Source organism: Lissotriton helveticus, chromosome 3_1 (genome assembly GCF_964261635.1).
Source record: "Lissotriton helveticus chromosome 3_1, aLisHel1.1, whole genome shotgun sequence".
NCBI classification, from domain to species: Eukaryota; Metazoa; Chordata; class Amphibia; order Caudata; family Salamandridae; genus Lissotriton; species Lissotriton helveticus.
In genome coordinates, this window is record NC_136061.1 from 1,738,712,452 (window position 1) to 1,738,784,540 (window position 72,089).

At 47.4% G+C, this 72,089-nt stretch overlaps 1 protein-coding gene across 1 annotated transcript; it reads left to right on the plus strand.

Annotated features, from left to right (window-relative positions):
- The first annotated feature begins 1,762 nt into the window (after positions 1–1,762).
- On the plus strand, positions 1,763–56,285 carry LOC144824307 (uromodulin-like). The gene is made up of 9 exons (XM_078683430.1): positions 1,763–1,852; positions 14,478–14,553; positions 15,089–15,181; positions 30,781–31,074; positions 34,404–34,615; positions 36,278–36,441; positions 37,208–37,453; positions 41,235–41,388; positions 56,229–56,285. Exons 1-9 carry the CDS (start codon positions 1,763–1,765, stop codon positions 56,283–56,285), a joined length of 1,386 nt encoding a protein of 461 aa, XP_078539556.1.
- The last annotated feature ends 15,804 nt before the right edge of the window (positions 56,286–72,089 follow it).

Sequence of the window (72,089 nt, forward strand, 5' to 3'; positions counted from 1 at the left end):
GAATGGGAAGCCAGGTGAGCCTTGTAAAGACTCAGGAAAGTTCAACAAATTTCCAAGTAGCCAGTTCCAGTCATCAAGACCTCAATCTGTCTCCGTCTGTCACTGTAACCACAAGTGTCACAGCAGTATGAGAAGAAACCATAATTGAAAGGTTCAAGCTGTGTCAGGACACCAGTCAGCATTAATGAGCCCTAATTCCAACAGCAGAATTGGAATCTGAATCACAAATCAGACAACCAATGTCTCGAAAGGCAGCTGCAGACAAACCCGTAGTGTCTCCCAGAATCGAACAATTACACTCAAAATGGTATCACCAAATTGTCAGACCACTCAGTTCCATTGGTCAATCCAAGTAAGATGAGGGCTGATGTAGCAGGAAAGAAGATACAAATCCAGAAAAATTAAGTAAGTCAATTACGCGGGTCCTTAGGTTGTGTAAGCATAAGACACATTGAACAATAGGATATTTAAAAGAAAGCATGTGGGTTCAAAAGGTCTCTTTCCCAAGCAGCTGTTCCAGAGTGTAGAAAAAATTATTGCAAGTGTGCTATTCAGTCCGGGAGATGTCAAAAGGAAATAATTATTATTTCAAGACAGTTTGCTAGGTTTCAAAAAGTTCCCATATGTTTTAGAATATTCAGTCCATGACTTCACTGGAAAGGGGAAATAAGATATGAGGCTTAGATGAAATTTGGCTAGTATACAACAATGACCACCATATTAAATTGTGAATCACACATAAATAAGAAAGATAGCATGTAACTTCAGAATACATTGATAACCATTTCAATTTGATCATAATGAATGCATATCAGTACAGGGTACTCATAAAGCTTTATGTAAGTGTTATCATTACACATATGGGAAAATGCATATTAATCTTTGTCATTTATGTGTTATACCACTAATACATATATAAAATACATGTTAACGTAGTTCCATTAAGGCATATTTAAGTATATTCAGGTAACACCGACTTTTCTTTTGTCATTTTCTGTGCACATATCATAACATGAAATAACATTTTCATAACTTTTCACACAAATCAAATTCATTAGTATTAAAATCCATATTGTGAGATTTTTCTCCCACATTAGTTTAACACATATGTATGAGTAATCATTAGTCACATCTATATTAATTCAACATATCTCAAATCTATTTTTTAATCTGCATGCTTTTACGATGCAGTATCTGAATTATATTATTTGCAACAGCATCTTTTTTCATATCGTGGAACTTAACACACGTTTTGTCATCATTTGCGTAAAAGTAGTCATAATCCTTTCTCTTATCAGGAAAATCGTTTGATGTAACTCTGCTCTATCAGACGCGAGTATGTGGTAATAATACTAATTTGCCATGTAACATCAAGAATGGGGATTTGGGGGGGTGGCCGACCAGCGGGAGGCTCTCCCCCCCCGGGGAAGTTTGGGGCACCAGGGGAGGGGGGGGGGGGTGGAAGCTGGACCTGTGGGCTCGCCGTAGCTGGCGTTTTTTGGGCTGGTTTTGGGCTGGTTGGGCTCCTTGGGCTGGTTTTGGGCTGGCTGTGATATAATGCGGCCATTTTGTGCCACCACACATTGTTTGTGGCAGTGACACAGCAGCCAGGTTAGCTTAGGCATTTCGTGGTATTTCGCGTTACCTGCGTGGTCTTCTGCGGAGTGGCGAGGCGGCCTGTAGGCGGTTGGCGTGTTCCGCGGTGGATCGCTAATTGTCGCTGGGTTGAGCGAGGTCGTGCAGGTGGCGTAGGGCAGGCGCGATGGCGGAGTGCTCCGATCCGCGTGTGGCCGAGGCGTTGAGGCTGCTGAGTGAGGCGGGTCGCTTGGACATCGTGCGGCCCGACCTCAAGGTAAGGCCGCAGCGGCGCGCTGCAAACGGCGCCGCTGCGGCTGTGGCGGCGTGTGAGCCGCCGCGGTCGCGGCCGCGACCGGCCCAGCGTGGTGGGAGGGGGGTGCGGAGGTGTGAGGGGCGGAGGACGGCGCAAGGAGGAGGCGCCGCGTGGGAGGGCGAAGGGAGGCGTCCAGAGTTTGTCAAGGAGGTGGGGGGAGGGGCGGGGGCGGCCCGCGAGGCGGGGGATGAGCTGTGGGGACAGGGGGGGGTGGATGGGGTGGGGGGCCAGGTAGTGTTGCTGGGGGAGGGGGTGGGGGGTCGGGGGGCTGAGGGTGGTGAGGGACCGGTGGTGGAGGGGGGGCGCAGTGCAGGGGGGGCGGGGGGCCGGGTAGTGTGGAGCCGGGGGGGCAGTTGGCGGGAGGGGATGGGGAGGCGGGGTCCCCACTGCTGATTGAGGAGACCGATGAGGAGGAGGAGGTGGGGGGGTGGACACGGAGCTGGACTGGGGCCCATCCTCAGGGGAGGAGGGAGGGGGCGGGGGCAGGTCGGCGGCGCTGGGGCAGCGGGGGAGGGGTGGGGGGAGGGGTCAGGCAGAGGGACTCTGCAGGCCTCAGGTGATGGCGGGGGTGCGCGGTGGCGGTGGCGGTGGTGCGGCGGGCGTGGTGAGTCGGGGGTGGGGGGGTGGGCCGGGGAGAGTGGTGGAGGGGAGGCAGGGAGTAGTGGGGGGGCGGGGGGCAGTGGCGGGCGGAGGGGGTGTTATGGCGAGGGGGCGGGGAGTGGGGGTGCGGCATGGGGGGGGTTCTGGGGTGTGGGGCGTGGGGGGGGGTGCGGGGCCGAGCGGGGGTTTCGGGGGGGTGGGGTGGGCCGGGGGGCTGGGCGGGGGAGGGGGTTTGGGATCAAGGGGGTGGGGGGATCCTGTCGCGGCGCGGTGGACATTCGGCAGGATGGGGGAGGGGAGCGGCAGGGGGATGGGGGAGTGGGGGAGGGGGTGGCGCGTGGGGGAGTGAAGGGGGGGTTTACACCCTGGCATGCTGGACTCCACTTTTTTCCCTTGGCAGGAGCTGTTTGTGAGGCGCTCGGGGGAGCAGCATGCGGCTCCCACCCACCGAGAGGATGTGCCGGCTCTGTTTGGTGCGGGCGGCCGAGCTCCAGCGTGGGACCAAACTCATGACTACGGCAACTGGAGGCGGGATGCGTCTCCGCCGGCCCCTCCCCGAAGGGTCTTTACGGCCGCCGGGGGTGGGGATTGAGGAGGGAGGAAAATGTTTCTGACTTGATTGGGAGGATGGAGGATAGGAGGGCGAGTGAGGATTTGATGGAGTTGATGCGGGTGTGTCGTGAGAGAGCGGGGTTGAGCCGGCTGGAACCCCAAGTGGGGGGCCGGGGTGTTGTGGTGCCGGCGGATGGGGAGTCGGTGTGTCGGGGGAGAGAGGTGTTGAGCGGCTGGAACCCCAAGTGGGGGGCCGGGGTGGTGTGGTGCCGGCTGATGGAGAGTCGGTGGGTCGGGGGAGAGAGGTGTTGAGCCGGCTGGAACCCCAAGTGGGGGGCCGGGGTGGTGTGGAGCCGGCTGAGGGAGAGTCGGAGGAAGAGGGAGAGATTCGGGAGGACGGGGGGGCTTGTAATGTTTTTAGCAGTGTATTGCAGGTGCCAGCAAGGCAAGAAGCGCCCAGAGTGACGGCCCCCTCAGCTTCACTGGTTAGGCGGCGGGATCCAGCAAGGATGCCGACCTTGACGCCAGGTAAGACGGGTGACGGAGCGGGGAGTGGCAAGCGGCGCTGTGTGCAGGTGTCGGTGGGGACGGGGGCCGAAGGGGAAGATGGGTGGCGGCTGGTGCGGGGGCGGTACGTGCAGGACGCAGGAGTAGGCACGGACGGCGCCGCGCCGGGCGGAGAGGGGTCGAGCGCGGGCGGCGGATCTGCGGCGGCGGGAGAGAAGGAGCCGGCTGGGGGGGGGAAGGAGAGTTGTGTGGTGCCGGTGAGTAAGTTGCCGTACATGGGGCTGACCAAGCCGCTGGGGGCCCACCTTTCGGCGGCGACGAGAGAGAAGATATGGAAAGGGGAGTACATTGATATCTTGAAGCTGCTACACAGGGAGTTGACATCAAAGGAGGGGTCTAAGGAGGAGGAGCAGGAGTTGGCAAGGCGCCCAAAGGTGCCCCTGACGTTAGACAATTAGTCGGCGGCTTTCCTCATATACGCGAGCGTGTACTGCGAGAAGTTCCCGGACCGGTCCGTCGCGCTCTTTAAATATATGGACGTGGTGCGGAGGGCACAGGTGACGTACGGCGGGTTCGCGTGGTCACACTACGATGAGGAATTCCGGGCGCGCATGGCGGCGGACCCGGAAGCGCAATGGGGGGAGCTGGACTCGGATTTGTACCAGCAAACGATGGGAGGGGCCAAGTTTGGCCGCACCATTTACACGGCGAGCGGTTTGCCGCTGGTGCCGCCCCCCTTTGCGGCCCGCCCTGCCCGTGGTGAGGTGGGGCAGGGGGACTCGGGAGGCCAGGCCACAGTGGGGGCCCCCTGGGACTTTAATAGAGGAGCCTGCGGGCGGGCGGCATGCCGTTTCCGGCACGAGTGCTCGTCATGCGGGCGGCGGCACCCAGTGCTGCGGTGCTGGGGGCTCGGTGGCCCTCCGGGGCAGCAGCCCGGGCAGGGGGCTGTGCCAGCCGGAGGAGGACAAGCCGGGGGGAGGGGTGGGGGACGAGGGTGGGGCACTGGGGCTATGGGAAAAGGCTCATACGCCGGTTAGGATCGAACGGATGGAACCCTGGTTGGCGGCGTATCCGCGGGCGGAGGATGCTGCAGTGCTGCGTCGTGGTTTCCGGGAGGGGTTCAGGCTGGGGTACGAGGGCCCTCGGATTGCTCGCTGGGCGGACAATCTGAAGTCAGTGAACGCACACAAGGGCGTTGTAAGAGAGAAACTGTTCAAAGAAGTCAGGGAAGGGCGGATGGCGGGCCCTTTCTCGGCACCGCCTTTGCCGGGCTTCATCATCTCCCCCATAGGGGTGGTGCCCAAGAAGGAGGAGGGCCAGTTCCGGCTGATACAGCACTTGTCTTGGCCGGAAGGGGAGTCGGTCAACGCCTATATTTCGGCGGATTTGGCGTCGGTGACTTACTCGTCGGTGGACGTGGCGCGGAGGCTCGTCGCGAAGGCGGGACAGGGCGCGCTGATGGCAAAATGCGATGTCAAGTCGGCTTTCCGACTCCTTCCAGTACACCCGGCGGATCACCAGTTGCTGGGGATCCAGTTTCAAGGGCTCATCTTCGTGGACAAGGCGCTGCCGATGGGGTGCTCCATTTCATGCGCACTGTTTGAGCGTTTCAGCTCCTTCCTGCAGTGGGTTTTTTCCAGGCGCACAGGCTCGGAGTCAGTGACGCACTACCTGGATGATTTCTTTCTGGTGGGACGGCCCGGAACGGCGGACTGTCAGCGGCAGCTGGATGGTTTGGCCGGGTTGATGGGGGAATTTGGGGTCCCCCTGGCGCCAGAGAAGACGTACGGTCCCAGCACAGTGTTGTCCTTTCTCGGTATCGAGCTCGACTCGGTCGCCATGGAAGCGCACCTACCGGAAGATAAGAAGTCAGCGATGCTGGTTTTGGTGGATCAAATGTTGTCCAAGAGCAAGGTGATGGTGCGAGAGGTACAGGTGGTGTTGGGGCATTTGAATTTTGCTTGCCGCGTGGTGCGTGCGGGCCAGACGTTTTGCAGGCGTTTGGGTTTGGCGTTGTCGAGTTTGACTTTGCCGCATCACCATGTGCGCCTCTCGGCGGGAATGAAGGAGGATCTGCGCATGTGGCGGGCGTTCCTAGAACGGTTCAATGGGGTACCCACGGCGCCAGCGGAGGACTGGGAGTGGGACATCACCATGTACTCGGATGCGGCGGGCGGCGGCGGTTTCGGTCTGTACTGGGACAGAAAGTGGTGCGCAGAGCAGTGGCCGGAGCAGTGGCAGGCGGGCGGGAGGAGCATCGCGTTCCTGGAGTTGTTCCCGTTAGTGGTGGCAGTCACGGTGTGGGCAGGGGCGCTGGCGCACAAGCGCGTGCTGTTTCGAGTGGACAATATGGCTGTCGTGCAGGTGGTGAACAGGCAGTCGGCTCGGGACCCGCAGGTTCTGAAATTGATGAGGGTGTTTGTCTTGCGTTGCTTGGAGAATGACATACTGTTTCAGGCACGCCACGTCCCAGGTGTGGACAATGACATTGCCGATGCCTTGTCTCGTTCACAGTGGGAGAGGTTCCATGGGTTAGCCACGGCGGCGGAGGAAGTCAGAACGCCGGTGCCGGAGGAGCTGTGGTCGGTGGGCGAGGCCGGGTCTTTCAATTGGTGAAAGGGTCAGTAGCGGTGTCCACGTGGAAGGCGTACGAGCTCGCGTGGGAGGAATTCCGGAGGTCCGGTGCGGTAAGGCAGGGGGACCAGTGGCAGCGCGAGGAGCAGGTGGTAAGGTATATGCTGGCGCTCATGGATAGAGGGCTGTCGCGAGTGTCGATTGCGGGCAAGTTGTCGGCGGTGGCGCTCATGTGAAAGATGTGGTGGGGCTACCCCCCGTCGGCGGGGGAATTGGGGACCAGGCTGCTGGAGGGGTGGGCGAGAGAAGGGGGTGCGCAGGTGCGGCTGCGGCGTCCCATCACGGTGGAGTTGCTGGGGGGAGTCATTGGCGCGCTTCCGGCGGTGTGCAGGGACGAGGACGAGGCGGTGCGTTTTTCTACTCTGATGTCCTGGCTGTTCTTTGGAGCGTTTCGAGTGTCGGAGCTGCTGGGCGCAGGGGGGAGGCGGGGGGTGTTGTGGGGGGATGTGGAGGTGCGAGCGCAGGAGGTGGCGGTGCGTTTGCGGCGCTCGAAGACGGACCAGCGGGGAGTTGGGACCTGGGTGGTACTGGGCCCGGCCGGCGGGGAAGGGGTGTGCCCGGCGGCGTGGGGGCGGAGACTGATGGCGGGCGGCAGCAGCAGGGAGGGGGAGGTTTTTGGTCGAGAGGAGGGAAACGGTGTGTCAGCGTCTCAGGCTTTGTGGGTACTGAGGTACTTGGGTGAGGACCCGCTGGCTTTCGGGACGCATTCTTTTCAGATCAGGGCGGCGACGGAGGCGGCACGGAGGGGCTGGGGTAAGGAGGAGATTCAGAAGCTGGGACGGTGGAAGTCGGATTGTTACCGGACGTACGTGCGGTTAAGAGAGGCGGAGGGGGTGTTGTAACGGTGTTTCCCGATTTTGACATGTGTGTCTTTACAGGTGCTGTGGCGGGGCCGGCAGTGGAGGTGTTGAACATATACATTGTGGGACACTCATTCGTCAAGAGGGCAGAACAGGCATAGTGGGACAGGCAACGGACACTCAATTTGGGATTGGATGCAGGGTTGTACCGTTGTCATTGGAGGGGGGAAGGGGGTAGGCGTTGGCACGAGTTATTGCCTTTGTTGAACACGATGGTGAGAGGGGGGGTATGTCCGGATGTGGTGGTGATACATCTGGGCGAGAACGATTTGGTGCAGTGCAAGGGGTTGGCGCTGCTCAAACAGATGAAGCAGGACCTGAGGGAAGTGAAGAAGCAATGGGCGGGCTGTCATATCATATGGTCCGAGTTTATTCCCAGGCGAGTGTGGAGGGGGGCGGAGCGCCCGGGAGCCATAGACAGGGCTCGGAGGAAAATAAATCGGGAGATGCGCGAATTCTGTGCCAGGGAGGGGGTGGGGAGGATGGAGCACCCGGAACTGCGCTATGGCGCAGTATATTTCTTCCGGGAGGACGGGGTTCACCTGTCCAGGTATGGCATGGGGTTGTACTTAGTCCAGTTGAGGGAGGCTTTGGATGGGGCGTTGGGGGTGCTCAGGTATCCCAGGAGGCAGGAGTCCTAGGGGGGGGGGTCAAAAGTCGTATGCGACTTTCGAGTGGCGCTTTCCTAAGGAGATAGGGTGGTTTTGCTGGAGGCCTGGGACTGTATGGTAGGCGGGGGTGAGGTCATGGACGTCACTGGGGCATTCAGTCGAAGGGTAGGTTGCTGAGTGGATGGTTGTATTTAAGTTGAAATGTTGGGGTTACATTTAGGGGTGGGGGTGGGGGGCGGTCAGGCAGTTGTTATTTAATGAGAAGTAGTTTTGTTCGGCACAGGCCAAGTGGGACAATGTTGTAGGTGCACCTGATTCCAATAAAGCGGCCTTTTCCACACTACGTTGGTTGTCTGTGTCAGTGCTTCCCCCCCCTCACCTACTGGTGTGCCCCAATGGGGATTTGGGGGGGTGGCCGACCAGCGGGAGGCTCTCCCCCCCGGGGAAGTTTGGGGCACCAGGGGAGGGGGGGGGGTGGAAGCTGGACCTGTGGGCTCGCCGTAGCTGGCGTTTTTTGGGCTGGTTTTGGGCTGGTTGGGCTCCTTGGGATGGTTTTGGGCTGGCTGTGATATAATGCTGCCATTTTGTGCCACCACACATTGTTTGTGGCAGTGACACAGCAGCCAGGTTAGCTTAGGCATTTCGTGGTCCCACCCTCCCTCCCTGTTAATGCCTTTCTGGGTCTGGGGTGGCGGGTCCGTGTACGGAGGGGTTTTTTGTTGGATGATGGTGCATCGGGGTTAGGGTACAGTTGTGTTGTCGCTGGAACAGGTGCGAATTCTGGGGGCGCTTTCCTAAGGAGATAGGGTGGTTTTGCTGGAGGCCTGGGACTGTATGGTAGGTGGGTGTGAGGTCATGGAGGTCACTGGGGCATTCAGTCGAAGGGTAGGTTGCTGAGTGGATGGTTGTATTTAAGTTGAAATGTTGGGGTTACATTTAGGGGTGGGGTGGGGGGCGGTCAGGCAGTTGGTATTTAGTGAGAAGTAGTTTTGTTCGGCACAGGCCAGGTGGGACAATGTTGTAGGTGCACCTGATTCCAATAAAGCGGCCTTTTCCACACTACGTTGGTTGTCTGTGTCAGTGCTTCCCCCCCCCTCACCTACTGGTATGCCCCAAAGAAAGGGTTTCTGACTGGTGGGGTCGGTAAATCGGAGTTCATGTTTTGACAGCAGATGTTGATAATCAGTTTGAAAGACACATTTGAGTGCCACCAGTCTTACAGAAATGTGATTCCAAGGAATGCTGTAGATTGGGAAACTTGAAAGGCGAAGAATAGAACCCCGTTGAACTTCACGACAGAGAGAGAAATCCGGGAACTAAAAAACTGCACTTGTTTGACGACTTTCTATGTCGTGAAGTATTCACGTTCAAATGCCTGCTAGCAGAAGAAAAATGATTTACCACACCTACAATTGTTAGACAGTCTTTAGTAACATCTAAGCCCAAATAACTTTTTAAAGGGCATGGCAATCATTCTTACAAAACAAATTATGTTAAGTATTCGTTGTGGATGATTGTAGGGTGCATTTTATTTAGCCGTGTGTGCATTCTGTTTGCTATTGATGCTGTCCTGGCAACTTGTTTATTGATGGAGGGACTTTACTATGTGTTCGAGTTTAGACTTTGTGTTGCCATAGCGTTGGGCAAAAGAACGCTTGCTATGTACAGGAGTGGAGCCTGTCTGTGGCGTTCACCTGTTCTACATCTGCAGGCATTTTAAGTGGGTCTCATTCATTCTTCAAAAATTACTTTGAATTGTCTAATAGTACAGCCCTGTGGAAACAGCACAAACAGGCAGGGCCATTGGAATTATGCGGAAATAAAGGACTAAATTAAGCGAAAGCGTTGACAGAATTATGCAAGCAAAGGACAACTATGCAAGAAAAAGTACTTTAGGTGGCATACTGCAACACATTCTAAGGTAGTGTTGTTTTTCTATTTTGTCATTTTACCACACATTAATTTCGTGTGACCAAAAGTTTCACCTCAGTGGTATCAGTTCAACACCATAATAGAGCAACCTCAGCAACTAAATATTGGCCAGTTAACTCTTGCAAATTGACTATCACTAAGCGGCACCACTATTAGCGCTTTTTCGTAACGTTAAATCTGTTTGAGCTAGAAACATGTTTTGTTGAAATTTGCAAAGTATGCTGCATGGGAATGTAGCGAAAGCAGTGAACTGAGTGCAACATAGTTGTATGCCAATATTGTTTACCTCGGAATAGTGTCATGCAGAACCTCAAAACATGGGGTTAAACTCAGGAAATAATCACGTGTCTGCCTACATCACCAGAGGGGCTCCCAGCAAAGCAGTGATGTAATCAGGCATAGGGCATGTAAGTATAATTTATAAGGAAGGGGTTTACGAATAAGTTCTGGTTTAATTCTCCTCACGGAAAATTCTTGAACGTATCCCCAAGTTCTCTTTCTAGCATTCTTGTAAACCAAGGAGAGGGAATCATAAACACTGGGACCCACAACCATTTCTGGGAACACTGACAAGTGGTCATGTCAGAACGTTTCACCTCGGGCGTATTCACTGTGTGATATACAGCATCCATTTTATGACATCCTCGCTCCTCTCTCCTCATCCCTACTAAAATGGATGCTGTAGTGCTATTTTTATTACGGTGCCATACAAAGCCCACTGGTGTGTTGTGGTAACTACCCGGCCCACTCCTGTACAAGTTATACAAAGCTCAGCAGCAAGACTGGCCTCTGGTCGAAAACACCCTGGTACCCACCGTCCCACCTAAGGGACATCCCATTGCCTGGCTCTGAGTGCCTATGTGTTTTTAAGGTCTTCTGTCTGGTGCGTCAAGTATATTCATGGCAGGGGTCGAAGCAAGTATGTATGGATGTGTGAGACCTTATCAAGCATATGATGATGATAGGTGATTTAATATTACAACAGCTATATATACACATGCCTCACAAGGATGCAATGGTATATGAGAAGGGGTCCCAGTTGGAACAACATAAGATAAACAAATCAGCAAAATTAACCTCATAAACATAGACTTCAAAGAATGTTATTTAATATACATCCTTTCTTGTAAATTAATTACCATTTCTTTTCGCAATATTACAATTCAAAACATTTCATGATAAGCCCAGAAGAAAAGGGGGGTGGGGGGGAGGTGAAGAAAGGAAAATTGTGCATCATAGGTTTAGTCGTAAAGGAATAACATAATATGTGGTCGCATTACTATTTGAACATATAGTACCACACTGGATATATATACATCATCATATATCAACTCATAGGTTGAGAAAATCCTATCCTGTTAGTGTCTGGCACAGTCCACAAGTGATCAGTTTGCCCACAGGTAAGAAAGAAAAACAGTATGTCGACGTTTCGACCCCAATTTCGCAGGCGACGTTATTGCCCTACAGCGGGGTCTTCCTCAGGACGGGTGGTGGTGGGGTGTGGGAGTACAAAAAAGGGCACCTACAAAAGGGAAAAACTAAATTAGGATTGATATATTCTTACAAGGATAGCTGAAGGCTAATTAACGCCATGCCTAGTTACCTACAAGGATGCAACGCAAGTAATGTGGCAATACGCTACGTTATTTCACGTCTCATAGGTGTATATAAGACCTACACATACACACTCATAAGAACTCCTAAGGGGGATCCATGACAGGTTGAGCTGTACTCGACAATACATGTTATAGTCACCCTGTAGAGAGATAAGGAACTTATTGCATGCTGTGCAGATCTCTACTAACCATGATATATTTGCACATCACAGTGTTCCGGGATGTATCTAGCTATGGACCAATAGACTAACTATGGTAGAGTCTCACCACACATGGATATATAGCATGACTTGCAATAATGCACTTACCAATTCCTCCCAAACTCACCTAAGCCTCTAATGGGGATTTATTAAATACTATGCCACACTCCTCTAACCATTTTATAGTCAGACCTCACAGGATCAGGAAATCATCACATATTGTGTAGTGTTTCACTAACCATCATATATTCAACACTGATAAGGATGTATTATATATTGTGCAGCACTCCAATACCCATGTTATATTCAACCCTCACGGGAAACAGGAATTTATCACATGTTGTGCAGTACTCCACTAGACATTCTATATTCACCTCTCGGGGGGGTTATCATATTTTGAGGAGAACTCCACTAACTACACAGTATCTGCACCTCTCAGGTATCAGGGATGTATCAGAAGCTGTGCAGCCATACAGTATCTATGCTATATGACATCTCTTTGTGCTATACAACATGCTGTGCAACAACACAGCAGCCAATGCCCCCCTGTTACACACACTCACACCCCTCAAAGGGATTTATCGCATGTCATACAGCACTCCACTAACAATTTTTATATACATTTTACAGAATATTCACATATTGTGCAGCTCGCCACTAACTACGTTATATGCACCTTTCTCTGGGATCAGGTATTTATCACATGTTATATAGCACTCCATTAGCCATGCAATGTGCATCCCTCACAGGGATTTATTACATTCTGTACAGCACTCTACTAACTATGTAATATTTATCTCTGACACGGATAAGGGATGTATCACACAGGGTGTAGTTCTTCACTAACCATTGTTGTAGTCACCTATCACACAAATATACAACAAGCAGTTCAATAGAGTACCAACTACTTACACACAAACACACCCACATAAATACCCCTCAGAGAGATTTCTCGAATTATTTTCTGGTCTTATCACACAGTGAATAATCCCGTGATTTGCAGCAATAATGGAACAGACTCTCTTATGTACTGCTAGAGGAATATTTGTGTGTTTTATATCTGAGGCCTTGTGATTGACTTGATGAGGCATCTGCTTTTTAATTTCATCACCTTTGGAGGCCATTGTGCCAGAAGATGAGTTCCATCAGAAGAGATGCTTGCATGGTGAAAAGCTGTGCGTCCAGCAGGCGGAAAAGGAAGTCTATCTGCCCTCAGGGTACCTAAATAGGAAGTTTCATTTTATGACCTGAAAATGCGGCCTCAGAAAAGGAGATCTCAGAAATACTTTCTCGCCATAATTACAAGGTGTTGCTCCTAGTGGGATATATTGCATCAGAATATCTTCCAAGTCAAGTTTGCAATGATATAAGGCATTTTGAGACAGCAAGAGAGAGCATGTAAGTCCTCATTACGAGTTGACTGGTATGGTACCCCTACTGAGACACTGTTCTGGGAACTACGAGTGGCCCAATGTCCTTGGACCTGGTTTTACTGGGTGAGATTCTGTACTGAGTTAAAGAGTGGCTGAGGAGGGGCAGGGACTGCAGGAACAGATACATCCTGGCCCCCAACTGCTCCTTAAGCACCAACTGCAGTCATGCTACGCCCAGCCGGAACTCAGCGTGGTAGGGCCAGAGATGGCCTTCCTGCAACACCTCCAACGCCCTGGCCCCCAGAACCCCCCTTCTCTCGCTGACATTTACCACCTACTAGGAGCAGGTATAATATGAATATATGACGTCACAACATAAACAATTACAACGCATGCCTTTACAACTTGGTTTTTACATCGCAACTACCATTACATCGCATGATTTTACAATGCATGCCATTACAATGCATTTTTAGAAACTACGAATACAATGCATACTATTGCAACGCATACCCTTACAACGCATACCATTACAACACATAATACTTTTAAGGTAACAGTAGGGTAAGTGTTGGATAGTGTAGGGATGAAAATTACTATTCCCATGTAACCCAAAACCCATACCCACCCTAAAACTAAAAAGTCTCCATTACTTACCTTATAATGCATTGTAATGGCATGTGTTGTAATGGTATGCGTTGTAATGGTATGCGTTGTAGTGGCATGCACTGTAATGACTGCGTTGTAATGGCATGTGATGTAAAGGCATTTTGCGTTGTAACTGCTGCGTTGCAAAGGTAGTGGATTGTAAATACTGCATTGTAATGGTTGTTTCCCGTATAATATTAGCAGAACAATGTAATTGCATTTATATAGCGCTTACTACCATTGACAAGGTGTCGAAGCGCTTTTTTGGTGAGTAGCACACAATTCCGGAACCCAAAAAGGATTAATGGTGAATTAGTTTAGGGAAATATGAAAGTAATATGAGTGGTGGACATGAGTATGTTATTTGGATTGAAAAAGGATGTTGGAGATATAGAAGAGGGAAGGGTTTGCATTTATATGGGGGGTGGAACTCTAGATGAGGCGTCTTAGCAATTTTCAGTGAGTAGCACGCTACTCCGGAACCCAAACAGGGTTAGGATCGGAGAAAACAGGCACATTTCCATTCAGTACTCCAGGCTCTGCTTAGTTATCCCCCATTCTGGGAATTATAACTTCCAATGGGTGGATTTAGGTGTGGGGACACTAGCTGTATTGGGGGATTCCATGTAGCTGCTTTTCCATAGCTTAATCCAGTCAACTCAAAATGAGAGCCTTATTGAGATGTACTAATTTGGGGCGTGTCCCTAGACTAATGACATTATATTAGGAATGCTGTATTGTGGTGGGAACAAAAAAAGGGAACCAGGTATCACAGAAAGATAACCCTGGCTTTCAACTCCAGGAGACCGGTTCCAACTGCCTTCCCTTCAACTTCATTGCTTCTCAACTATTGCCTGCCCCTGACTACATGCGGGGTGCTGGGCCAGGCTAAGCTTTTATGAGAATTTCTTCCAAGTTAAACATCCTTTGATCAAAGATTGCATGAGTTAAATCATCAGGGAGCATGTGATCTTACTGTGACTTCTTAAGGTTTGGCCAACTTTTATATAACTTTCTCTTCTTTGGATCTGACGCGCATCTCGTGCCTTCTAGATGTCAAACAAGCCTGAAGCTCGGAAGATGAAGGCCTGGTTGGGACTTCTGCTTGCTCTCTGCGTTTTGTGCACAGGTGAGGATTTGGCATTCTCCAGTGCCCCATTACGTAAAGTTCCACCTAGGGCGACCCTTCTTCCTGCAGAGGTGAAGACCATTGGCAGTAGAATGAATGAACTGTTACTGAGTGGGACAAAGATAAAAACATATTTGTTGAATGCTTGAATTAATCTCAACCACTAGTAAACATTCAGGATTATTCCAGTCAATCAATGTTATCCACTATGTTACTTTAGACAGAAACCAACCATGTAACGGCCTACGGTAGTTTGTGTTCACTTTCTGAGGAGAAAAAGCCCAGTAGTCCAGCCTGGACTGTTGCTAACAGAGCTGGACCAAGCTTGATTTGCATGAAATTGGTCCTTGTCTCTAGTGGCAAAGTGAGCAAAGCAATAATGCACTTGAATGCTGTTGCGTTTATGGAAACCCTGTTGCATCCTGGTGCCAAGTTCTCTCATTGACTGAAGTGAAGCATGGCAGATGATGTGCAGAAACTAACTGAGAAACCTGTGCCCTGACTCTCTCTGTCTCTCTCCTCTCTCACTTTGCAGCAGTTGCCCAAGACCCTCTGTGCACTACAGACGAGTTGTTAAATAGCACTTCCAGCACCTGTTACTGCGATCCTTCAAAGTACACAGTTACAGGTAACCAGAGAATGCATGCCTGCCTCCCATGACACCTGCTGCAGACACTAGAAGCAGGAAGAACTGTAGAGCTAAGGAGGAGATGGCATCAGAAGTTCAGATGTACAGCAGGCATCTTCACTGCATGCAAATGGAATTACAAATATATGATCGGCTGATCCTGAAGCTGCTACAAGCTTCTAAATTCTGAATCTTTCTTAAAGCAGATTAAAAGGTCGTATGATGTTACAACGCGATCAAAATGATCGCGGTACATCACAACACATCTTTTACAACGTAAGTCGTTACCATGACTTGCACTGTAGGGTGCTGGACTTAGGAATAGTAAGATGTACTATTCCAACTCGAGCCTACGTATAGTAGGGAAGGTGTTGGAATAGTAAATCTACTGTTCCTTAGTCTAGAGCGCCCTCCAGCGCAAGTCATGGTAACGACTTGCGTTGTAAAAGACACGTCGTTATGGCACCGCAGTGTTTTGACCGCTTTGTGAAGGATATTTGCCGATTAAAAGGGCTGGTGCAGTTCTGAGATGTTCTAGGTATTTGAGGTGCAAATCTTTGTGAGCACAGGGGAGGAAGCTGGTATGAATCTGAGAAACCTGAGGAGTCTAGCCTGCAAATGTGTGATGCTGTAGGTATTTCCAATGTAAACATTTAGTGAATGTTGGAGAGTGCTGCTCTGAGATGCTCGAGGCAGGCAGTACACATCATTGTCAGTGAACTAGCAGGTTTTTATCGGAAGTAGATGCTCTAGTGGGCAGATTTATAAGCCCCTTGCGACACTTTTGCACTGCAGTTGTGTCACTTTTGTGACGCAATGGCGACGTAAAAAATGCAGCAAATTTACAACGTGATACATCTAGGGAGATGCATCATGTTGTAAAGCCCTGTGTGACATTATACCTGCGTCAGGTATAATGTATGCAGGGTAGGCATTCCCACGCAGGAAAGCCTTGTAAAAGTGACTCAGTGAAATCTACAAGATTTCACTGTGTGACTTTTAGGATGCTACTGCGTCAAAACCTTATGCCTGCTTGAAGCAGGCGAAAGGAGTGATGCAGTGCATTGGGAACAGTTGCGTTTTGCTTGCGACATGAGTTCAGCAATGCGTGACTTTTCCGCCAATAGATACGTCAGAATTTTTTACGTATCTGTCAATCCTTGAGCTATAGTAGGCCCTATTGTAAATATGCTGCATCTCTGGTGGCGCAAGGGTTTTTCATGCAGGCACAGTGAAACTGACACATCTATACAGATGCGTCAGTTTCTTGTAAATCTGCCCCTAGGTGTCTCTAGTGTAAATTGTGTGAATACAGTGGGTGGTGTGAATCTGTGATAATCTAGCTATCTCCAGTGTAAAACATTTTGAATTCAGAGTACCTGGTGTGAATCTGAGATTCTCTATTAATTCATTTTTTGTTTGTATGTATTTTATTAGTTATGTCAACAATTAGAAACAACTTACAATTATGCATATTGTAAACGAAAGATAAATCATTCAGTTTGTTCAGCAGCATAATCACATTATAGGGTTACAATAAATCATATCCAATTTACTTTCCCATCTCACTTTGTATCTCAATGTAGTTGGCGGAGTGCCACCTAAGGTGGTGTGTAGTGCATATCATGTGATGTTGCTCTGTATTACTAACATATCGGTCTGGAGTTTAAGGATGAGAGGTGGCGCGAGGTGGCATGGTCGGGCGGCGTCGCCCCTGTCCCTAATCTTCCCCATCCGTCCATATGTGGCTCGCTATCTAGTGCATTAGTGATGCAGGGGTATCAATTGTCGGATAGTCTTCGACAATTAATTCAATATATACCAGATTATAGCGAATCTGTCCATGTTGGGGATGTCAAAATGCCTCAACAAGGAATGCTAGAAAAGAGGCCACTTGGGACCAAATGTAGAAAAATGAAAAGAGGAAAATATCCGTTTAAGCAACATGAAATAATGGGGGGTATGAACAAAAAGGGGAAAAAATTGTGAATACGAAACTAATAGGAGGATATTAAGAAGTGAGTGCGTTATAATGAATGTCAATGAGTGGCCGTGGAGATCTGTCTTAGAGTCCTTAACCAGTTTGCCGTGCGGTGGGGGTCTTGCGGGGTGTGGGTCTCTCTCAGGAGGGGGGGGGAAGGGGCCATCGGCGGCCAGTTGTAATCAGGGTGCCGGGGTCGTGGGCATGGGGGTGTTAAGCAGTGATTGTGATGCAACACCATGTGAGTGTCCCTCTGTGAAGGTAGACATCTCTTCCAGTGTCTCGCTCAGGTCGTGTGGGTGCTATCGCGGGTGTGCGCTTCGTTGCTATGCCTTGTGTACATGGCCGGCTCTGAGAAGGCTGTGATCACGTTATTTCCTGGTCTAGACTCGCCCGCTGGAAGGATAGCAGGGTGTCATCCCAGAGTTGTGCTGTGGGGAACTTCCTCATGCCCGCCGTCTCCTCTCGATGGAGGGTGGCGCTTTCTGCCCTTGCCCAGTTGGTAAATGAAGCGTACCAGTGTTTAGCATGAGGGGGTTCAGTCTGTTTCCAGCATTTGGTGAGCAAGCGCTTGGCTGTGACAGCTCCCAGATCCCAGAATCTGGCCGGTACCTTATTCAATTTGGTCCTTATGTAAAGCCCCAGTAGTCAAGACTCCCATGAGTGTGGTATCTCTTCGCCAATGCTGAGTGTTAGTAGAGTTGTGACCGTGGTCCAGTATGTTTGAATAGAGGGGCATGTCCAGAGCATATGTAGATGATCCGCTCCGACTAAAAAGCATCTCGGACACCCAGCAGTGGTAGTCGAGAAATATCTGTTAATCTTGTCTGGCGACAGGTACGCTCGATGTAAGATATACAACTGTATGGTTTTAAAGCGGGCATTGTGTGGGATGTTAACGGGGCTGGCTAGTACCATCTTCCATTCGTTGTCTGTCCATTCCCATCCCTTGTCCGTCGCCCATTTATCTCGGAGTTGTTGGGTAGAGTATTGTGTGTGGGTTAGCAGGCTTGTGCTAGCCAGTGAATTACATGGGAGCCGTTGCCCATGACATGGAGGTATTGTATGAAATGATGCATTGGTGGTTCCTCAGATATGTCACCCCATGAGTCCTTGAGCGTGCGTATTATGGACGCGTGGAGGAGGAATTGTCCGGCCAGTAGGTCAGTGTCCCTGGCCAGCTCTGCAAAGGAGAGCAAGGCGCCGTCTGCGTACAAATCTCCTGTTGTCTCCACCCCCGCTTGCAACCATCTTTCCAGCACAGCCTCCGTCGTCGCACCACCACCCCCCCCCCCCGGGGGTGCCCAGCAAGGGGAGCACCGGGGCGTATGGTCGCACCTCTCGTGTCAGTCTCAAGCTTCGCAGAAAGCACCTCCGTGCCACTGCCACGTGTAGTTGTGACAGGCAGGGGACTCTGGTCAAGGGGTGGAACAGTGTGCATATTTGCACATGGGTCCAAGCGTCGACATTCGTGGCAGTGTCTCCCAGATTCCTGCCGCTAAGCCAGCCCGACACCCACTGCAGCTGTGCCGCCAGATAATATAATTTCAGGTTGGGGACCGCGAGGCCCCCAGCTTCCGTGGGCGCGTTTAACTTTGTTAGTGCTACACGGGGTCTCCCAGTGCTCCAGATTAGACTCCGGAGTAGGGTCTCCAGTTCGCGAAACACCCGGGCCGGTATATATATCGGAATATTGGCGAAGTAGTAAAATAGTCTCGGTAAGACTATCATCTTCGTCAGCGCTACTCTACTAGGCACATTCAGAGGAAGGGTCTTCCAAAAGGCCATCTGTGCGCGCAGCGAGGAGATAGTTCGAGTCAGGTTCCCCTCCAGTATATCTGGTGGAGTCCTATAGATTTGTATCCCTAAGTACCTAAATGTGGTGGGGTACCAAGCGAAGCTTCCACCGCTAAGGCTGATTTCACACTCCTGCGTTTCCGGGCTGAATGAATATGCACCTGATTTGGCCCAGTTGACCTTCAATCCCGACACGACTTCGAAGGTGCTAAATATTGTCGATAAGGACTGGGGGACACAGGTCAGATCTCTGATATATAGGAGCAGATCGTCCGCGTACAATGAGACCACATGTGTACCGTCGCTAGTGGGATTCCCCACTCTGCGCCCCGCGTTCTCAGCAACGCCGCTAAAGGTTCTATGGCCATGGAAAAGAGCAGCGGAGATAGGGGGCAGCCCTGCCTGGTCCCCCTGCACACTCAGACAGTGTCAGATAATAGCTGTCCCGTACGTACACGCACAGTGGGCCGCCGGTATAGTAACCCAACCATCTCGATATAGTCGTCTCCAAGTTCATATTTTTCCAGTATTGCTCGGAGGTAGGGCCATTCTACAGAGTCGAATGCTTTTTCGAGGTCCAGTACAAGGCACCCACATCTCGGCCAGTGTTGGGTGGCATACGTCTGCACTCTGAACAGTCTGCGTATATTGGAAGAGGTGCTGCGTGTGTGTATGAAGCCGTTTTGGTCATGGTGAACAAGGGCGGGAACCAAAGGAGCTAGTCGTTGGGTTAGGACGGCGGCCAGTATTTTGTAGTCTGTATTAAGCAGGGCCAGTGGGCGATAAGAGCCCAGGCATGCGTCGTCTCTGCTGGGTTTCAGGATGGAGATGAGATTGGCTTCATTCAGCGTGAGGGGGAGAGAGGAGTCCTCCACTGCAGCCGTGTACATTTTGAGCAGTTCGGGGATTAGGATGTCGGAGTAAGCTTCATAAAATTTGGTAGGCAGTCCGTCCGGGCTGGGGCATTTGCCATTAGATAGGTTAAAGATAGCAGTGCGCAGTTCGCCAGTTGTGCGATGGTCAAATGTGGTATCTGTATGTCTGAGAGATGCTCCGAGATATCCGTCTCGGGTACTCGCAGCTAGGAGCGGTACAAAGTACGGTAATGGTTCGTAAATGCCTCGTGTATTCTGCTCTGTGTGTATACCACCCCGCCCTCATCAGGACATATTGCAGTCACAGGCGCTGCGCGATCTTCTTGTTTAACCCCTTCCATGCTGATGACGAGCTCAGCTCGTCATCAGCTTTACCTACCCTGTGCGGATGACAAGGTGAACTCGTCATGAAATAAAGAGATTTAAGAAATCTCAGCACAGGACGGGAAAAGCCTTAGCATTGAAGGTGTTAATGAGCCAGGCCAGTAATCTCCCTGGTTTGTCACTGTATTGATGTGTGCGTGCCGAGTGTGCTGCATAGTTGATGTGGCGGAGTCGCTCCAGTAATCTTGTATGTTCTGCGCGAGCCGTGAGTAATGGTCCCTCATCTCCGTTCTCTGCCTCCTGTTCCTGTTGGAACAAGTCAGTTTCTACTCGTTTTAGGTCTTTCTCTAGTTGTGTCCGCATGTGTCCTTGTGTACCCAGGCAATGTCCCCTGATCACGACCTTGAAGGCGTCCCATTCGATTTGGCGGCTGGACGCCGTGCCCGTATTTTCCTCAAAGTATTGTGTGGTCTGTGTAGGAAGGGAGTCCCGAAAAGGAGCATCCAGGAGCAATTGCTCTATTAATTCATACTGCAGATCATTGCATTTATGGTGAAAGCTAGCTGGTGCAACACTGAGATGCTCTGGGTGTCTTCAGTGCAAATCTCTGTGATTTTTTTGTAAATAGTGAAAATCTAAGATATCTAGAACCTATGGTGCAGATTATTGTGAATATAATATAAGGCAGGTAATGTGAATCTGAGATGTTCTACATATATAATGCCAATCTGTAGTGACATGGCTGCTCGTGTGAAACTGAAAGGCTGTGCGTATCTCAGGAGCACATTTTTGTGAATATGAAATAGCAGCAGGTGTGAATGTGAGATGCTCTGGGAATCTATAATGCAGATGTTTGTGAATATGGTGCAAATTCGCTGCTATGAATCTCAGATGCACTGGTTATCTCTTGCAAATCGTTGTTACCATAGCAGCTGGAGCGAATCTGAGATGCTCTATGTATCTGTGGTGCAAGTCTTTGTTTACTTGGAAAGAACAGCTGGAGTGAATGTGAGATGCTCGGGAAATCTTTCGTTCAGATCATTGTAAATATGGAACAAAGTAGCTAATGTGGATCTTAGATGTCAGAGGAGTCTATTGTAAATCTTTGTTAGCAAAGAAAACCTCAGCTGATGCCAGAAAGCTAAAAAATTAGCGTCTGATCTCCCTCCTGCCCTATCGAGTCAAAATACTTGAGATAGCCATTAACCAGCAGCTCATCAAATTCCTGGAACACAACCACCTACTTAATGCCTCACAATCAGGATTCTAGGCAAACCTCAGCACTGAGATTGTGCTAATTGCCGCCAAAGACGACATCAGAACACTTCTTAACCTTGGAGAAACCGTGTCCCTGATCCTTCTCGACCTCTACGTTGTCTTCGACACTGGCTCCCACAGCACCCACATTACCAGACTCAAAAACAGAGGCATACAGCAAGATGCCCTCAAGTGGATCACCTCCTTACTTACAGAATGCACAGAGAGCATCCGACTGCTTCCCTTTATCTCCGCACCCAAAGACATCCTATGTGGCGTACAACAAGGATCATCCCAGCCCCACCATGTTCAACATCTACATCACCGCCCTTGCAGACATCATCAGATCCCACAGACTCAACATAATCCCCCACGCAGACGACACTCAATTGATCCTCTCGCTCCCCGAGGACCCCTCCAACACCAAAATCAACTTTAGCTTTGCCATGACCAATATAAGCGAATGAGTTAGAGACAACTACCTCCGGCTGAACTCCAGCAAAACTGAAGTACTGATCTTCGGGAAGAACACCTCTGCGTGGGACCACAGCTGGTGTCCTGAGGAACTCAGACCCACACTGACCAACCTACATGCATACTTGGCATCATTATCAACAGCCAACTGACCATGAAATGACAAGTCAACGCAGTCGCCTCCTTTTGCTTTCACACACTTTGCATGCTCCACAGAATCTTCAGATGGATCCCTAACCACATCAGAAAGACAGCCACTCAGGCCCTCATCACCAGCCGCCTCAACTATGGCAACACCCTATACGCCGGCATCTCCACCAAGCTCCTCAGTAGACTACAAACTACACAGAGCACTGCAGCCAGACTCATACTGGACCTGCCCAAACAAAACCAAATTGCCCCTCACCTGAGAGACCTCCACTGGCTCCCCATCTAGAAGAGATGCCAATTCAAGAACCTCATGCACATCTACAAAGCCCTCCACGACCTAGGGCCTGCCTACCTCAATCAACAACTGATCTTCCACCAATCCTCTAGACACCTACACTACTCCTCACTTGCCCTCGGAAACACACACCCTGCATCCATCAGAGCCACAGCGATCCCTCGATGACAAGACCTGGATCAACCTTCCCACCCAGCTCCATACAGCTACCTTGCCACCAGACTTCAGAAAGAGAGTCGAGACCTGGCTCTTCGATGCAGACACAACGCCCAGATACCCTTAGGGGTGACAGTGTTGAGCTTTACAAATGCTGTTTGATTGATTGATTGAACAAAGCAGTTAGCGGGAATCTCAAAGGCTTTGGGTGTCTGAGGAGAAGATCTTTACAGATCATTTGCAAATACTTTTAATGTGAGATGATCTAGAAATCTATGGTGCAGATCATTGTGAATATGGCACAAAATGGCCGGTGTGAACCTGAGATGCTGTAGGTGTTTATAGCAAATGTGTGTTAATATGTCAACTGGTGTGAATCTGAGATGCTGTGCATAAAGATTGGTGCAAATCTTTACAAAACCGGAAACTGCAGCTGGTGTAATATGAAATACTCTGGAAATCTATGGTGCAGATGGGTGTTAATATCGTGCAAGGTGGCTTGTGTTAATTTTAAATCCACTAGGTATAAGCAGTGGTGTTCTTTGTCGAGGGGTTACAAGGCAGCCAGTGTGAATGTGACCTGCTCTGTTTATATGAAACGCAAATCTTTCCATTGCAGCACATGTGAATCTGAGATGCTTAAAGTATTTCCATTGGGGAGGAAATATTTGAAAATCTAGTCCTGGATCTCCGTGATCAATAACCAGTCACAACTCTGCAATTGTCCCATAGCACTCACACGTTGACTACCATATTTATAGGAATATAATGAGCATCACAACCCTCCATAGGAATGTCACAATGTGCATTTACAGTACAAATAGGTGCCCAGTTTGCCATAATATCATAGTTACAGATTTGCCACCTTTACTTTGGTGCTGCTGAATTTATCTGATATGTTGGACCATTTAGTAGTAATTCCGAACAAAAACATATGGTAGTAGATTTATGTGCTAATTGTCTTTGCTCATTGTTGTATGACTTGTATGCTAATAACAATGGGTAACATTATTACTGCATGTTTGAATTACAGCTGGGCTTTGCCCATCACCCTAATGAGGATGCAATTGTTTAAGTAAAAGGGGCTTTAAAATCGCAACCAGTTTGAACAGAAGTTGTGATTTGCTCCAGATAAAGCAGTCTGAACCTCTTTGGTATTTATTTAGTTCTCAAATGTGAACCCAGTGTATTCTGGTACTTGCAGTCTTTCACATCATAATGATTTTAGTACTCAGACGGTTGTTCTCAGTGACATCGCTGGGGTCTGTTTACTAAGATTTAAAGCTGTGTTTGTATCACAAAAGTGAAGCAAAACGATGCTAAATCTTTTTTTGCTAATTTACTTTCCAGTGCTAAACTTGCTTAGCTCTGGAATACACTGTCAAGTAGCACAAGAGCACTGCTTTGCATTACATAGCGCCAAGAGGGCATACCATGGGTGGTGCGTGGGCATTCCTATGCAACCACCCAAGGTTTCTGATACTAAACCCTATTTACTTAAAAAAGTAGGCAGAGTTTAGCTTCAGAATATAGCACCCATTTTAAATAGGCGCTATGAAGGAGAAATGTTGTAACTTCTCGTTTCTTTTCCCACTTGCACAGTGCAGTACACATACAAAGTGGAAACATGTTTAAAGTTGGTCTAAGCACTTTTGTACTCAAAGGGTTCCCTTCTAGTAAAAATGTATGCTGAACTCATGGAGAATCCCTTGCACTACAGCTCAAAGGTGTGTCCATGGCGCTCGGCAGCATATTTCTGCATCAAAAGGTGTGTCCATGGCGCACGGCAGCATATTTCTGCTTCAACGCTAGGTAGAGGAGAGGCGAGTGCCATATTGCTGTAAATATGGCATTCTCCTGCTCTCCCCTTCTCACGGAGCGCAGCATTTGCTGCTGCACTGCTCTGCACTGCTTGAGAAACTAGTACATCTGCCCTTTAGTGGTATTTGTGTTCTTTCACAGACACATCTTGAATATTTTTTCTCTCTGTTAAAGTGAGTATCAAGTTGTGAAGCAGCAATTTTCTAAAATTGGATTCACCTTTATTTGCCACCTCCCCTGAGCTAGGTTCTTCAATAGTTGTTTTGAATGCTTCACACAATAACAGATCAATAATTTCATTCAGGGGCAAGGTAGCATTCATTCACACGACATCACCAGGCCCCAAAAGATGGAAAATGTTTAATGCTAAACCAAGTCTGCAATGATGATCAACCAACGTTGTCTCAGCCTTTATAGAACGCAGGTGTTTGGTCCTCCACAATAACCCAGTGCATTGTATTGCTATGATTACGTATGGTAATCCCCATTACTCTTAGTCCTACTTGTCCTCGACCCAGTCATCACTCATGAGGTATTCCACACGACAGGAAACCAAACAGGAAACGCTTTTAGGCTCCACCCCCCCTCCTGCCAGGTGCTATATCACTACCAACCACCAGAAGCACATCCTGACACACCAAGCAACAAAGGCCTGGGCAGGGAGGGAGGGTGAGAAGTATGACTGGGTCGAGGACGAGTAGGACTAAGAGTAATGGGGATTACCATACGTAATCATAGCATTACCTCTACGTCCCTCGTCCTCGACCCAGTCATCACTCATGAGGCAAACCAAAGCAACGCCCAAACAGGCCTTTGGCAACCCAAAAACAGCACACACAGACCAGACACAAAGGAGTGCAGCAAGTGAAAAGTTTAATACAAAAACAGAACTCAGAGCGGAGGGGGAACCCCCACAGCCTGCAACACCCCACGACCAAAATTGGTCCGGTCAGACAGGGCACAATTCAACCTGTAGTGCCGCACAAACGTGGACTCAGAAGCCCAGGTCCCAGCACGACAAATCTCATCAAGAGACACACCATGAAAGGCAGCCCAGGAGGCAGACATGCCCCGAGTGGAACACGCCTGAACCCCCGCAGGACAGGGCAAACCAGCACCACGATAGGCAAGAGTGATGACATCCTTAATCCAACGACCCAAGGTGAGCCTGGAAGCAGCCTTACCCTTACCAGCCAACCCAAAGGTCACAAAGAGAGAGTCAGAAGAACGAAACTCCCCAGAACGAGCCACATAAATAGGTAAAGCACGCCTCAGGTCCAAAGAATGAAGCAACAGCTCAGAAGGAGAAGGGCACAAAGAAGGAAGAACCAGCTCCTGAGAGGAATGGAAACGGGAGCAGACTTTGGGGACAAAACCAGGATCCAAAGAGAGCACAACAGCGTCATCCAGAAAGCGCAAAAACGGGGGGGGGGGGACAAGGCAAGGCCGTAAGTTCCCCCAACCGCCTCGCAGAAGTGATGGCCACCAGAAAGGCCACTTTGTAGGACAGAAACTTAAGGTCCACAGTCTCCAAAGGCTCAAAGGGGGAAGACTGCAAAACACCCAACACCAAAGAGAGATCCCAAGGCGGAACCAGAGAACGAACAGAAGGGGAAGAAAGAGAAAAACTACGAAACAGCCAAGAAACCAAAAGGCCATCAGAAGCAAGAAAAGAATCCGGGTCCCGGAAGGCCCGGATAGCAGCCCACTGACCATGCAAGGTAGACACAGCAAAACGCTTCTGAAAACCATACAAAAAAAACTGAAGGATAGAAGAAACAGGGCAAGAGGTAGGAGACAAACCAGAAGAGGAACACCACCCCGAGAAAGAAGACCAGTGCTTCGAGTAAGAAGACAAAGTAGACGGCCTACGAGAGGCCTGCATCACAGAAATGATGTGGTCGGGCAGACCACGGACCCCAAGAGACAACCGTTCAACCTCCAGACCGCCAAGGAGAGGGGAACCAGAAGAAGGGACGGAGATCTCAGAGGAGAGGGGTAGCGGGGCAGAAGCCAAGGGGGGCCCACCGCTAGGCCCAGAAGCAGAGGAAACCAGGACCTCCTCGGCCAGTGTGGAAGAACAGCCACAACCTGAGCCCCCTCCCGCTGAACCTTCAGCAAGAAGGCAGGAATCAGAGGAAAGGGAGGAAAGGCATAAAGAAGCCAAGGAGGCCACCGGAGAGACAAGGCATCCACTCCCCAGGTGCCCACCTCCGGAGACCTCGAGCAGAACAGGGGAACCAGGGCATTCGACCGGGAGGCGAACAAGTCCAGACAAGGAGTCCCGAACCTCAGGCAAAGCAAGCAAAAAGTCCGGGGGGCCAAGCACAGGGACAGAGACGAAGGAAACCTCCGGCTCAAAGAGTCCGCCACCACAATGTCCACACCCCGAATATGCTGAGCAGACAGGGCCAGAAGATTCTCCTCCGCCCAGTCCGAAATGGAGCAGGCCACCAGGTTCAGGGAAGAACTGCGGGTCCCGCCCTGGTGATTGATGTAGGCCACAGACACCGTGTTGTCCGATCTCACCAGGACATGGCAACCCCTCAGATGAAGATGGAAAAGGCGGAGCGCCCTCTCCACTGCAGACAACTCCCTGCAGTTGGACGACCTGCGAGACTCCGACGGCAGCCAACGAGCCTGCACAGCCCAATGATCCAGAGTCGCCCCCCAGCCGGAAGCGCTGGCATCCGTGGTCACAACCAGAGGAGGAGGCAGACGGAACAACATCCCCACAGAAAGGTGGCACGGATCCAGCCACCACTGAAGTGCAGACACAACGTCCAGAGTCACAGGCACAGGAACCGCATAATCCAGGACAGGAAACGGGACCCACCGCTACACATGCCACAGCAGAGGGCGCAGATGAACCCTGGCCCAGGGCACGGTGAAGACAGAAGCAGCCATGTGGCCCTGAACCTCCAGCCACTGAAGGAGGGGAGCTGAGGGCAGAGGCAACAACTTCCTCAGCAAAGACTGTAGGCGGAGAATCCGGGCCTCCGGCAGGAACACCTTCCCCAACACGGAATCGAACACAGCACCGATGAAGGTCCTCCGAGTGGCAGGCTCCAGGTGGCACTTCGGCAAGTTGATTAAGAACCTGTGGTCCCTGAGCATAGACATGGTCAAGAGAAGGTGGCGAGACATGACCTCCAGGGACGGAGCCTGCACCATCCAGTCGTCTAGGTACGGGACCACCGACACCCCCAGGAGATGGAGATGGGCCACCAAGGGAGCCACCGCCTTGGTGAACACCCGGGGGGCAGACCGAAGACCAAAGGGAAAGACGCAGAACTGCCAATGACGGCCCCCCAGGCAGAAGCGCAGGAAACGCTGATCCTTCACAGCCACCGGGACGTGCAGGTACGCATCCTGGAGGTCCAGAGTGGAGAACACCCAACCGGACTGAATCAGCGGGATAACCTTCTGGAGAGTCTCCATCTTGAACGGGATCTTCCAGACGAACAAGTGCAAACCCCGGAGGTTGATGACCATCCGAAATCCCCCCGTGAACTTCGGCACCACAAAGATGATGGAGTAGACACCCAACCCCCGTTCTTCCAGAGGGACAGGAACAACCGCAAGCTTGCTGACCAAAGACCGAACCCTGTCCAACAAGGCCAGATGGCGGGAGGCATCCCGAGGAGAAGGGGTCACCACCACTCCGGAGTGGGGAGGAGGGGACAAGAACTCGATCCGGTAGCCTTCGGACAAGACATCCAGCACCCATCTGTCCGTGGTCATCCGGCGCCAAGCAGGAAGGAACTGGTGAAGCCTCCCACCAACCAGAGGCGGACCACCAGCGAGAACGGCCCCCAGGCTGGCATAGTCAGGAACGCTGAGGACCAGACCCGGCACCACGCTGGGACTTCTTTTGAAATTTTCGGGTAAAAGATCGGCCAGCGCCCCGCTGACTCCGAAAAGAAGACTGCTGAAACCGGGAAGGCTGGCGGAAAGACCTGGCACCAGAGAAGGAGGAACCCTTACGGGGCTGAGGATCACGAAAGGACAAAGTATGTTTACGTTCCTTGAAGACCTTGTGCAGTATCTCCTCCAGTGAGTCACCAAACAGACGGGCACCAGTGAAAGGCAACCGCAAAGCCATGGACCGCTGGGCCGCATCTGTTTTCCAATCTCGCAGCAACAGGTTACGTCGGGCAGCCACAGAGGAACCACAGGACATAGCAGAAGCCCTCACAGAATCAAAGGCAATGTCTGACAGGAATTCCGCCTGGCGCTCCATAGACTCCAGCAATTCCGGACAACTGGCACCCTCCTGCATAGATGAAAACAGGGACTTGAAATCAGTCAGCAGAGACTGGGCAACATACGCCCCATAAACGCCAGAACGAATCGCCAGGTGAGAGGCAGCATAAGACTTCTTTAGCGCAGAATCCACCTTCTTGTCCACACCATCCTTCAGAATGTTATCATCCGCCATAGAAGGACGACCCACAAGACTGGCCACAACAGAGTCCACAGGAACGGAATCAGGCAACTGCGCAGCCATATCCTGCAAGGGATAAAGCTTGGACATAAACCTGGGCATGGAGATATGATCAGGGTCCTTCCACTCATTCAGCAGGACATCAGAGACAAAGGGATGCACCGGCAAAGAAGAGGCCACAGGCTTCCTAAACTGCGGCAAGAGAGAATCCTGAGAAACACAGGGCGCAGCGACATCAGGAAACCCCATGTTAACACGCACATGGCAAAGGACGTCAGGCAAAAGATCCCTGGAAATGTATTTGCCCTGAAGCTCAACTGCAGCCGAAGAAGACTCATCAGACCCAGAAGAGGACGAAATATCTGAGTAAAGCGCAGCAGAACCAGAAAGACCAGCAGCACCCTTTTTGGACGTCCTAATATCAGAAAGTGTCTCCAGGATAAGGCGCTTTATCCTATCATCATCATCCCCCTTGGCACGCTTCACAGGAGGAGGAGAAGAGTCCCCACCGGAATCCGAGGAAGAAGGAGGCACAGGAGAGGTATGCTTCCTATTGCGATGGTGTTTTCCCATGACTGAACAACCAAAGTACAAACAGGAACAAAGGAAACACCACAAGAGCACAAAAACACCACCCCCCAGAGCACATATAAAGAAATCTGGCACACCCCAATCAACCCCCCACAGGGAGGACCGGGATAGGCCTAATACACCCACTGGGAGGCAAGGCCCCACCTCCCCACCAACCAACAGGCCAGGCCGGAGAAGAGGGAGGGATAGAAAAAACCAGAAATGCATCCGCGCGCCAAAATGATTAAAACTGACCTGCCACCCAAAACGGAAGGTCCGAAATGATGCTGGAAGCAGGGGCGCCGAAAAACGCCCAGGACCCGTCACGGGGCAGCAAGAAACCAGCTGAGGCACCGGAGCGCCCGGAGCCCACGCGGGCGACCGGCCATGTCAAGGTCAGGCAGTGAGAGCGCTACCGCGCATGCGCGAACCACAGAGCGCGAGAGGAGGCCGGGCAAACCAACAACGAGGACGCCCGGCCTCCAGGAAGCAGCACCCACAGAGAAACCCCCCGGGAAACGCCGGGAAGCGCACCGGGGGCCCCAGGGACACCACAAACGCTCCATGCCCCCACCGCTCACAGACACCAGACCGGGGGGGTGGTGGAAAGGAGCGCGCAGGGAAGACAGCGCCCAAAACCAAACCCCCACAGGGAAGAAAACACCCCCGGGCCCCCACAACCAAAGAGAGGCCCGGAGGGAGGGGTCAGGGGGGGGGAAGAACACCCCGAGGAGAGGCGCACACAGACCAGCGCCCCCCCCCCCTACCTGGAAGACAGAAGCAGGAGTCCAGGAACGAAGGAGAAGCAGGAAGACCAGGGAAGCCCAGCAGCCCAGGTCAACCCATCCAAGGGCAGGAGACAGGGAAGCCCAGCAGCCCCACTCCAGAGAATCCCACGAAGGTCCATGGGAGCCTCCCAGAGCCCAGCAGAGGAGGAACCACAGGACACAAGATGGAGGTAAGTGCCCGGCACCCACCCCAGCGTCTCCCATCAAGTAAACCACCGACAGGAAACAAAACAGGATGTGCTTCTGGTGGTTGGTAGTGATATAGCACCTGGCAGGAGGGGGGGTGGAGCCTAAAAGCGTTTCCTGTTTTGTTTCCTGTCGTGTGGAATACCTCATGAGTGATGACTGGGTCGAGGACGAGGGACGTAGAGGTAATGTCAGTCTTTTCACACTATCTGCTCAATTTTTGTCTCTCAAGGAGATCCCCAGAGCACTGTGGTACTTGAAGTCTTTCCTTTACATCCAATGTATTTAGTGTTTGTCCCTAGTGAGACTTTAAAATGAGAAAAAAATGAAAATACAAGAAAGCACTTGATCGCCATTGGCAGCCAACACCTGAATATTTTAAGTGCGGTAGATACCGTTTCTGAGTGCTGCCCAGATGTCTCTTCAGAAATAGTTGACAAAGAAGCCCCAGGTCATATGTGTCAATTATGCATTCCAGGACTTAAAGCCAGCAGCATTCTACATGCTTCGATTGTTACACACATACTTGGAAATAGAGAAGTACAGTTTATAGAATACAAAGTGCTGAAGGCTAAAAAGCGAAGAGTGGCAGAAGAGGTCTCATGGAAGGTTGACGCAAACCTTGCTGTTACGAGGATTGGAGAAAGTAAATTCTACCGTATGCAATACGCAGACGACCTTGTACTTGTAGATCACACGAAAGTAGGCCTCCAGAAGGCCTTTAATGCACGGAACACATATTACATAAAAGATGAACTTGTTACTAACACAAGTAAAATCAAAATTGTGATCTTCGGATGTTATCCGAAAAAAGGGTCAAGAAATAGAGGCTGGGGTCACAGAGGCTTGAATGCGTACAGAGATATAACTATCTTGAGGCATGGCTTTGTGAAACTAGAAAACTGACCCTAAATTTGCAAAACATAAAGAAGAAGTGAAAGATGGTCATACACGTTTTTCGCAAATTAAGCAACAGCCCAACGACCTCGGACATTAGGAGGGTGATCAGGCAAACTCCTGCCTTCGGTCTACTATGCACAGCAAGTGTTTCCAGGTATGCTGGCCCTGAACTCGACATGCTCCAATGTATGGGCTTTAAGAGAGTTTTCCAATTGCCGTCCCACATCTGGAACACCTTGGTCAGACTCAAATTTGTCCTAGTCAATCACAAACTCTTCTGTATGGCCACACTGGCGAAATATCGAAATATTTCTATCAGATATTTTGAGTATACAATGACGGCAGTCCTAAAAAACAATTTCCACAACCAATACCCATCCACAATTGCAGAGGAGAAGCTGCAACTCGCAGCATAGAATTGAACTCAGATCATCAGCAATTACACAGCTATTAAAGTCATAATAAGAAAGCAATCACTCCTCTGCTCACAAGGAATGGAAATCAAAGCTTTACAGGAGAAGGCCACACATGACTCCTTAATGACAGCCCAACCAAACCAGTCATGCAAACCACACAACAAAACACAAAAGACGGTGGACTGATGTTTCTGCACCTCACACCAGTTTCAAAATCTACAAAGGTCCCGCGCAACAAGCCCAGGCATCAACCGTCCAATGATGCCTCTGTGGTCCAGATCCTTTTAAAGCAAGTAATGGGAGTGCACAGAGTGACAAAGTCTAGAGAGAGAAAGTAAGATTTTCAAAATTCTTTATTTAAAATTTCTTATGGAATTTAAAGACAATAGGTTTCAGCCAACACGTTTCGTTCTCCTTAGGAGAACTTCATCAGGGCTTCTAAGGGCAGTCACCCTTACGAAGGGGAAACCGAGTAATATGTGAAAATTAAAGTAATAGCAGAAGTCCAAAGCTGAGTGTGGGCTCCCCCCGTCACTCAAGCATTCGTAAGCATCTCAGGGACTACTTCATAGCAGAAGGAAGCCTTGGAGAGCTCTGTGAATAAAAGAGACCCCTGCTTCCTGGGTCCGCCTGGTGTACAAAAGCATGTGGAAAAGTCTTCAATCCTTAGAGGGCCTGTCCAGCTCGTTCTGTTTCGAGCACCAGGCATAGAAAACTTATGTCACAAACACGTGGTTTGAAGTCTTGGTCATTCTTTGAACTGACTGCCAAAGGCAGTGTCATGACTGGTCTTTCCGTTACTTTAATATTTTAGTATAGCGCTTTATGCTACATTTGTGCTGCTTCAAGGTGTAGAGGGGAAGTAGAAGAGGGAATGAGGGGACATAAAGGGGAAGAGGGCAGCATAATATTGTGCCAAGCTTAGGTCCCCTGGAATTATGTGGCAAGGGAGGGACAAATTATGCGGCAAGGTTGACTAAATTATGCGTCAACAAAATGCAAATCATACTGCGTAATACAGCGCTTTTTGTCATAGTATTATTTCATTATTTTCACTTACTAACACTGTCTGGGCATAGGTTTGACTGATTAGTACCAGTTTAAAACCTAAATATAGCAATAAGCTACAGAAAGGTGACCAGTCAACCTTTGGAAAGGGCCTTCCATGAACTTTTATGCAAATTGAGCTAGAAACTATTTTTTTATAAAAATGTGCAGAAGATGCAGCAGATGATGGATTATGTGGCAAATGCAGCAATCCATGGTTATGTGAAAATTGCCACACCCACACAATCCCAATATTGCAGTGGCAGTGCAGTACGGGGTGAAGACTGGGGGCCACGCACCCTATAATGGTTTGACCACGGGGGTGACAAATGTCAAAAACCTAGAGTGGGCAGAACCCCTTTTACCCACCAAAAGACAATTAAGTAAGGTATATTCAGGGTTGACAGCTGGGGAAATGTTTATGATTCAAATCAATCTGTGGTCTATGATAATTTCATTCAAATAATTTGTTAGGTGTGATTCAAAGCATGGCCAGCCTTAATTTCATTTGATTTGTGTATTGAGCGTTATTCAAAGCATTTTTCGTTTTAATATGCCAGTCAACACGTGTTTCGCACCCTAAGCGGCACGCAAGGCTAGGGCTTTTTCAAGGCTGTGTGCAGTAATTGTTAAGAGTTTGAATCATGCCTAACAAATCAATTGAGTGAAATTATCATAGAACATAGATAGACTTGAATAAAAAACATCTCCTCAACTGTCAACCCTACATATACCCTCCATAGTTCCAATGCCCCTGGTCATGCTGGTTCCTTGCACAGGCCTTTTGCTGCTCTATGTCTAATTGAAAGCACTAAGGAGGAACAGAAGGTTAAAGAAGGGGATATGAGAGCACATAAATTGTCCTCTAAGGGCAGGGGGTAAAGAAAGTGAAGAGAGTATGTGATGACAAAAAGGAAAATATGGAGTGAACAGTACTTTAAAAATGAAAAAATAAGAACTAAACCTGAAGCTTTACGTGTGTAGCGTAAAAAAGAGAGAGACAGCCTTCAGAAAATGGAGAGTTTGCAAGTACAAAGGACACAAGGTTACTGTCCACCACAAGCTGCCCACAGATCCCACCGAAAACATCTCCCATGGGACCGAAGGACACTTGGGCTCCCCTAGGAGGCAAGATTCCAACACCACAGGCTCCCAAGGCTTCCTGATTAGTGGATACCCGCCGCAGCACTGGCACACCTCAAACACTAGCAGCTCAATCTTCTTCCAGTACCAGAGGTATATTAGGGGTTTTTGCTCTTTTCTACTGGAAAGGTTCTCCAGCCACCAGGGAAATGTTCCCGGGGCTCACCGACCCTCAGAACTGTGGTTCTTGGTTATTCCTGCAAAAGTTGGGCTCTACTTGGACGTGGAGATTTCAGGGAGTATACCCTTTTTCTAGCAGCCACTCTCTGTAGAAATGTCAACTGAGCAACCTGCACTCACCGCCCCACCCCCACCCCTTGTCACTTGGTATTGCAGCAGAAGGTATAAACACACTTCGGTGGAGTCTGGGCTTGACTATGAACTACCTACCCCACATAACGGGAAAAGAATGCTGTGTTTTGCCCACTTGACAGTGAAAACAGATGTGTGCATGGTCGGTACTGCCACGGGAGTGAGAAACAAAGTACCTCCTTGTGTTGAGTTGAATTGGTGTGCTACATTCTCTACTGTTTTAAGAGTCCCCCAGTTCCAAGGTGCTCCTTCTGATGTTTCCATCCCATATCTTACTTTATAGAGACACCCCCGGATCCCAGCCTGCAGTGCCTGTCGGGCACCATGAGACTGAGCATGAGCAAATGCCAGCTTGAGAAGAGCGCGTTTGATTGGGACAATCTGCACCTTCTGGACCCGGCCTGCACAGGTGTACGAGAGGTTAACGGCACTGCCCAGGTGGTTGTCTCCACCACCACCTCCTCCACAACCTGTGGCAATATCCTGTCACTTTCGGTGAGAACATGCACATATTTAAATAATGGGCGACAAAGAAAGGTGCAGGCAGAAATTAACAACTTGGGGTGTAGTCATCCGTCTCTGACATTTCTGCTGCCCTAATCGGATTTCTATAACGCCAAGACATCCCCCGGCGTGAGTTTGCGCTTTATAAATACATTTACATTACAATACATTACCCTCCAGTGCTTAGCAAGGCCGCAATGGGCCCTAATGCAAGCAGAGACAATAGGTATACCTTCTCCCACAGAAGGGAGATAAAGGGCAACCATAGTTGGGTGGCAGTAGGCTCTCAAGCCCCTGGCTCTCGGTACCACTGTACTTGCTGTGCTATTGATAGCTTCACTTTGCCACCACCGGGTCACACACTGTTTCATTCCTTACCAGAGAGCTTGGCTGTAAAACTGGGGGGCAGATTTACAAGGTCTGGTGCATCTCTGCAAATCAGCAGGGATGCACAAGAACCTTTGCGACACGCAACACCACCCGTGCGCCACCACTGATGCGCCGCATTTAAAATGCGGCACGCCGTGATGCATGGATGGGCAGATGTGTGTCGCATCCCCCACCGTAAAGGCGGTGCATTGCTGGAGTTGCATCGCAAGCGCCAGGCGGCTCCAGCAAGGCACAGGGCCCCCTAACCCTAACATGCTGCGTCACTCCTTACGCCTGCTTCAAGCAGGCGCAGGGTTTTGACTCAGCATAGCCGTAAAAGTGACTCCGTGAAATCTTGTAGATTTCACTGCGTTACTTTTACGAGGCGTACATGCGAAGGAACGCCTACCCTGCGCCGGAACACCCACATGAAACCTGGTGCAGGTTTCATGTGGCGCAGGGCTTTAAAATGTGACGCATCTCCCTAGATGCTTCACGTTGTAAATATGGCACAACATGGCGCATGGTTTACGCCGCCGCTGCGTCACAGAAGTGACGCAACTGCGGCGTAAATGTGTCGCAAGGGGCTTGTAAATATGCCCTTTAATCTTTTGGGTTTTTGAAAAAATATTTCGATTTAAAGTATTGTCTGTTTCTGGATTGGCAAAAGAGATACTGGTCGTTTGTCCCATATGGACACGCAAGGCCACCACGTGCTCCCATCTCAAGCGCTTGGACTTGTTAGTCAATAACTAGAACCCCAGTTCAGTTGGTGTAAACTTGTACCAATCTGTCCACACCCATGCTTAGAAGGAGCCTGCACATCCTCGAATGCCAGCCCCCACTTTTCGTTCTTTCTACCGACCCTTTTCAGGCATCATGCCCCTCACCTGAGCAGAACTTGGTCTACCCCGTCCACAACAAGGGTTGTGTTTAGACGCGTGTATCTGTTTCGTATCTTACATTTAATTCATGTACTCTGACATCCTTATATAATGTAACCGGTTCTAATGTAAAGCGATCTGACACATTAGGGTAAAGTACGCGCTATAAAAAAAAATCGCATAAATAAATATGTACATAAATACATAAACAAATAAGGCGGCCGGGCCAGCCCTCCTTACAACCCAAACGCCCCGCCCTTCTTTTCTCCCTACCTCCCGCACGCGGTCGCGGTCTCTGATCTCCTCGTGACCAATGCAGAAAGAAGGCAAAGTCACATGATTGCGCGCAACCTGTTGGTGAGTTGCTGCTTACTGTTGTTGCCTATTTTCCCAATTGCAGGCAGACGGCTCCAGTGTGATTTACTCCAATACTCTGACCATCCCGGGGAAGGTGTCTCTGAGTGGAATTCTTTCAAGACAAAACTACACTTATAACTATTCCTGCTCATACCCTCTAAAGAATATACCAGCCTCCCTACTAACAGCAATGCATCCTATGGTGAGGTGAGTGCCTCCTCATACAGTCACGCAGACAGAGTGATAAGCTGTGCTCTTCCTAAGCTCTGCCACATATATTCGTCTCAATCATGGCCGTGCTAGACACGATTCCTGAAAATCGTGGTTTCTGTGATTTCCTTGGTCTGCTGCTCTCAGTGGTCCTTGTTGACCTCAGAAACGCCCCTGTGCCAGTGCTTTCGGTCACTGTTACCGAGCACTTCACTGAGGGAACTCCTCTCACTGACAACCTCTGGACTCGGTGTATACATGATGTTGATCATGTGTTTAGTGAGTACCCAGTCCTCAGTCATAGCCGTGATCTCAGTAATGGCCCTGAACTCAGTGCTAGTTTTGGTCTGTGCGCTAGCCCTAGTCAGTGGCACCTCATGCTGCATTGCTACTTACCCTCAGTGACATTGTTGTGTTGGTCTCCAAGACAGTCTGGGCTTCAGTGACAGCCGTGGTCTCAGCGAGCAATTGCCCTTGCTCTCATGGATAGACATGGCTTCAGTGGTCACTAGTAGTGTGACAGTGACGCCCCCTGCTCGGTGATAGCTTCTGTGTTAACCCATGGTCTTAGTGACAGCAGCTGTGCTCACAGGCAGCATAAGTCATATCCACAGGCGATGTCAGGGGGCTGCAGCTAAAAGTATCCCCAGGAGTCTATCCTTTCCTCAGAACAGGCACCCTACATCTCTCTTTCACGCAGATGCCCCCTCGGGCCCCAGCCTGCCACGGGGAGTAACAGGCCTGATTTCCTTTTCCTTTTCAGCCTCATTGAAACCACCCTACCCACAGGGAGCGGCACTGTGGTTGTTCTCGTGTTTGCGTTCGTAGACGCCGGCTTCACCATTCCTTACACCGAGTCTACAACGTTGCAAGTCCAGGCCCCCCTCTACATCGGCGTGATTGCACCCGACCTCGACGCCGACGGCTTCTCATTGAGGGTGAATCGCTTGTTCGCCACTGGGACCAGCAATGCCACCGATTTGCCGCAATTCGACCTTATCACTTCCGGGTGAGTACCACTCACACCCACAGGGGCCTGTCCGTTGTGAAATGAAGACCTCCCAGTTTGGGAATGGATCTTGAGGGATATAGGGGGAGTCCCAGAATGCAGCGCAGCATGTCAGTAGCACACACACTGCAGGCACGGAAGGCAACTGGAGACATTCTGAGATTTTAGCTGGAACCACAGCCATTTTGATGGACATTGTGTGTAACTGGTGACAGTCAAGGGTGACATTTACAGCCAAGGCGAAGTTCGGCTGGCTTAGGATGTCTAAAAGTTGTCTAATGATTTAGGTTCTAACAATGCTATAATAGTTTATTCAGTTATTTTACAATTTTATTTAAAAATATTATCAAGAATTACAACAATGATAATAATAATACTAATAGTAGAAAGTTAATTCTGCACCTAAATGACGACAGCTACTGCATTGTTTGCTCTTTTGGGGTAGAAAGAGTGTTTCAGCTTCCTCTATACACCTTCCAGTCTAGGGCTTCGACACAGACATAACAGCTGCATCAGGGAAGCAGAGCTTGGCAGGGCTCTTTAGGGCGTGGCTCTAAAGCTGGGAAGATGGGCAAACTGCTGCTTCGCAACCATGCTGCACCGGACCAAGCCGGCCGTTCATCTATCCATCCATCCATCCTACGCACCCACCCACCCACCCACCCACACATCCATCCATCCATCCATCCCACCCACCCACCTATCCATCCATCCATCCCACCCAGCCCACCCATCCATCCATCCCACCCAACCCACCCATCCAACCATCCACCCTACCCACCCACCCACACATCCATTCATCCCATCCACCTACCCACCAATCCATCCATCCATCCATCCATCCATCAAGCCATCCACCCACCTGCCCACCCATCCATCCATCCATCCCTCCATCCATCCATCCATCCACCCACCCACCCATCCAGTGCTCCGGGTATCTGGTACCAGGACAACGGGGTAAGTGCAGTGCCCTGGGACTCTGGAACCATGGCCACAAGGGTCAGTGCAGTGCCCTGGGACTGTTGCCCAAAGTGTGGGAGCGGGTCACCAGTGCTCAGGGACGGCACTGAGGGTCAGGAGCTGGACACCAGGGTCAGTGCAGTGCCTCAGCACTGACAGTCTGAGGGTGGGACATCAGGTGCAATGCCTTAGAAAGGATGGATGCAAAAAACAATTGATGGACAGAATGCAGAACAATTTCATACATTCACCCCAGTACAGAGATCTGGGCCTAAATCCATCGTTTTTTTGCACTCCACACCACCCCAGGTCAGACATGGCCATATGCAAATCAGCCTTGACCCTGTGCCTCATGGGAACAGTCCAGCCCGAACTGCCAAACCATGTCTTTCCTGGACCGGAATCAAGCATCCAAGGACCGGTTTCTGGCTATCAGCCTTCATCAGCCTGGATAGTTGGACTCCAGTGGTGTGGAGAGCATGGGACTCACGTCTGAGCATACCCATCCACTCGGGGTGACAAATGCAAAAACAACAATTGATGGACAGAATGCAGAACAATGTCATACATTCACCCCAGTACAGAGATCTGGGCCTAAATCCATCTTTTTTGCACTCCACCCCACCCCAGGTCAGACATGGCCATATGCAAATCAGCCTTGGCCCTGTGCCTCATGGGAACAGTCCAGCCCGAACTGCCAAGCCATGTCTTTCCTGGACCGGAATCAAGCATCCAAGGACCGGTTTCTGGCTATCAGCCTTCATCAGCCTGGATAGTTTGACTCCAGTGGTGTGGAGAGCATGGGACTCACGTCTGAGCATACCCATCCCACTCGGGGTGACAAATGCAAAAACAACAATTGATGGACAGAATGCAGAACAATGTCATACATTCACCCCAGTACAGAGATCTGGGCCTAAATCCATTGTTTTTTTGCACTCCACACCACCCCAGGTCAGACATGGCCATATGCAAATCAGCCTTGACCCTGTACGTCATGGGAACAGTCCACCCCGAACTGCCAAGCCATGTCTTTCCTGGACCGGAATCAAGAATCCAAGAACCGGTTTCTGGCTATCAACCTTCATCAGCCTGGATAGTTTGACTCCAGTGTTGTGGAGAGCATGGGACTCACGTCTGAGCTTACCCATCCCACTCGGGGTGACAAATGCAAAAACAACAATTGATGGACAGAATGCAGAACAATGTCATACAATCACCCCAGTACAGAGATCTGGGCCTAAATCCATCGTTTTTTTGCACTCCACACCACCCCAGGTCAGACATGGCCATAAGAAAATCAGCCTTGACCCTGTGCCTCATGGGAACAGTCCAGCCCGAACTGCCAAGCCATGTCTTTCCTGGACCGGAATCAAGCATCAAAGGACCGGTTTCTGGCTATCAGCCTTCATCAGCCTAGATAGTTTGACTCCAGTGGTGTGGAGAGCATGGGACTCACGTCTGAGCATACCCATCCCACTCGGGGTGACAAATGCAAAAACAACAATTGATGGACAGAATACAGAACAATGTCATACATTCACCCCAGTACAGAGCCTGTACTGGGGTGGCAGAGTGGGCTAAAGAACGGTGATGGATCAAACCCAGATCTTTTGACTGGGTGTGAGTGTTTGATTGGTTCGGATGCTCCGTCCATCGCCACCCCCTTTTTTACCGCTTTGGCCGCAATAAGTGTGGCAGGGTATGCTCAGACGTGAGTCCCTTGCTCACTTTGCCACTGGATTCAAGCAAGCCGGGCTGAAGACGGCTGGAATGCCAGAAACTGGTCCTCGGAAGCTTGTTTCCGGTCCAGGGAAGGCATGGCTTGGCAGTTCGGGCTGGACTGTTCCCATGAGGCACAGGGTCAGACTGATTTGCATATAGCCATGTCTGAACGGGGGTGGCAGAGTGGGCTAAAGAACGGTGATGGATCAAGCCCAGATCTTTTGACTGGGTGTGAGTGTTTGATTGGTTTGGATGCTCCGTCCATCGCCACCCCCTTTTGTACCGCTTTGGCCGCCATAAGTGTGGCAGGGTATGCTCAGACGTGAGTCCCTTGCTCACTTTGCCACTGGATTCAAGCAAGCCGGCCTGAAGACGGCTGGAATGCCAGAAACTGGTCCTCGGAAGTTTGTTTCCGGTCCAGGGAAGGCATGGCTTGGCAGTTCGGGCTGGACTGTTCCCATGAGGCACAGGGTCAGACTGATTTGCATATAGCCATGTCTGAACTGGGGTGGCAGAGTGGGCTAAAGAACGGTGATGGGTCAAACCCAGATCTTTTGATTGGGTGTGAGTATTTGATTGGTTCGGATGCTCCGTCCATCGCCACCCCATTTTGTACCGCTTTGGCCACCATAAGTGTGGCAGGGTATGCTCAGACGTGAGTCCCTTGCTCACTTTGCCACTGGATTCAAGCAAGCCGGGCTGCAGACGGCTGGAATGCCAGAAACTGGTCCTCGGAAGCTTGTTTCCGGTCCAGGGAAGGCATGGCTTGGCAGTTCGGGCTGGACTGTTCCCATGAGGCACAGGGTCAGACTGATTTGCATATAGCCATGTCTGAACTGGGGTGGCAGAGTGGGCTAAAGAACAGTGATGGATCAAACCCAGATCGTTTGACTGGGTGTGAGTGTTTGATTGGTTCGGATGCTCCGTCCATCGCCACCCCCTTTTGTACCGCTTTAGAAAGGATGGAAGCATGGGCGCCAGAGACAGTGCCAAGAGCTGGATACATGGGCGCAGTTTAGACAACACAAATGAAGGAGAGAGGGTTGTGGGTGTCCGTATAGAAACCTAACATTGTCCTTTCCACCGCCCCCTGCAGGTGTCCTGATTCACAAAACGGCGACTTAGTGACCATTGACCAGAACGGCAACTCCATTGACGCTCGATTCAAGGTTTCAGTCTTCAAGATCGCGGCCTCAGACGTTCTTTACTTCCATGCCAGTGTGGAGATCTGCAAGGGGACCTGCACACCGGTAAGAGACGGACTCAAGCGCCGTGCTGCCTTGCGGGGCTTAGTGAAAGCTGAGTCACGTGAAGTCTAGCGCATGGTGGAAGCCATGATAGAGGCGGGCTGTCACAGCTCTGAGGAAGTCTTATCATTGTAATATCAGTGCATCATTCAAGTCTGGCTACAGGTGTGCGCCGGAGGTTTGACAGCAGGCCGCCTTACAGGACAGGAGAGAGGTGCACCGCCAGAGCTGGCAGGACGTCTCAGGGTAGGTCAGGGTAGAGGTGCACCGTCAGAGCTGGCAGGATGTCTCAGGGTAGGTCAGGGTAGAGGTGCACCGTCGGAGCTGGCAGGATGTCTCAGGGTAGGTCAGGGTAGAGGTGCACTATCAGAGCTGTCAGGATGTCTCAGGGTAGGTCAGGGTAGCGGTGCACCGTCAGAGCTGGCAGGATATCTCAGGGTAGGTCAGGGTAGAGGTGCACCGTCGGAGCTGGCAGGATGTCTCAGGGTAGGTCAGGGTAGAGGTGCACTATCAGAGCTGTCAGGATGTCTCAGGGTAGGTCAGGGTAGAGGTGCACCGTCAGAGCTGCCAGGGATGCCTCAGGGTAGGTCAGGAGAGAGGTGCACTGCCAGAGCTGGCAGGATGTCTCAGGGTAGGTCAGGAGAAGGTGCACCGCCAGAGCTGACAGGATGTCTCAGGGTAGGTCAGGAGAGAGGTGCACCATAAGCGCTGGCAGGATGTCTCAAGGTAGGTCAGGATAGAGATGCACCGTCAGACCTGTCACGATGTCTCAAGGTAGGTCTGAATAGAGGTGCACCGTCAGAACTGGCAGGATGTCTCAAGGTAGGTCTGAATAGAGGTGCACCGTCAGAGCTGGCAGGATGTCTCAGGGTAGGTCAGGAGAGAGGTGCACCGCCAGAGCTGGCACGATGTCTCAGGGTAGGTCAGAATTGAGGTGCACCGCCAGAGCTGGCAGGATGTCTCAGGGTAAGTCAGGAGAGAGGTGCACCATCAGAGCTATCAGGATGTCTCAGGGTAGGTCAGGAGAGAGGTGCACTGTGAGAGCTGGCATGATGTCTCAGGGTAGGTCATGGTAGAGGTGCACCATCAGAGCTGTCAGGATGTCTCATGGTAGGTCAGGAGAGAGGTACAACGCAAGAGCTGGCAGAATGTCTCAGGGTAGGTCAGGAGAGAGGTGCACCATCAGAGCTATCAGGATGTCTCAGGGTAGGTCAGGGTAGAGGTGCACAATCACAGCTTGCAGGATCTCTCAGGGTAGGTCAGGAGAGAGGTGCACTGTGAGAGCTGGCAGGATGTCTCAGGGTAGGTCATGGTAGAGGTGCACCGTCAGAGCTGGCAGGATGTCTCAGGGTAGGTCAAGAGAGAGGTGCACCGCCAGAGCTGGCAGGATGTCTCAAGGTAGGTCTGAATAGAGGTGCACAGTCAGAGCTGGCAGGATGTCTCAGGGTAGGTCAGGAGAGAGGTGCACCGCCAGAGCTGGCACGATGTCTCAGGGTAGGTCAGAATAGAGGTGCACTGCCAGAGCTGGCAGGATGTTTCAGGGTAGGTCAGGAGAGAGGTGCACCATCAGAGCTATCAGGATGTCTCAGGGTAGGTCAGGGTAGAGGTGCACAATCACAGCTTGCAGGATCTCTCAGGGTAGGTCAGGAGAGAGGTGCACTGTGAGAGCTGGCAGGATGTCTCAGGGTAGGTCATGGTAGAGGTGCACCGTCAGAGCTGGCAGGATGTCTCAGGGTAGGTCAAGAGTGAGGTGCACCACCAGAGCTGGCAGGATGTCTCAAGGTAGGTCATGGGAGAGGTGCACTGTGAGAGCTGTCAGGATGCCTCAGGGTAGGTCAGGGTAGAGGTGCACCATCAGATCTGCCAGGATGTTTCAGGGTAGGTCTGAATAGAGGTGCACCATCAGAGCTTGCAGGATGTCTCAGGGTAGGTCAGGAGAGAGGTGCACTATCAGAGCTGGCAGGATGTCTCAGCGTAGGCCAGGAGAGAGGTGCACTGCCAGAGCTGCCAGGATGTCTCAGGGTACGCCAGAAGAGAGGTGCCCCGCCAGAGCTGGCAGGATGTCTCAGGGTAAGTCAGGAGAGAGGTGCACCATCAGAGCTATCAGGATGTCTCAGGGTAGGTCAGGGTAGAGGTGCACAATCAGAGCTTGCAGGATGTCTCCCGGTAGGTCAGGAGAGAGGTGCAGTGTCAGAGCTGTCAGGATGCCTCAGGGTAGGTCAAGGGAGAGGTACACCGCCAGAGCTGGCAGGATGTCTGAGGGTAGGTCAGGAGAGAGGTGCACCGCCAGTGCTGGCAGGATGTCTCAAGGTAGGTCATGGGAGAGGTGCACTGTGAGAACTGGCAGGATGTTTCGGGGTAGGTCAGGGTAGAGGTGCACTGTAAGAGCTGTCAGGATGCCTCAGGGTATGTCAGAGTAGAGGTGCACGGCCAGAGCTGGCAGGATGTCCCAGGGTAGGTCAGGGTAGAGGTGCACCATCAGATCTGCCAGGATGTTTCAGGGTATGACAGGAGAGAGGTGCACCGTCAGAGCTTTCAGGATGCCTCAGGGTAGGTCAGGACAGAGGTGCACCGCCAGAGCTGTCAGGATGCCTCTGGGTAGGTCAGGACAGAGGTGCACTGTCAGAGCTGTCAGGATGTCTCATGGTAGGTCAGGACAGAGGTGCACTGTTAGAGCTGGCAGGATGTCTCAGGGTAGGTCAAGGTAGAGGTGCAAGGTAAGAGCTGTCAGGGTGTGTACCATGATAGGGGCACAATGTTCAGGTCATGGTGGATCTGGACTGTCCAAGCTGTTACAATGTTTTAGCGCCGGGATAGCGCTTTGTTGTGCTCGTGACGCTAGATATGCATCGTCAGAGAGCTTCGGGTGCCTCCTTATTGAAGCAGGAACCCTTGATGTGGGTCAGTATGGATGTAATTAATCAGGGTTCTCAGGCTATTCACCATGAGCTGCAAAGCATGTCAAGAAGGGAGTACACAGCCAGGGCTCTCAGACTGAGAGATTGCACAGTGCAAGTCCGAACTGAAGGGAAGGACAGAGAGGGAACTCTCGAAGCAGAAAGGTTAGGGTAATAGTGTGTCCTGTGCAGGGCCGGACTGGCCATAGCGTGCACCGGGCTTCTCCCCAGTGGGGGCCAGTTTTGGGACCCTGAGTAGGCCGTTTTTGTCACAGGGCCGTTTTTGCAGCATAGCTGCAATATCGGCCCCTGTAACAAAATCGGCCAAAACCGGCCCTGGCAAACAGCTCAGCTGCACCCCCAACCCTCCGGGGTGGGTGGCCGAGTACTTTGCCAGGGCCGGTTTTGGTTCCCAGTCCGGCCCTGGTTCTGTGAATCACCTAGAATGGATTCAATAACGCTGATCATATTTACAACAAACGCAGCTTGTATGGCCCATCTATGTTACAAGAGCTCGGCAGCACCGCAACACTCTATAGACGCTGTATTGCAAATAAGCTTGGTCCCATCTTCTGTGGTCCTATAACATGTTAGTGGACGAGTTTAGCAGGAGCTGCCATGGCTCGTGGTGCATGCAAGGGGTATGCATCCCTGCCACTTTGTTATAGTAGAAAAATGTAATTCTTCTGGGCGCAGCTGTGGGGCGTTGTGACCTTTGCGGCCGCACTGGGCGCTTACCTGGAGCGCAGGGCACTGACCTCAGGGGAGGCTCTGTGTTTTGCAATAACTTAACCTCATCGCTGCGGGGGCTATTCCGCCGCAGTGCTAAGGGGGCGGGAGGCCACGTGGCGCACCCATGCTGGTGACGGAATCGCTCCATCACCAGCCGCGGTTGAGCTGTGCTCATGACGTAGAGGTTCCGTCATGGTCCCGCCCGCTTAATAGAACGCGCCGCGCAGGTGTGAAATCAGCGCCGCGCAGGCGTGGCGGGCGGGCCATGACGGAACAGCTCCGTCATCAGCACAGCGCCACCGCGGCTGATGACGGAGCGGTTCCGTCATCAGCACGGAAAGAGTTAAGATTTAGAAGCACCTGCTGCAGAGTTCCTTGTGCATCCAGCTTTCAGGCAGCAATAAAATTGTCAAGATAACTCTGGTGATTAATGCTCCTGCTGGAGAGAGAGGTTGGAGTCTTGTATAGTGGCAGTTTTGACTCACCATAAAGTAGTGCCCATTAATATGCCTGCTGCAAAGAACAAATCCATGTTTTATGTGGAAGATAAGTGGATTAGCAAAGACAGCCTTTACCAGCTCGTTAAAACAAATAAAATGTTTGTGAGAGTGGGGCTAAGTAGAGCTGAGGGGCACTTTTACCGGGTGCTAGTGAGGGAATCCAAGGAGATTGTCATATATGGAGGAAGAGAGGTGGCATCCAAAATGATTGTCGCACCTGACTTCACCCGCGCTATAGCCGGGCCGCAGTTAAACATAAGTTTTGGTCTTAAGTTTAACTGAGAAAAGACTTTTGGTCTCAGTTAAACTTAAGACCAAAACATAAGTTAAACTGAGAGAAAGTTCTAACTTTACTACAAGTAAATGCCCTTTGTGAATACCGAAAGTCGTAAAGTTAGACTTTCATCTTTGTTTACCTTTGTGAATCGGGCCCTTACTACTCTCGAGCGGCTGGTTTCTAATTGGGGTCCATTCTAAAAATAGCAGACACCTCCTTATGCATTTCTGTTTGTAGTAGCAATAAATCAGTTTGCTGCTGGTACCACAGTTTGCAGTGAAAATGTGCTCTGTAGGGTTTACCCAGTGTCAGATTATGTCAGACCAGCTCACTGTCCCAGACCTCACTGTGGGCACCCTCATGAGATATGCATTTACCTCAAATGGAACCGCGAACTGGAGTACAAAAATCCCACCCCTCAGCACTGGTGTGAACATATGAGTTCACTCCCATACTGGGGAAAACCCATCTGTGATATCTGGACCATTGGTTTCAAACTGATACCCATCATTCATTATTGCCTGACTCCTCTGGCCTCTACGAGCGGGTTCTGGGACCTATCCTCAGGCATATAAAGGAAGTGAATGCACGCACAGGTGGGTCGATAACTGGAGGGGTCCCCCAAACCACATACACTATCCTATAGTTGCATTCTAAGGATGCATCTGGGCTGTACCACTCTTCAGGTGGTGCACAAGTTAGTGCACATTTAAGACCCTATTTACTCCTGCACCCACGTCAGTAATATTTTACAGTTGCAAGAGAAAAGGAATTTCCTCGTTAAATGTTGCCACCTATGATGCTATTATGGAAAGGGCCACATAGGTTTCTGGAGTCATTTCTGTAATGCTGAAGCCCCCTGGAGGTGAAAAAGTGTTTGTAAACACATGCCATGCTATTAGAGAACTTCTGTAAACCCCTTTCTGTTTCAACATCTCAATTTGCAAACACAATGGATGGAATGTCGAATCCTTTCTTACCTCAAAGCCCAAAGTGTGACGCAGTGTGATGCTTACAACCTTTTAGAGAGAACAGTAAGTCACTCGGCCCCCACAGGTACCATGCTAGTAGGTGTCTGCAGCGCACTGTACTCTACAGTGGCTGCGGAGTGTAACAAAAACTTTCTTTTTCACCCCATCTCCTCCAACAACCTAGAACAAACAGAATGTCAGAAACTTCAACAATTAGATCAATTGCATCTTATAAATGCCTGAGGATTAATAGTTGAGTTTTTTTTTCACTAACTGCACACTCAAAAGCATGATTGATTTACTATTTGCAGTTTTAAGTGTGTTTTAGTCACTTTTTGTATCTGATTTGTTTAAATCGGTTCCACCAAATGTGTAGACTCTTTGATCTCTTCCTAATTTATGTTTTCATGATGCTTATAGGATATCTTCCAAACTAAAATATTTGTGTGCTAATTCTTTCAGTCCCATATCATCTGCTGCTTTTCTGCAGTTCTTTTTTTTTAGTTTAAAGAGCTTTATTGAAGCAAGTAAAAACATACGGACAACAATATACAAAAATTGGCATGACAAAAGAGCAAAAAGTTAACGAAACAGAATATAAATGATGAAGGAATAAACATTACAAGATAGCTACCAATGATACAATATCCCAAAATATGAAAGCAATAATGAAAAGTCGCACCTTGAAACGCAATAGCATTTTACATTTTTCAAAAAGGGGAAAAACAGGAGAAGGAAAGAAAGAAAAGAAAAGAAAAAGAAAGAAAGAAAAGGAAAAAAAGGGGGAGAAAGAAGAGAAAGAATAAGGAAGGAGAAGAAAATTAGAGATGACCTTATCAAATACCATATGAAGATTACCAAAATACATTATTATATCATTTGTGTGAGAAATACCTAACCTTGACTAATAAGAGCTACAGAAGCAAAAGAAAAATGAAAAGAAAATATTCATGGTGGTTGATAAATAAAAGAAGAGTCCTTATTACGGAGTGCAGACAAGTATAAATAATTGGTGAGTGGAGACCAAAAGGCTTCCTTTCAAATCATTTGCCGAGATGTGCTGACAGAAGCTCTATCCAGTCTATGATGGTAACAGAGAAGATTCCACCAAGCAGAGTAGGAGTCTTTGAAGGCATCTTTCCAATGAGAGGTTATTACCTGAAAGGCAATAGCAATGAACAAATCCACAAAGATACCAACCTTGCGAGAACCAATCCATATGACAGTTACTAGGAATATAGAATATATGTCAAAAGGAAAATTAGTAGAACAGATGGAAGATATAGGTTCACATACTTTATTACAAAAGCGGGAAATGTTGGGACAATGAAAAAAGGAGTACATTAATTGGCCAGGGTTGTGTAGACATGACCTAAAAATCGGGGATAATTCTACACTTTACTTGGAAAGGGATAAAGGAGTAAAAAACAATCTTTGTTAAAAATAATAAAGGGTCTGAGTGGTGCTAGCATTGCAGGAGGTGTGGTGTATGAGAGCTCATATGGAATTCCATGTGTGAACAGAGAGGGTAAGCTGCAAATCAGATTACGATAGAAGTTCAACTTTAGTCTTGGGACGATCAAGAGAGGAGAAATGGAGATATTTATGAATGTGAGAGGCCCGAATAGAGGGAGAAGTAGGGGTTCAAACAAGGAGTCCGAAGAAGACGGAGGAGACCCAGATAGGAGAGAGAACCGATCAATTAAGAGCACTTCAAAGACTCACATCTAAGTAGTGAGGAAACTGGTACATCAAACTTAAACTGTATCTCTTGGGGGGTGAGAAAAAGAGAATCTTAATTAGATGTTTAACAAGGATAATCCCTTTAGCGGCCTGTTGTTTCCAAACAATGGTATGATTTGATCATTTATGGGGTTTGTTATTCCACAGAGGTGAGTCTAAAAATAATTGTAGAGGAGAATGGGGTTTGCACTTAACTGGGTGAAAGGTAGAGATAAAGTGTGAAATTGTCGGGTAATTAAAAGAACGAAGAGGATTAGTAAAACTAGCAAACAGAACTGGAAATCTCTTCTGAGGAAGATAAATACGGTAGCACTTGATGAATTAAAAAGGAAGAATGATATTGTCGAAAATTGGGGATGTGAACACCACCCCAATCTTTAGGGGCAGATAAGAGAGCTAAAGAAATTCGGGCCTTCCATCCATTCCAGTGAAATTTACTCAGAATCCCATTAAGGGTTTTAAAAAACTTTAAAGGAAGTCTAACTGGTAACACAAACAAATAAAAATTAATGACGGGAAGCAACATCATTTTGATTGTGTCCAATCTACCCCACCATGACAGGAAACGGGGAGACCATTTGTTTGTCATATTGTTTACTTTTAAAAGAACCTCATCTAAATTAAGCTGGATCGTTTTTGCAACAGAGGAGGATATTTAATCCCCAAGCAAGTAACACTACTAATGTTCCACTTAAGATTAAACCCTTCAAACATGCTCCTTAAACAGTATTTATTTAATAGAAGAACTTCGGATTTGGAGAAATTTCGTTTGTACCTGGATAAGGAGGAGGCATAACAAGAAAGAAGGTCTGAGAATGCAGGCAGAGAACCTGATGGATCTGAAATATACAACATAATATCATCTGCATAAGCGATATAATTTCAATACCCTCATGATTAAAGCCTTGGAAGGAAGGTGAATGATGCAAATAATGTAGAATAGGTTCAAGGGAAAGAATGAAAAGCAAAGGAGAAGGAGGACATCTTTGACGGGTTCCCCGTTGTGAAGGAAAATAAGACGATTGAGAACCATTAGCAAAAACTGAGGTAGTAGGCGAAGAATATAACAAACTGATCAGAGATAAAATAGAAGGTCCAAATCCATGCCATTTGAGAGCACGCATCTTAAAAAGCCAATGAACGTGGTCAAAAGCTTTCTCTGCGTCAAGGGTTATGACAGCAATAGGGGAAGAACTTCTTAGATACTAAGGGCCAGATGTAGGAGAGTAAATACCGGTCGGTAATGGCCGAATTCGGCCATTACCGACCGGTATTTAGGAATCGGCATATGGGGGCCAGCATTTTACAGAATCGGTAAATTTACCGATTCGGTAAATTTACAGATTCTGTAAAATACCGAATCGGTAATTTTACCGATTCGGTAATTCCACATGTAGGTGGCACTCCTGAGAGTGCCACAGGCCCTTAAGAGTCGGTATTTTACCACCCAATCCTATTGGGTGGTAAAATACCGAATGCAGGTGTGCATGCACATCTGTGCATGCACACCTGTGCCATGTGACACACAGACATGCCCTTAGGGCATGTCTGTGTGCCACATGGCACACATGCCTGTATTTGGGGTGCTAGAGGGTGTCAAAGTGACACCCCCTGCACCCTTGCAGTATTCGGTGTTTACCGATTTGGTCCCATAGGAATCAATGGGCACTACCAATTCGGTATTTACCGAATCGGTAAATACCGAATGTTACCGATTCGGTAATTGAAATTTAAAATTTACCTACATCTCCCACCTTCCATTTTACCGATTCATAAATACCGAATCGGTAAAATTCGGTATTTATGAATTGGTAAAATAGAATTACCTACATCTGGCCCTAAATGAATAATATTAAGAAAAGGTCTGGAATAATCAGCTATTGTCCTCCCCTTGACAAACCCCGTCGGCTCAGGAATAATCAACTCTGGGAGAACTTGCTTAATACGAAGGGCTAGTACCTTTGCAAAAAATTTACAATCTAGATTATTCAATGAAATTGGGTGATAATTAGCACAAAGGGAAGGGCCCTTACATTTATAGGAATTAAAAAAATCATAGCTTCCAAAAAAGAACCTCGAGCTTCATTGCAAGAAACAAAGTGTTGAAATAAATATAAAAGATGAGCCAAAAGGATGTGAGAAAAACAGGAATAAAATTCAGCAATAAGGCCATCCGGGCCAGGAGCCTTATCATTAGGTAACTTATATAAAGCGGATTTGATCTCAGAAAGGGATATGTCAGCCTCCAAAATAGAACAATCTGCAAGTCGGGAAGAGCTAGGGGGTATTGAATCGAAATAAGAGTCCAAGGCGGCAACAGAAGGAGAGGACTGAGGGGTGTATAAGGTCTTATAGAAATCTGTAAAACATTGTAATATTTCCTCATCCTTGAAGTGATGAGTACCACAATTATCAGTAATCTTGATAATTCTGGACCTTTGAGATTTAACCTTCAGATAGTTTGCTAGCAGTTTACCGGCTCTATTACGGCCACCATAACATTTTGAATTAATTTTTAATAATGTTCCAGTAGCATCTGCCATAGATTTCCTATTAAAAGCTACTTTTGCCTGAACCAAATTCTTAAGGGTGTCAGCATTGTTAGACGAAAAGTATGCATGTTCCAATTTCTTATTGGATGATAACATAGAAGCAGACTCCCTATGATATTGTTTCTTTTTACTAGCTAGGTAATCAATAATAAATCCCCTAGCAGTTGGCTTAAAAGCATTCCATGTGGTATGAAAGGGCATATCTGGACTAGCGCTAAGGAGAATTTTTTTTAAATGAAATCCTTAAAGCGTCCGATAAACAAGGGGTCCTTAAGAAGATAGTTATTAAATCGCCATCAGCGGGATTTAGAGGGCCAGGAAGGGAGATAGAAATTGATAAGGACAGGAGCGTGATCGGAAATTAAAATGGAACCAATTTCAGTATGTGATAAGTTGGGAAGAAGAAGTGGGCTCAGAAAAATATAATCTATTTTAGATGTAGAGTTATAAGTCAGGGAAAAGAAAGTACATTTTAAAGAGTCAGGATTGAATATTCTCCAGGCACGTACCAACCCTCTAGAGTGTATAGTAATGCATTTTATTAGGAACATACCTTGAAGAGGATTTTCTGTCAATAAATTGATCAACAACCTGATTACAGTCACCCCCCTACAACAAGATTAGAGTCAGAGCATGTATGAAGAGTGTGCAACATGGATTGCCAGAATTGGGAGTCGATGCCTGTGGGACCGTAAATATTAAGGAGAGAAATATGTGAACCATTAATGAGAGTGTGAAGAAGGAGCCAACGACCGTCAGTATCCCTCTCTTCACTCTCCACAGTAAGGTAAAGGGATTTATGAAATATTATCACCACTCCATTTTTCCTATCTCTAGATGGGGACCTATAAACATCACCAACCCATTGCTTTTTAAGGGAATTAATATCATTGTCATTAAGGTGCGTTTCTTGTAACATTGCAATTTTACATTTGAAAGATGCATAAGTACTCGTTGCTTCTTAACAGGATTACGTAAACCTTTTACATTCCATGAAATATCCACCATCACCCACAAACAGTACACAACTCTATCCTATACCACTAACCAATACACTCATTACTAACACAACGCCAATCAACACCATAAATAACTACATCCCACTCAGACACACTCTCCCTGTTGTAATTACACCTAACAGTCCACCTTTTATCACTAACAAATATATAATGATCCTTCCATCAGTTGTCCAACAAACACCCTCCTCTCCCTTCTACCATAATAACACTAACACACAACACACACACTGGATTGGACTAAGATAAACACTCTCACCTCTACTTCATTCCCTCCTACACACAACATACACTATACACATAAACACATCCCCACCCCCTCTATGTCACAATACCAATACCACTACTATGATCGCCAAAATAACCTTTTCTAGACTCTCTCCTGCTCTACCCCTCCTTGCATCATCTGACACCTCTTATTACTACACCAATCCCCTAAAACAAACATTTCTAAACTCTCCCCTCTGACTCCTTCCCTCCAAAACTCCTCTTTACTCATCCAAAAGCCTCTTCCTACTGCTAAGACTTAAAAAAAATCCTTCACTCTTTTATCCCTCCACTATCCTTTTTCAATCAAAATTAACAGACTAACATGTTCACTTCTCAAATTCCATATTCCATATTCAACTATACTAATATACTGCCCAAATAACTGAATAACATATATACTACTCAAATTACTTCACATTTATACTATACTAATTTTCAACACTAATCCTTTATGGGTTCCGGAGTGGCGTGCTACTCGCCAGAAAAGCGCTTCAACACCCATCAGTGGTAACAAGTGCTATATGAATGCAAATCTTTCTTCCCATTTTATCCATCCGCTATCCTTCTCACTCCAAGTAACAGACTAATATCCACCACTGAAATTACCTTATATTTCACCATATTAATTCACCACTAATCCTTTATAGGCTCCCTGAATAGCATGCGTCAACAAGCGAGCGATAAATAAATACAAACCTTTGTCCTACTCTATCCTTCTGCTATCATTCCAAATCCAAATAACTGACTAACTTATCCACCACTTAAAATGTACTTGCATGTTTCACTATACTAATTCAACACTAATCCTCCATGGGTCCCGGAGTAGCGTGCTACCCGCCGAAAAAACGCTTCGACGTCTCGTCAGGGGTAGTAAGCGCTATATAAATGCACTTACAATACAATACAAAATGCAGAAGAAAATACATGGACAGAGGTCAGAGGAGAGAAGATAGAAAAGAGGGAATAGAAAAGAGAGAGAAGAAAGAAAAGACCGAAAGGATAGAGGAGGAAGCAAATGATAGACCAAGAAAGGTTGACAGGAAGTCGAGAAACTTCAGTCAAAAAAGATGAGATATGTATCCAGACTAAAAAAAAATATGGGAAGCGGGAAACCGCGGATAGAAACAGACAGCAGAGCCAGGACGAGAAACCGGGAACAACCAGAACCAATAATAAAAAATATATATGAAAACAGGGAGCCTACTATAAAATAACACCACAGGGGAGAGCAATAATATACTTAGCCGTAAATTGATAGACAAAACGCAGGCAAACAACTACAACAAAGGATGCATTATAAGATTCTCAACCACTTACCTAACATGAGGATGAACCAAGAACATGAGGAATGAGGTGAAAGGCAGGAAGGGGAAAGCGTCAGGGGGATGGGATCATACAGGAGGAGAAAAAGACAAAAGGGAACAGTAATATAAAATGACCTCCAAGGAAGACAAGAGAACCACATAATCTAGAGAAAAACGGCAACAACAAACTATGACCTACAACCTAAAAAGAAGACGAAACTCTTCAAAAAGATGGAATAAAACAGAAAAACTTAGAGAGCACAATGCAAAGCAGAAACAACAATGCTATTCATGGCCCTCCAAATTCCATTACATCTCCCTTGTGACAAGAAATAAATTGTGTTAGATCCTCTGGGCGCTCAAAAGAGTAGGACCTCTCTCTGTATGTGACTTTACAAAAGTAGGGATAGACTAGGCCATATCTGGCATTCATGGAACGATCAGTTGGGCGAAGAGAGAGAATCTCTTTGCGGCGAGCAGATGTGGCTCGGGCCACATCTTGAGGGAAAAAAACCTTTTGACCAGACCATTACATCTGCTTTCCCGACTTTGCCTCTGAGAGGACCATTAATAACTCAGTGTATTCCAGAAATAAAACAATTATCCCTCTAGGACGAGTGCCTGTTGAAGAAGAAGACGAAATGCCAATTTTAGGACCAATGCGGTGAGCAAGCTGCAGAATAGGAGTGGTGCCATCCTTGAGACCAACAATTTTAGGAATGTGCATTTTAAAAAATAGTAAGCATGTCAGATCCTTCCTCCCCCTCAGGAATACCATGAATTTGAAGATTATTGCACCTGTTGCGATTTTCTAAATCTTCTGTTTGCATCTTGAGGAGAGCAATTTCTTTAAACATATCAGCAACCTAAGGAATCAGATCTTGAGCATCACTAATCCGTTGTTCCACTGCCGACACTCTGGAGTCTAAGTTGGACCACTTCTCATCCAGCTTCTGAAGAGTAGCATTGGCTTCTAACCGAAAAGGTTTAAGCATCCTTATCTATTCCATGAGGTCCTCCATTATTATAGGTAGTGGAGACTTGGTAGGCGAGTTAGGTTCCTTCGTGTGACATTTTGGAGGGGCAGCAGGGTTGAAATCCTTGCGAAGTTAAGACATATTTGCAGAAGCTGTTTTCTGACCAAGTGAAGAAGAAACCTCCATGTCGGTGAATACTTGGTATATAGAAATTCTCAGAAGATAGGCAGTTCACGGGCGAGTGGTAATATACTTATAGAGGCTGCTAAAAACAATAATGAAAAAGCACCTCTATTCCTCTATGTGCTACCTTTGGATTGATAAGTCTAATTCAATAGGCGTCTGCACATAGAACTTATTTAATATATGATATTGGACTTGGAAGCAATCACCTTACAAATACAGGGTTTGCTCATTGTAGAAACAGCATCAAAACACAGCAACCAGCACAGTCCATTCAGAGGAGGCCGTCCAGTTACTGGATAAAGAAAACATTAGCTATAGCATTGACTAGAAAGCATTCCGAAGCCAGTTCAAACAAACATCTCCAAAATGGGCTAAGAAAAAAGGTCATTTATGACGGTATGAAGAGCAAACCAGATGGTTGTATTCCAAAATATATGAATTTAGTCAAATAAAGTAGACAGAGTCAACATTAGTAACACCAGACATGCACTTGGATATTTGTGTGGTGACTTCCACCAAAATGACAATGACGAGTGCTTCAAAAATCATCCAAAAGAACACAAAGTCATTTAATATATATATTTTGTTGGGATCCTGTTGCCATTCCCATTAGAGCAAGTATTTCAGGCACTGTTGTCAGCTGGTCGTATAGCACTGCAATAAAGCTTCAGCGGCGTCCCAAAAGCTGCATAGCATGCAGCCCAGTCAGATTGGTGGAGAGGAACGGCATCTCGCAATGCAGAAAATGGCAGGCGCCACCACAGGCATCTGAGAGGAAAGAGCGGCGTGGGGCAAACAGGTCAAAAACTGGTTTAAACTTAAAAAAAACAGCTCCAACGATGCTTTGAGGTTCCGCTCACTCGCGGAGCCACAACCCATCTTGTGGCGGTTCAAGCAGGGCTCCCTTTTCTGCAGTTCTAATCTCAATCTTAATATTTTGCAAATATTTCCTCAGCTTTATTAATAAGCATTGGCATTATGGATAACAAATAAAAAAAATTGAGGAATGTATAACCTATATGAAGATTAATATAGCCTATGAGTGGGATTGTGCCAAACGCTCTGTTCAATTTCAATACTAGACTCATAGTATAGGTTGAGAGTCTGGCACACTTCCAATTTAAAGAAAGAAAACATAAGAAATCTCCAAACATTTGGAGAAAAGAGAACGATTGGAACAATTCCTTACAAACAAAATAGATAGTTGTATTGGAAAATCAGATAACACAAAACATGAAATATTTGTTTTTGAAACTAGAACAATCAAGTATTGTTGGAAGTGAATATTTTAAAACAATTTTACTGAAAACAATAGTACCAAGGGGTCTCAAAGTAACTCTGTTTTCATAAGAGAGAGTAAAGTGTTGCAATAAGCTAAAGGAAATATTGCTTAACCAATGTGAATGCCTAATTATTAGGATGAAGAAATAATTGCAAAACTACAGTTTGAGATTTTTGTTGTGAAAAAGAAATAGAAGATATGAGATTGGAAGAATTAGCTCAGAAAAAAAATATTTTTGAAGCTCTCCTACAAAAATAACATGAAGAAATGAGACATAAACACACACTAGCGAGAAATTACACTGACTACAAATTTGGGAGAATCAATTTATGCACACATGCATGATGAGATGAAATAAAGAGGTAATAACAAAACACTTGAAATGCAAATAATGTTTCATGCATCTTGTCATACAGTATGGCTAAGTAAAATGAAACCACAACTAGTAATCCTTAGGTATGTAAAACACAGTTCATACTATGTGCAGTTATCAGTAATAGAATATACCATAGACAGAAAAGAGGAGAACAGATAGGAAGTCTGAGTAGAAAAGCAAGGTGGACAATGAATGAAGCCACAAGCCATATGGACACAGGACAACAAGAAGACATTAATAATGTATACAACCTTTCTGTTTGAAAATGGACTAAGTAGGAATGGAATAGTTTGAATAAAAGCATGAGCAGTGTACCATCTAAACTAGATTTCTTTGAATTAAAGATTGGTCTGGTTAATTCATAAGACATTTATAGCTGAACACATTTTTTGCCATACCTCCAACTAAGACCATAACCAAACTTCATCCCTTAGAAAAATTAGACTCAAGACATTATAGACATCCAGACCATCATGTCTATTGTGGATTCAAGTGCTAAACACCTACACGGTATTGCCTCTGATCTTATATTGATTTCTCACAAACACTAGAGAGTCATTCATAGTGGAAATCCAACTTTTGATCCAAATAACCATATGCCTTTGGTGAGTAGACCTTCAAGTAGTGATGACCCAAACATGAGTTATAATATACTGCAAGTTATATTTCCATTGCAGAATAAGCCTAATAAGATCAGTACCTTAATTAAGTGCACATATGGTTTAATGACAGACTCAGGATAAAGAATTCTTAATGGAAGACTAACAGAAGATTAACCAGCCTCTTCAACCTTCCGCAGGCCGACAGTTTCCTCCAGCATAGATTTTACATTTGTGCATTACTTTTATTTTCATCTGTGTAGAAAGTTCGCTAATATACCAAGATCCGAGAGTGATCACGATCCTCAAAGGCTAGTCATCAACATTAAGCATGATTATTGGGAAACCCATGCAATGGCTAATAGTGGCACATTGAACGCTGTGCATGTGAAAAGACTTATCTGGAATAATATGTTATAAGTGAAGGCATCCAATCTTGAACAGATAATGACATTGACTACCGAAGAAGATAGTGTACTATTAAAGACTGGGGATGGTTGATTAGATGCCTGGCAATCTATACTAAAAAATATATTATCTAGTCTTGTGACAAGCTTACAGGAATTGCGACCAAACATTAACGCACATAAGACTTTCGAATTAATAGAATCTAAGAGACTTTTTCATAAGAAGATGCAACATATCTTAAAACGTCCGATATCTAATGAGCTTAACCTGAGAATACAAGACTTAAAGAAAAAACTCAAGAACAGGCATTTACAGATAAAGCGGGATAGCGTAAACAAAGCCTATGCAAAATTATATTATGCTATATCAACTAGGAATGAACAAGCATACTGGTCCCTGGTGGGACATGGTACAAATTCATATAAACAGCCGATGAACTATTTATCCTGAGCAATAAGTGGGAAAATCACATTAAAGTTCTATATAAGTCAATTGTAACCTGTAATTATACATTGTCAAAAGTTGATGACACATTTGCTGATATAACAGAAGAAGAAATAGTTGAACTAATAATGAGCACATGTTCATCCAAGACAGCAGGACCGAATGGTATCTCTATAGACTTGATAAAGTTAAATACAACCTTTTGGAGTGCATTGCTAAACCAGTTGTTTTCGCAGGTAATCAAATATTGAAGCATACCATCTTCATGGAAAGTAGCGATTGCCCATCAAACGTATAAATGAGGCCCAAAAGATGATCCGTCCAGCTATAGATTAATAGCATTGGTGGACTTTGACGGGAAATTATTTGAAAAACACAGGAAATTATTTGCAAGACACGTTCAAAATAAATTAAGGTCATGGGCAGAAGAAAAGTCATTAATACCAATAATACAAACCGGATTTTGGTCAGGGTGTTCGACAATTGATAACATCATTTCATTGGCCCTCTTAGGACAAAAAGCAAGCATGCTGAAATACATCTGTTTTGTGGATTATTCCACAGCGCTTGATAAGTGTTGGACTTGGCCCTTTTTGCAGGGTCATCCCTGAACTTTTTACCTTCCTCCTATATTTTGTCTGACCTGTTGTTGGTGGTTTTATGACTCTGGGCACTTTTTCACTGCTGATCAGTGCTAAAGTGCATATACTCTCTATTGTAAATTGTTGTAATGGATTAGTGACTCCATGATTGGCTTATTTGATTTACTTGTCAGACCCTAGTACAGTGCAGCATGTGTGCCCATAGCCTGTTAATCGAATGCTGCTGGTGGTGTTACAGCACTGGTTGTGCCATCCACATAAGCAGCTTGTAAAATATGGCTCAGGTCTGCCATTGCAGAGCCTGTGTGCAGTCTGGGACTGCCATGTCGACTTGGCAAGTGCGCCCACTTGCCAGTCCCTATACCTTCCCTTTTCTATATGTTAGTCACCCCTAAGGTAGGCCCAAGGAATTCCTGTGGGCAGGGTGCATCGTATGTAAAAGGTAGGATATGCCCTGATGTGTGTGGCATGTCCTGATAGTGAATTACAGCCAATCTAGTTTTTCACTATTGCAAGGCTACCTGCTCCCATAGCCATGAATGGGCAGTTTGATTATAACATCTTATAATCCTAATTGACCCAGGGAACAAGGTATACAACTGAGTTTTGTATGCCTGAACTCAGAATGTTAAAATACATATTTTAATGTGGGTGATTTTTACTTTCTGTGTTTGCAAATACCACTTTACAAAGTAGGTATGTTCTTAACTAACAAATCCAGTGTGCCTCTGCTACGTTTGTGTACTCCATGTCTGGTTTATGAGTGACAGAGGGCTGGAGAGGGCCTTGGCTCCAGCAGTCTGATGGGTCAGGGCTGGGCTCAATAGGACCTGCATTGAATAGAGAGTAGGGGGAGGAGATTTCCTTTCACTTGCCTGAGACTTCATAGAATAGAACGTAGGGGGAGGAGATTTCCTTTCAGCTACCTGGGCCAGGTCTGTTTTCAACAATGCTGTCTCCACCTCCTGCCAGGAAGCTGCTCCAGAGAGGACAGAACTGGTTTTGGCTGGGCACAGACACTCTCTGCCTTCAGAGAACAAAGGATTTTGCAGTATAAAATTTGGGGCCCAGACCCCAGAACTTTAGATAACTCCTGGGAATCAAGACAAACCCTTTGCCAAGGAGAGAAACCAAGGAAGCTGAAGGAGGACACTGCCCCTGTGCTGTTTGCTGTTTGGGATTGGCCTGCAGTAGTTACTTATTGCCAAGGAAAGGAGAAAAGGAACTTTGTGTATACTTTTACTATCTTGAGGAAGATATCCAAGGGCTTGAAGCTGAGCTTGCCTCCTGTTCTGAAGTCTCAGGGACACAAAGACTTCACCACTAGCTCCCCCTGAATTTCATTGTTTTGGAATTCTACCTGCAGTGAGATGCCTGCTGCTGTTTTGGGCCCTCTGGAGACTGCGTGTCGCTGGGAGCTGCAAGCACGATTCAACGAGGATGAAGAATGTTGCTGCCGCTGCATCACAGAAGCTCATCGCCGCCTCAGCAGTTCACCATCGCATCACTAAAGAACCGTGTCGCATCACTGGAAAAGCCTGTCGTCGCTGCAGATGTTGCCGTCGCATCACCAGAGAAGAGTGTCATAGGCCCTGTTGTGGCTCGAGAAACCATCTATTTCGCCGCGCGGCCGGTAGGCGTGCATGCATCGCATCCACGTTGTCGCATTGCATCAAAGACGCCATTTTGTCGCATCGCACTGGATCATCGAATCGCTTTGAGGCGCCCCCTTGTCGCATCATACCAGATCACAGTACGAAACAGATGCTTCACCTCCTCTCCGGTAACGAACAGACGCATCGCCTCCCCTGCGCTGCAGTAATGAAGAGGTGCGCCGCCTCCCCTGAAGCAAGGTACAGACACATCGCCTTCCCTGCGACCCTTTTGTTTATGTTGCATTACGCATCCAAGGTACTTTGAGAGTAAAGTGCTGCATTTACCAGCTGCATTAAACTAAGCTATTTCTACCATTTTTAAAGTCATATTCTTGATAGTGTATTGTGGATTTTTGTCATTTGGTCTTGTGTTAAGTCTAGTAAAGATTACTTATTTTTCTAAACTGGTGTAGTGTCCATTTGTAGTGTTTTCACTGTATTTTACTGTATGTGTTCACAAATGCTTTACCACTGTCTCTGAGATGAGCCTGCCTGCTCGTGCCAAGCTACCAAGGCGGTGAGCAGGGGTTCTTTTAGGAGTGTAGCCCCTTACCCTGACTAGAAGCAGAGGCCCCTACTCGGTCAAAGGTACCTACCTCTGCCAACTAGATACCCCCATTTCTAACATTGGTGGTCAGCGGTGGGATTCTGGACTTGCATTTCTGACTCATATACAGTGATTGGTGTAAACTACTAGTAAGTGCAGACCGTAAGACAACCACATACTATTTTGTCTGTTTGCTGGTGTCCTCCTGGAAGTATTTTTGATACTAGTACTCTGGATAGTTGTTGCAAAATGGCACTTAATTTCTGGCACATATTCATCTATGCAATGGAAGACCTATGTGGGTTCTGCAAGGAAAGGAGGCTGCCTATGAGGAGAAGGTCCAGGGAGGATCTAGAGGCATCCCTATTTTATTATGAGTTACCCCGCTGGGGGCCAGCACTGCCAGTAGAGTCTGAGGAGGAGGAGGACTTCCCTGGAATAGAGGGAGTAATGGAAAAAGAAGGATCGCTTCTGACTTGTGAGCAGAGGCTGAGATAGCTTTATGAGGAGCTTCAGAGGGATGAGGCCAAGAGGGCCTTAACCCAAGAAGAAGAAATGTGTGTAGCTCAGGAAGTGAGCTTGGCTGGGTCGAAGGTGGAGTCCAGCTCAGATGGTGGCAGCAACACTGAGCTATCTAGTGCTGAGGGAGCAGTACACACACCTAGAGATGTGGTACCTGACTTGAAGGAGGGGGTTAACATACAACTGAGGGTTCAAGGTTATTAGGTAGCTCCAGTGGTGCACCGAGTCCCTGAGGTAGATTGGGGAACTGGCACAGGGGTTCATGGTCCTAGTGGAGGGAGGGATACTCTACTGACTCTAGATGAGAGGTTCAGGGAGAGGGTTCCCCCATGCTTGAAGTCTTGGTGTGTGAATATGGAGACCACCCAGATGAGTGTGGGTTGAGTGACAGAGACAGTCAGATACTGTTTTACCAATCTAAAGAGAGTGGTGTGGGGTACATGTGCAAGGTACTGGATGGTGCGGTGAAGGATAGTTTAGGGAAGTGTGATTCAATTGTGGGAGAGCATATTGTAAGTCCCTGTTTTCTAGAGCTATGCCAACACCGGTTGGAGTGTGAGTTCTCAGACCCCAGGGAGCTCACCCGGGAGGCAGACCTTTTGGTGGATTCCAGTGAGTCTGAAGAGGCATTGGGGAGTGACCCTATGAGGAGGGGCTCAGATATCTTCCAGCCCAGAGTGGTGGGAGAGGATAAGAGTAGCCCACCTAGGTCGAGTTGTAGTGGGAATGGTGTAGGGCCTCACGTCCTGTCTCCTATTTATGTATTTATTTATTTATAACCTTGTATAGCGCCTGATTCAATTCCTGAAGGGATATCTCTGCGCTTGTGCTTCCACTGGTAGTCTCTAACAAGATTTTATAGTTAGTTAGTTATAGCTGTAATATAGGGAGATGTTACCTAAGGCATGGTGTAGAGGTAAGTTTTTAGATTTTTTCTGAAGGATTCAAGGCTTGTGATTTGTTTCAACACAGGTGGTAGGGAGTTCCAGAGGACAGGTCCTTTGTAGGAGAGGGCCCGTCCTCCCTGTCTGGCTCTTCTGAACTTTGGAACCTGAAGCAGGTGGTGGCTACTGGACCGTAGAGTGCGTCCAGGAGTGTATGGAACAAATTTTTCCTTTAAATATCTGGGACCAGTGCCATACAGGCATTTATGTATGGTGCAGCATATCTTGAATTTAACACGTTGCTTTACTAGTAGCCAGTGGAGTTGATGAAGAAGGGGACGAGAGGGAGTTCTGGGAGAGGCATTGAGAACTAGCCTTGCTGCAGTGTTTTGCACTATTTGCAATTTCTTCAATTGTTCCTCATTAACTGATATATAGAGGCCATTACAATAATCCATCCTACTTATTATTAGGGTCTGAACAAGCGTTTTTCTGTGGTTGTCTGGCAGAAATGGAAAAACACGTCGAAGCAGGCCAACCACACGGAAACATGCACCTGTGACTTGGGTAGTGTGTTCCTTAAGTAGGAGAGCCTGATCCAGGCGAATGCCAAGATTTTTAACTGTTTGTTTCGGGGTTGGGACAGGTCCCAACTCCAAGGGCCACCAATCGGGGGACCACATTAGAGTTGCCCCTCCAAACAACATGACCTCAGTTTTGGTCACGTTGCATTGAAGGTAGTTCTGTGTCATCCACAGTGCCACTGCTCTCATACCGTCCGCAAATGATTTTTGGATTGCGGGTGTGAGAGTGTGGAAAAGAAATAAAAACTGGGTGTCATCAGCGTATGACACCGGGGTGAATCCATATGATCTTATAATGTTTGCCAAGGGGGCCACATACACGTTAAAAAGCGTGGGCCTTAGGCATGAGCCCTGTGGCACTCCCTTGGTAAGCTCCCTGAAGGTGGAAGAGTGGGAGCCTAGCTTGACCCCTTGTGATCGACCCGAAAGAAAGCTTTCCAACCATGACATAGCCACACCTCCTATGCCCACATCTCTCAATCGGCCAAGAAGGAGTTCATGTGACACTGTGTCGAAGGCAGCGGATAGATCTAACAGCACCAAAATCCTAGGAGCAGGAGTGTGACTGAGATGTGTCCCGAAAGTGCCCAACCTCAGTATCAGGGCCTGGATGGTTCCTTAAGGGAACACCAGGTAGGGTGCCTAAGCTGTACTTGTAGTACATGTGAGGGGGATCTCCTATTGTCAAGAGAACTTGGAGTGTCTGTAAGCATCAGTTCTGGTGTCTAGCAGTGCCACTCCTAAGTGGAGGGTGCAAAGGTCCAGGTTGAGGGGTGAGAGAGTCTCCAGTGGAAGAAGCAGTGGGTCAGGGGCGTGGCAGAAGGGCTGAGTCTCCTAGGAGTGACCATGGTGACACCACATCTGGCCTGGGGGATCTTCACGCACTGTCAGATGGACAGGGGTAGGGAGATCTGCACCAGGCAGAGTGTTACACAACACATGGGTTATGTGTTACCCTCGGGGGCATGAGATCCCCCAGGATAACCTGGTGCGCCAGGCAGGGGCTCAGCCACAGGGGTTAGTCCCTGGGTTGGGAAGCCAGGCTCAGGTGTTGCCTGGCCTTGATGTAAGGACAACTGTAATCAGTGTCCCTACTGGTTTGTCTGCTGGGGGCAGCACTCCAGGTGGGAGGGTGCGGGACCCCAGTAAGGGGGCAGTGAGAGCAGCCTCACCTCTGACCTCTGCCTAGTCTAAGGGTACAGACTCTAAGCTGGGATCCCAGTTGCAGGATAGTACCCCTGAAATGGTAAGCGAGTTGTGCAGGACACCTGCCACAGGTGCCCTGACAATTCTGGAAGAGGGTACTGCTCCAGGTAGGAAGGTAGGAGGGTACAGAGCCCCGAGGAGGAGGAGGACCGGGTGTGGGAAAGCCCACCCCAGTCTCCTGCCCAGCCACTCGGTACAGGCCCGGGGTTGGTGGGCCAGTGTCAGGATGTCATACCTGACCTGACAGGAGGGAGAGTGGACCTAGGGTGCCAAGCACCTGGTGCTACTGCCCCTGCTCTCTGACGCTGCAGAGTTTGGAGAACCATGAAATACCTGGGTAATTATTTCCTCATCACTGACAGCTGTCAGTGGTCATTGTGGCTTGCTGGTGGACAGAGTTGCCCCTGGGAGGGGGACAGAAGTCACACCCCAGGGGTGGACTGGGCCACACCTCTGTGTTGGCCATGTGGGGACTGTCTGTTTGTTGGGACACACCTGTGCGCAAGCTAAGGTTAGATGCAGCACAGATGGTGTCCACAGGTCAGGAGAAGTGTTCCCCAAGGGTTAGCTTAATGGGCCCTGAGAGTATGGACAAAGGGATCCAAATGGGTTCAGATTTACGTAGAACTGGAGTATGCCCATGCAGTTGCATGCCAGGGTCCATGTTCTATCGCCCAAAGCAGGGAAGCCCATCAAGTTAGTGATTGGTCTAGCCTACGATTTGGCTGGAAGGGGGTTGTGTTGGACTTGGCCCTTTTTGCAGGATCATCCCTGAACTTTTTGCCTTCCTCCTGTACTTTTTTTCTGACCTGTTGTTGGTGGTTTTATGACACCGATCAACTTTTTCACTGTTGATTGGTGCCTAAGTGCCTATGCTCTCTATTGCAATTGCGGTCACAAAACATTCGTACATTGATTTGTGGAAGCAATTTGGAAGGGAATGCCCCTTTCCTAATTGCGACTCGCAATTCCTAAATAGCGAGTCGCAAGTGAATTGCGCCTCGCTATCTAGGAATTGTACATGGCCCAGACTGAAATTGCATGCGCAAACAGGTTGCAAACCCATTTGCGCATGCAATTCTAGGTCGTACATCTCATCCTAAATACCCCTACTCTACCGACGGAATTAATACTCAGTGGTTTTAATTTTTAACAGGGTTGGAAGAGAGAGCTGTGGCTTTATGTTTAAAAACATCTGTAGACAAGGTTTAATCTGCAGTGGTTTATAAACATAGAGGGAATACACCCTCACCCAGCCCTGTTAAAAGACCACTGCAAAGCAGTGCATGCCCCTTGGTGCCCTTATATACTTATGTAAGGGCACCGAGGGGTATGTACTGCAGTGCATACGCCTCGGTACCCATACATATGTACATAAGGGCACCTAGGTATACACAGTGCAGTGCATAGCCCTGAAGTACCCTTACATAAGTATGTAAGTGCAGCATGGGATATGCACTGTAGTGGATACCCCTCAATGCACCTTACATGCTTGTGTTAAGGCACCAAGGGGTATCCACTTTAGTGCATACCCCTCAGTGCCCTTACATACTTATTTATGGACAACAAGGGCTTTGCACTGCATTGCAGTGCATACCCCTCTGTAACCATACATAAGTATGTGAGGGCACCAAGGGGTATGCACTAAAGTGGATACCTCTTGGTGCCCTTGCATGTTTATGTAAGGGCACCAAGGGTTATGCACTGCAAATTGCTGTGCCCACTCTGCCCCATGGCAGAATGTTACAGAATTTTAATGTGATTTCACAGAATGAAGGTCTGACAACTCCACCCACCCCTAGGAAATATAAAGTTTGGATAAAAACACAGTAATAGAAGCTGTGCGGAATGGAGAAGGAGTTATCCAGTTAGAATATAAAATTTTTAACTCAAATGCTTTGAAACCTTCAAATGATAAAGGTTGCTGTGTTAAAACAACTTCAGAAGTTTTTTAACTTTCTCTCAAAAATGGAGTTGTGATGACAGAAAGTGACAGATTGTGAATGCTGTTTTCTGAATATCTTTCTTTATAAGAACCAGTGATTAATTTTGCCTCCCCTCAAAAAAATCACAAAGCTAATAACAACCAACCCAGCAGATTGATCATATCCTGGGTAGAATCTTTGGGCCAGATGTCAACCCTTACATTTTACGATTCACAAAATGCGTTGCTTTGCGACTCGCAAATTGGGGCTCACAAAATGCAAACAGTGTCAATGGGGTCGCAAATTGCATACCTCATCAATATTCAGAGGCAAGCGCAATTTGCAACCCCTTTGGGAATGGTTAGCACTCCCAGTGATGGTGGCCTGCTGGGGTCAGCAGACCACCATGTCTGGGACTGCTTTTTAAATAAAGCAGTTTTAAAAACAACTTTTCAATTTCATTTTTTACGGTCAGGCAGTGCTCCCTGGGACCACTGCCTGCTCTTAAAAAAATATTTTCTCACACACTCACAAAGGGGAAGGAGTCCCCTGGGGACCCCTTCTCATTTGCGAGTGGTTTACCACCCACTTGAAGTAGGTGGTAAACTCTGAGTGTTTTGCGGCCGGAAATGCGGTCTCAAAACAATCGTACATGGCAGTGAGTATCGCTATTAAGAAGGGACACCCCCTTCCTATTAGCGAGAGTTGCAAACGCTATTTTGCAAGTCAGTGACTTGCAAAATAGCATATGTACATGCCATGACCATTTTTGGCGGTACCAAACGGGCTGATCTCCCGTTTGCAAGCGCAAAAAAGGGTCGTACATCTGGCCCCTAGACCGGAAGCGTTTCTAAATTTGTAGACTTCTTTATTGCCCCACTTTTAAAGTCACTAATGCAGGACTTCCCACAAGCAGGCTAGTAACAGTGCTAGTAACAATGGACGTCAGATCACTATACAGTTGTATCAGGCATCATAATGGTCTCTTTGCAATGAGGAAGTGCTTGTATTCAGGCCAACCAATAGCTTTTACACACTTCCATGTTTATTTTGCTACCTGAATATGTTAACTGAATGTGTTAATAATGGGAATGGCAATGCATTCTTGGTTCATTCCCTTCCATTCCTCCCATTTTAGGAGATATCTGATAGGAGGGGGCCTTGAGGAAAGATGTGCAACAGTTTGAGAACAATGCATTTTTGTGATTGTGCTTTAATGATGATATTTGACTTGATTTGACCTTAGGATACGGCACTATTATTGCTTGCTTTTTAGTTAATGCAATTTTTATATCTTAACATAAAATACAGAATCATCTATAAAGATAGAGCACTACAGGGATTAGTATATTGTATGCAATGTCTACTAATGCAAAAGATAACTAATATTCCGTATGGAGAATTTGTGAGGACTGAACTACTTGTAGCCACAATTGTGACAATGAAAATAAGTTTGTAACCATTAGTCAAAGATTTCTTCAGGGGAGGTATCTGAATGATATGGCTGCATCAAACGCATACTCAATTCAGCAAAAGCACTTTGCACATAAAATGATAAAGTGAAAAAGATTAGGTCTTTGATTACAAGAAATATTACAACAAAAGTGCACAAATGTGTAGCCTTTTGTATAAGTCACCATTTACTGATGTTGGGTAAAGATAACAGTCAATGCAAAGATTTCTTCAGATAGTTAAATGAATCTGCAAATCAAGCAATGCTGATAACTTTGGAACTTGGAAATCTCGAAATTAAATGAATATATGAAGTATGACAGTTTTTTGTTTTTCTTTAAAATAATATTTGTATGTTCAAAGTATATGTCGGCTCAATGGTCGTACCAGTAAAGGACAGCTGGAAGGAACATTTGTCCACCTCTAAGAATAATAATTCGAAATGCCATATTTCTGTAAATCTAACAAAAACATTGGAAAATTAAATTTACAAACATTTACAAAAATTGGATTGAGTGTAGAGGAGAACAAAAGTTACAAGAAAAATAACGTTTCTTGGGTTACAAGCTAGGACCAGCTCAAGATGTTTCTAATAAAAATGAAGATATGTATGTCCTGGTAAAACACAAGAAATGGAGTAAATATGATGCTAAATAAGTATCTTCTTCTATTGATAGAATATTAAAATGTATTACATACGTAGTGTAGATCTCCTTTGAGTTTGACAAGATGGCCACATAGCTACTTGATGCTCTTACATGATGCACTTTGTTCAGGGCTACACTGTCCAATACCACATTGTTAGGGAATTCTCCAACCCAGCTGCCAGGGAAAACAACAGTTCACTTTAACAGGAGCTGTGCGACAACCTTGCTGACTTCTTTCATGACAAGATCACAATCATATACTGAAACTTTGATTCCCAATCCACACCTATGAACTTCCTCAACAGATATTCCTCTCCACCCAGGACACCACCTCCACCACAAAATTCATCCACTCTGGAGTTCCCACAGACCTATGACTGCACCACATCTTCAACCTCTCAAACCAAAGGATCGGCCAGGAACTCACCAGCCTACTCAACACCTTTATCACTGCCACAACCTTCCCCAATACCTGGAAACACGCCGAAGTCAGACCATTACTCAAAAAACACGCTGCTGACCCCAGTGAACTTTCAAACTACAGGTCAATCTTCCTGCTTCTATTTCCAGCAAAGGTACTGAAAATATCATCAACAAGCAAGTCATGACACACTTGGAGCAGTTGTTTATGGATCAGCCTGTGCACTGCTAGGTTTAGGTAATTGGGTAATTAGGTGTTCCGTACTCCTGGGTATCACCCTCTGAACAGGGTGTGATCGATATCACTCCAATTGCATCCCCATATCCTTGGGGTATGTCTCCCGGGCACTGAGATAGTCCTTGTTCGAGGTTTCAATGGTTTTGCAACAAATGCAATTAAGTTAATCCATCAGTTTAAAGCAATTTTAATATTGTTGTGTCATCACAATATTGTTCATGAACTTCAAATCCCAGAATGCATTATTATGGAGAACGGCGACTCACTCACGGCAATATAATCAACTTGGAGAAATAGCGATAATCCCCAGATGAAGGCCTAAGGCCGAAATACATTGGGATTAAAAAACATATTGAGGAAATGTTAGACCCTGCACCAGGAATAATGCATTCTGGGATCTTAAAGATTTTTAAAGATTTTTAAGATAAAACTGTATGGGTATAATATACTAACATCACTGAAAGTAAAGAGGATTACTCATACGATAATGCAATAATTTGACCTGAGGAAACAACAAATGATGAAGAAGTTTACAAAGCGCACATTGTTCATATTTAGGGATTACCATTCTTTCAGGTTGCTATAATCAGACTCCCCAATCTATTAGCATATTCTCTAAAATGCCACTTTAAGTCTTGGGAATATACACCTACAGGTGATAACTTAGAGCAAAGCAAAAGGCACTGTGCCTTGAAAAGAGAGACTGCTGAGGAATCTGTTCAGAGGCAAGGGCAACGCAGTGCAGCAGCCAAAAATGCTGTGCTGCTTTGCATGAGAAGGAGAGAGCATGAGAGCGTAATGTTTAAAGAAATATGGCACTACCTTGCGCTGGCGCTGAGATTTGCTGAAGTACGTCACGCACACACCTATGCACCATAGTACAAGGGTGTCTGAGTGAGTCTAGCATAGGTTTTGTACTGGAAGGATATACTTCCAGTACAAAATACTATGCTTAAACTAACTTTAAAACTTTTCCCACTGTGTATCTGTCCTGTACAGTGCAGCACACATGCAAGTCAGAAAAGAAAGGAGAAATAAAAGCATTTCTCCGTGATAGAGCCTATTTGAAATGGGTGCTGTTTTTTCACTTCAAAACCGTGTCTACTTTTTTTAGTAAGTATGGTTTTACAACAAAAGCTTTGAGTGGTTGCATGGGAACGCCCATGTATCACCCTTAGAACGCCCCATTAGCACTAAGTAATGGAAATCAGTGCGAAACGCTGTTTTGCGATACTTTCAAGTGATTTATCATTGCAAAACAATTTTTGCACTGGAAAGAAAATTGGGAAAAAAGATTTTGCATCAATGCGAGTCACTTTTGTGGCGCAAAACCGGTGCAAAATCTTAGTAAATATACCACTTGATGTCTGGTGGGTAAGCGAGCGCAGTTCTGTATTGATGGGTGCTGGATTAATGTGTACCTCCATTGATGATTAATTGATAAACATATGTCCCCCACCAATTGATGATTCATAGGTGCACCGTTCCTATGTTGATTTCTTATATACACACTTGTGTCCATCCACTTATTTGCTGTATGATAAATTCAGTCGTCTACTGTTTCCTTCTTGATAGGTGTGTTCTCCTTTTATTGTTGTTTGATAAATGTGTTAACTTTTATTAACTGCTGACTTGTGAAGAATTCCTTGTTTGATTGATTATTGATAAGCATAAGACACCACCCACCCACCATTGATTATTAGTAGCACTCTATTAGTTGCAGAGTTAGTTATGTTTTCCTCCATTGATTGGATATTGATATATTTCTGCTGTTCATTGATAGTTATACGTTGTTATTATATATGATTGATGGCTTATTGAAAGGCTGTAATTAATTAGCTATTGATAGATGTACTGTAAACTATCAATTGCTGATTGATCAATGTTCTATCCTTTATTGATATTTAATTGACATAACTTATTCATTTAAGTGCTGCCCTTTGTTGAAATTGTGATGGCTAGAAGTGTGCTTTAATTTAATTATGGCTGTACGATAGGCATGTTTTGTCCCATACCGATTGCTGATTAATAGCAGGGCAGTTTTCTGCAATGATCGATGCAGATTTCTTTATTGATTGCTATCAATATCCAATTGGCAGACATGTTGTCCAGTTCAGGTTTATTTAAAAGTTGATGATAACCCCAAAAGGAGGGTTTATACATTAAACCATCATGCATAAAACAACCATTACAATATAATCTGTACAAGAATTATCTAATAAAGTACATGTAACTATTCATAAACATCCTCTTTTATCAAAGGATCTACTTGAACAATGTAAACAATCTTGAACCGGTGATCTGGAGTTGGTGGAGCCAAAGTCACGTCTAGTGCCTCTGGTTTTATTTAATTATTACGAAACAATGCCTTTAAATAAATGTTACTGTACATCGTGTACCTCTGCATTACTGGGTCTGCAAATACAATCACCCTTTCCAAGACCCCTTTCTCACTTCTGCAAACGATCACTGCCAGGATTGAAGAAACACCTCCTTATTTGATAGTCAACTACAACTTGTGGTTGTATTCTATTTGGCAATGCCACAGGACTGACATATTTAAACATACAAAGTTGCTCTTCATTTGAAAACTGGGGGATATTGCTGCTTTTTTTAATATTCATTCATAGTATTATATCAGTCACGATTTAAAAGACTACTGAAAAGAAGATTAGGAGTGCTTAGTGCAGAAGGGAAATTCCTTGTCAGGTGTAGCTGAACCCCAGCAAGTGAGTCTTAATGGAGTTAATGGAGGGAGTTAGAAATCAGTGGGCAGTGCCCAACACACAGTTGCGACATGAGCTCTTTGATAAACGCTTGGCACACTCTGCTCCAGTCAAATAGCCTGAACTAATAATGAATCACAGCTAAGAAGGGGTGTGAAAGCAACATTTACCCCTTCAAATTGTGGTTCGTAATTAAAGGCATCAATGATTTGCAAAACATTGAAAATTTGGAGTCTGAGCAGATTTGCACTGGAGAAGCTGTCCCCTAGGTACAGCTTCCCCTGTGGAAATTGTCTCTGTGGGAGCAGACCAGCTAAGGCCCGTGCAGGTAAGAGCGGTGAGGTGGTGGGGCTGAGTGGAGGAGTTTTCGACGCACGATGACTAGGCCTGGGCGGTAAATTCCGTTCTGCTTGCAGAATTTGCGAAATTTGAGTAATTTCGCGTTCCGTGGAGAATGCAGATTTCCCCAAAATTACATGATCCGCCACTTCGTGAAATTTTTAACTTTTTTTACGCTTTCAAAATTCCTGTTCGGGAGATATTTCCCCCAGAGCGCGCAAACAGCGTTCGCAAACAGGAAAAAAGCATCGCGAACAGGCGGAACAATCGATTCCGCGTATTCGCGGAACTCTGCGTACTCGCAGAGATTTTTTACCATTTCACGGAGCATTCTGTGATGACGAGGGAAAATTAAATAAATATTTAATTTTCACTCGTCATCATCCATCGAAATCCCCTCTCCCCACCTGGCCCCACCACTCT

Bases quoted from the DNA above. Each gene is read 5' to 3' on its own strand.
- LOC144824307 (XM_078683430.1), top strand. From the start codon at position 1,763: ATGGCGGAGTGCTCCGATCCGCGTGTGGCCGAGGCGTTGAGGCTGCTG. The intron at 31,075-34,403 runs GTAAAATCAAAA...CTTACTTTATAG, and splicing joins TGAACTTGTTACTAACACAA to AGACACCCCCGGATCCCAGC. The intron at 37,454-41,234 runs GTGAGTACCACT...CGCCCCCTGCAG, and splicing joins TTCGACCTTATCACTTCCGG to GTGTCCTGATTCACAAAACG.